Genomic DNA, 51,606 nt, shown 5'->3' on the forward strand with positions numbered 1-51,606 from the left:
TGTTTATACTTGCGTACTATTGTTTGTACAGATGAATGTGATACCTTCAGGCATTTGGAAATTGCTCCCAAGGATGAACCAGACTTGTGGAGGTCTACAATTTTTTTCCCGACATCTTGGAATATCTCTTTTGATTTTTCCCATGACGTCAAGCAAAGAGGCACTGAGTTTGAAGGTAGGCCTTCAAATACATCCACGGGTACACCTCCAATTGACTTGAATGATGTCAATTAGACTATCAGAAGCTTCTAAAGCCATGACATCATTTTCTGGAATTTTCCAGCTGTTTAATGGCACAGTCAACATAGTGTATGTAAACTTCTGACCCACTGGAATTGTGATACAGTGAATTATATGTGAAATAATCTGTCTGTAAACAATTGTTGGAAAAATTACTTGTGTCATGCACAAAGTACATGTCCTGACCGACTTGCCAAAACTCTAGTTTGTTAACCTCTCTGGTACAAGTGGGACGGTAGCGTACCACCTCGACAACAGCCAGTGAAATTACAGGGCGCCAAATTCAAAACAACAGAAATCCCATAATTAAAATTCCTCAAACATACAAGTATTATACACCATTTTAAAGATAAACTTCTTGTAAATCCAACCACAGTGTCCGATTTCAAAAAGGCTTTACTGCGAAAGCACACCGTGCGATTATGTTAGGTCAGCGCCTAGTCACAGAAAACCATACAGCCATTTTCCAGCCAAGGAGAAGGCTCACAAAAGTCAGAAATAGCGATTAAATTAATCACTAACCTTTGATGATCTTCAWCAGATGGCACTCCCAGGACTCCATGTTAATCTTTATGTCCATAAACCTCATTTGAAATTGGCGCRTTATGTTCAGAAATGCATTGTCTCAAACAAACATTCGGTGAAAGTGCAGAGAGCCATATCAAATTACAGAAATACTCATAAACATTGATCTAAGATACAAGTGTTTGACATACGATTAAAGATAAACTTCTCCTTAATGCAGTCAGATTTCAAAAAGGTTTTACGGCAAAAGCACACCATGTGATTATGTTAGGTCAGTGCCTAGCCACAGAAAACCATACAGCCATTTTCCAGCCAAGGAGAGGTGTCACAAAAGACAGAAATGGCGTTAAAATGAATCACTTACCTTTGATGATCTTCATCTGATGGCTTACCAACAAATGTTTGTTTTGTTCGATAAAGTTAATCTTTATGTCCAAATACCTCCTTTTTGTTCAAGCGTTTAGTCCTGTAATCCAAATGCACAATGCGCGGGCACTAAGTCCAGACGAAAAGTCAAAATAGTTCCATTACAGTTTGTAGAAACATGTYAAACGATGTATAGAATCAATCTTTAGAATGTTTTTATCATAAATCTTCAATAATATTCCAACCGGCCGTGCGCGTGACTAAACTAAATGCTTTCAACCAGACCCCTGGTTCAAACAGCTCTTATTCGCTGCCCCTTCACAGTAGAAGCCTGAAACAACGTTCTAAAGACTRTTGACATCTAGTGGAAGCCKTAGGAAGTGCAATCTGACCTCATAGACAGACACAGTATATTGGATAGGCAATCACTTGAAAAACTACAAACCTTAGATTTYCCACTTCCTGGATGGATTTTCCTCAGGTTTTYGCCTGCCATATCAGTTCTGTTATACTCACAGACATTATTTTAACAGTTTTGGAAACTTTAGAGTGTTTTCTATCTAATTATATGCATATCCTASCTTCTGGGYCTGAGTAGCAGGCAGTTTAATTTGGGCACGCTTTTCTTCCAATATTCCGAATGCTGCCCCCTACCCTAGTGAAGTTAACAAGACATTTGTGGAGTGGTTGAAACACTTAGGTTAGAGTCATTAAAACTTGTTTATGTAAACTTCCGACTTCAACTGTATATAGTACTCTGGAACCGTCCAGAGTAGTGATGCTAGTCGGGCGGGAGGGTGAGGGCAGAAATCAGTTGAAGAGCATAGTTATACTTGCATTTAAAAGCAGTTGGAGGCCAYGGAGGGAGAGTTGTATGGCATTGAAGCTCGTTTTGAGGTTTGTTAGCACAGTGTCCAAAGAAGAGCCAGATGTATACAGATGTATACAAAACGACTTCAACTGTATATAGTACTAATTTTCCTTTCCATTGATTCCAACAGCTTCGAGGGGCAAAGGTGATTTGCCCTGTATACTTCCTGTTCGTACTGGGCATATGTATGGTCATTGACWTGGTGTCATGCCGTCTTGGTTAGTATTTGTTTTTCCCTATATTTAAAGCTGGAATCCGTAGCTGTGACACTCACTTCCGTTAGTGATGTTACAATAAAAGTCACTTCAAACAAACACTTTTTTTTTCATAGACATTGCACCAATGATAGAACAGCAGAATGTGCAAAACACTTATTTTTTTCTTTCTTTTTACTGTGATGCAGAATGCTCCTCTCCCCCKTCTCAAAACAATTACAAATACACCTGGTTATGACCAGTGAGCCTGATTCACCGTATGCGGATCTCGTCTTTAATGCATTTAACACAAAATAACCTTGATGTTCATGGTGAGTATTTTGCCATTTGAAATGCCTCGTTGACTTTTTATTGTTCTAATCAAACTCGACATGTGTGCTCCATATTTTAAACCTTTCTATGCCATACTGAGGCCTATCCCGACAGACTCCTCACTGTGGGACCTAGTTGTTGGAAATGCCTCACAGAACAATTGTGKTTTCGCTTTACCCTCATGGCTACTGCCATAAGCCCTGTGGGATATTACTGCTGTACAAATACTCATAATTGCAGCTCTACTATGAACTAAAGCCACATGTTTCTAATGGCTTTTCTCATCTGTCTGGTGTAGGTCTACCAATTGGCCACAAGATGGCTCTCAACCTCAGATGTCCTTTTCGTGAGTATGAACCCTGATCAGTGTTGATTACGTTGCGTGAAATCGTCTTCTGTTTGTGGGTATATGGGGAGGAATTGACTATGGGCACAGCACTGCATGGTATCTGCAGCCAGCTGTGACTCTGGTTAGCGTGTTCATTAGTCAGTGCAAGAGCAACCTGGGCATACGACATTGTTGGTCTCCATGCCTCTTGTGTGGAGTCCTGGTATATATGTCAAGACACATTTCACTTCCCAGCAAGTTTATATCATTGAAATTGCATACAGGAAGTTCAGTCTTGTGTTCTCTTGACAGGACCATCATGTCAAACGTGCCAAGGGGTCTGAAGGTAATTATTGAAAGTGAGTACTTGTGTTGAGTCTCTTGTAAAGCTAGCCGAGGGCCCACTGAGTTGTGCTGTATGGTATCTGCAGCCAGCCCTCACCACAGGCTGTTCTGTTCATAACACAGTGCGAGAGTGACTCTGCATCTGGCATCGTTAGGCTCCTGGCTGGTCTGTGCCTGGAGCCCTGGTATTTGTGCTGATACAAACCCACTCTCTCTACGAGCCCACTCTGTGGGCTGGCTGGCATCCATGGAATGCGAGGCCTCTGGTGGTGCAGTGTCAGAATTCCCCGGCATACCCAACACCAGGCCTGAGCGGCAAGCCATGGGCTGCCACAGGGCAAGAACATCTCAGCACTGCGACCAGGCCCAATTACAAAATCTCAAGCCCTCTGACATTTGTCTYCTTTTAGTTGGATCCAAATGTTTTGCTAGTCAGATATGTGATGGGCTGCTGACATTCTGATTCCCCATTTTAAAGCCAAGACAGTCAATGTATCCAARTAATGCCTTGGGGAATTTATACTGAAAAATCTAAATGCACCATGTAAACTGTTGGTTTCATGAGCTGAAATAAATAATCCCTGACATTTTCTATACACACACACAGCTTATTTCTCTCAAATTTTGTGCACATTTGTTTAGATCCTTGTTAATGGTCTTTTCTCATTAGCCAAGATAATCCATCCACTTGACAGGTGTGGCATATCAAGAAGCTGATTAAACAGTGTGAGCATTACACATTATCCCCAGCACAAGKKGCACCTGAAAGACCACTCTCAAATGTGCAGTTTTGTCACTGTGTCAGATGTCTCATTTGATAAAATGTTCAAATGTCAACAAAATACACTAGACAATGCGGAATATTTTTTTGTGGGCAAAATGTATTATTTGAGAAGTTAGGTGGAAATGTAATGCCAAATATAGATATAATAATCTGAGTAGCACAATGACATGTTGCCCTCCCACTACTACTGTCGGGAAAGCATGCATTTTATTAGGCTACAGATTAAATARGAGTACTGCATTGTTGGGATTAGTACTTGAAAGAAAGGCATTTCGCTGTGCATGTGACATTAAAACTTGAAGTAATGAACTTCACAGGGTGGTTAAAGTGCAAGGTGATGAGCTTGATACGCCTTTCCAAAAACATTGTGTCTTATTTTCATGACATGCTCATTGATGCTTGGCTTTTTGTCCATAATCTCWTGTAGGCTGTACGTGCGCTCTAGCCAACAGCGCTATCTGTGCGCACTATTGGTGTGCTGTTGSCTAGAGTGCATGAGCCAATACCAGAGTGGGCACACTCGATATATAACCAAATTGTTTTTGTGAGATCCAGCTGAGTTGCAAATGTGATGGAAATGAGGAATGAGGTTTATGCAGTAGGCCTAATTATCACAGCAGATTGGCTATATGCCTGGCCTGCCAATATTCTTCTCGGACCATATATTTCAAAATTAGATCAGTTGGTGTAGCACTTGCGAGGCACAGACTTTCTGAGTTTAATGGCCGTTCAAAATAATTTTACCCCAGTTGTCTTGAATGCTCGGAAATCAGAGTTAAGAGTTCCCAGTTTTGAACACGGCATTAGTCTCAGGAGGGAGCAGCAGAGGGTCYTTTCATCTGGTGAGACTGACCAGAGAGACGGGACAGTTTCTCCACCTGATGGCAACTCGAGTTGCACCAGATCTGCCTCATGCACAAATTCATGTTCCTATGACCAGAGAAAGCAAAATATTCCTTTATTAAAATAGACACARGCTGCTAAYGATAAAAATGCAGGGTTATGAATACGCTTGCCTACTCATTGATTGCAGGTGCAGCGCCGGTGGAAGTAGGGAAAAGCTTGTTTTCATAAGTGTTGAATAAAAAGTGACCGTGCTGAATATACTTACATAAACTCACTCCATAAAAACATCAGCTCTTTGCTGTATTCTTTGACATTCTCTCTCTGGTAATGGTTTTAGAAGTTAAATAATCTCACAAAGTCAAGGATCGGCAGGATAGTCAGTTTTACGAGGGTATGTTTGGCAGCATGAGTGAAGGARGCACAGTACGGTCTTTTTTTGATGGTGGTTATGATATCGTTTAGGACCTTGAGCRTGGCTGAGGTGCACCCATGACCAGCTCAGAAACCAGATTGCATAGTGGAGAAGGTACGGTGGCATTCAAAATGGTCGGTGATCTGTTTGTTAACTTGGCTTTCAAAGATTTTTAGAAAGGCAGGGCAGGATGGATATAGGTCTATAACAGTTTGAGTCTAGAGTGTCTCCCCTTTTAAAGAGGGGGATGACCACGGCAGCTTTCCAATCTTTGGCGATCTCAGACGAGGTTGAATAGGCTAGTAATAGGGGTTGCAACAATTTCGGCGGATAATTTTAGAAAGAGAGGGTCCAGATTGTCTAGCCCAGCTGATTTGTAGGGATCCAGATTCTGCAGCTCTTTCAGAACATCAGCTGTCTGGATTTGGGTGAAGGAGAAGYGGTGGGGCAAGTTGCTGCAGGGGGTGCTGAGATGTTGGCCGAGGTAGGGGTAGCCAGGTGGAAAGCATGGCCAGCCGTAGAAAAATGCTTATTGAAATGATTGATTATCGTAGATTTATCGGTGGTGACAATGTTTCCTATCCTCAGTGTAGTGGGCAGCTGGGAGGAGGTGCCCTTATGCTCCATGGACTTTAGTGTCCCAAAACTTTTTGTAATTAGTGCTACAGGATGCACATTTCTGTTTGAAAAAGCTAGCCTTAGCTTTCCTAACTGACTGAGTATATTGGTTCCTGTCTTCCCTGAAAAGTTGCATATCGCAGGGGCTATTCAAGGCTAATGCAGAACGCCAGAGGGTGTTTTTGTACTGGTCAAGGGCAGTCAGGTCTGGGTTGAACCAAGGGCTATATCTGTTCTTAGCTCTACATTTTTTAAATTGGGCATGCTTATTTAAGATGGTGAGGAAAGCACTTTTAAAGAGCAACCAAACATCCTCTACTGACGGGATGAGGTCAATATCCTTCCAGGATACCCGGGCCAGGTCGATTAGAAAGGCCTGCTCGCTGAAGTGTTTTAGGGAGCGTTTRACGGTGATGAGGGGTGGTCGTTTGACCGCGGACYCATTACTGTTATGAATTTKATGAATAAATGACTAAATKATGTATACATTTAACTAGAACTATAACTGATTGAATTCTACCCTGTTTTTCTATATTAATAAATAATGTTAGTTCAGAAGAAAGAGGTTATGTAGCATGTACATGGGAAGAGAGGAATGTATGTGTGTGCCTAAAGAAAACTAAGTGGATCATTAACCTATGTTTGAACCGACCCAGCTAAAATTCTGTGGAGATAAAATGAGACAGCGAGAGGCCCTCCAGGTTTTCCATATCTGGGAGGGGACTGGAACTGTCAGCTAAGTGGTAATAAACTGTGGTGAGACTTCAGGAGATAATCCAGATATAGTGTGTAATGTATGTGCGTTAGGGTGTTGGAATGGACTTTTGGTCAGCTTTGTCCTTGTCGGAGAAGAGGAGGGACCTTTAGAACGTTATGACGCTATGTGTGATATATAAACTAATGTACATGGTATTTTGATCTAGAGATCTCTCGAGAATAAACGCTATTGATTAATTTGGTGGCTGGTCTTCGTCTATTTTATGCAAATAAGAATCTTACAAATTCTTAGAAACGGACAGAGTGTTTGCTTTGTTATAATTVAATTGGTTAACGAACACATAGGAATCAAATTCCTTTATCAATTACGCACGCAGGCAATGATCGCTGAGATCCTGGTTGAAGACAGCAGAGGTGTATTTGGASGGGACATTGGTCAGGATGATATCTAAGAGTGTGCCCATGGTTACGGCTTTAGGGTTGTACCTGGTAGGTTCCTTGATAATTTGTGTGAGATTGAGGAGCATCTAGCTTAGATTGTAGGACRGCCGGKGTGTTAAGCATGTCCCAGTTTAGGTCACCTAACAGTACGAACTCTGAAGATAGATGGGGGGAGCAATCAATTCACTTAAGGTGTCCAGGGCACAGCTGGAGGCTGAAGGGGGTCTATAACAAGCGGCAAAGGTGAGAGACTTGTTTCTGGAAAGGTGGATTTTTAAAAGTAGAAGCTTGAATTGTTTGGGCACAGACCTGGATAGTAWGACAGAACTCTGCAGGCTATCTCTGCAGTAGATTGCAACTCCGCCCCCTTTGRCAGTTCTATCTTGTCGGAAAATGTTATAGTTAGGGATGTACATTTCAGGATTTTTGGTGGCCTTCCTAAGCCAGGATTCAGACACAGCTAGGACATCCGGGTTGGCAGAGTGTGCTAAAGCAGGGAATAAAACAAACTTAGGCTTCTAATGTTAACATGCATGAAACCAAGGGTTTTACGGTTACAGAAGTCAACAAATGAGAGCGCCTAGGGAATGGGTGGCGCTAGGGGCTGCAGGACCTGGATTAACCTCTACATCACCAGAGGAACAGAGGAGGAGTAGGATAAGGGTACGGCTAAAGGCTATAATATCTGGTCGTCTAGTGTGTTCGGAACAGAGAGTGAAAGGAGCAGATTTCTGGGTGCGGAAGAATAGATTCAAGGCATAATGTACAGACAGGGGTATGGTAGGATGTGAATACAGTGGAGGTAAACCTAGGCATTGAGTGACGATAAGAGAGGTTTAGTCTCTAGAGGCACCATTTAAGCCAGGTGAGGTCGCCGCATGTGTGGGGGGATGGAACAAAAGGACTARCTAAGGCATATTGAGCATGGCTGGAGGCGCTACAGTGAAATAAGACAATYACTAACCAAAACAGCAATGGGCAAGGCATATTGGCATTAGGGAGAGGCATGTGTAGCCGAGTTTTCATAGGGTTCAGTGAGTAGCTAGGCGAGCTGGAGACACGGCAAWTCAGACAGCTAGCGGGCCGAGGCTAGCAGGCTAGCAGATGGGCCTCCGGGGACTTCGCAACRGAAGAGCCTGTTGAAACCCCTTCGGACGGTTACGTCGGCAGACCAGTCGGGATGGATCGGCGGGGCTCCGTGTTGGCAGTAAAAAGGGTTCAGGCCAATTGGAAAAATAGGTATTGTAGCMCAAGAATTGGCTGATGGACCTCWTCAGCTTGCCGGGAGATGGGYCTAGCTCCAGGYTAGCTCCAGGCTATCTGGTGCTTGCTTCGGGACAGAGAYGTTARCCAGGAGTAGCCACTCGGATAGCAGCTAGCTAACTGCGATGATCCGGTGTAAAGGTTCAGAGTTTGCGGTAGAAATCTGTAGAWGTGGTAGAGAAAAAGCAGTCCAATATGCTCTGGGTTTATATATCGCGCTGTGCAGACTGGCAGGAATTGACCAGGCTGAGGCTGGCTGATGTCCGAGTTAACGGTGATGACCGCTAGCAGTGGCTAACTAACTACTAGCTAGTAGCTAGTTAGCTGGCTAGCTTCTGATGGGTGTTCCGTTTCTAAAGTGTAAAAAATAGCAGATCCATACCACATTGGGTGAGGCGGGTTGCAGGAGAGTATGTTCATCAGCTGTCGGGTGGGTGGTCTGGGACGATCCTGCAGGTAAAGAAGCCTGATGTGGAGGTTCTGGGCTGGCGTGGTTACACATGGTCTGTGGTTATGAGGCCGGTTGGATGTACTGCCAAATTCTCAAAAATTATGTTGGAGGTRGCTTATTGTAGAGAAATTAACATTAAATTATCTGGCAACAGCTCTGGTGGACATTCCTGCAGTCAGCATGCCAATTGCATGCTCCCTCAACTTGAGACTTCTGTGGTGTTGTGAAAAAAACTGCACATTTTAGAGAGAGAGCCTTTAATTGTCCGCAGCACAAGGTGCGCCTCTGTAATGATCATGCTGTTTAATCAGCTTCTTGATATGCCACACCTGTCAGGTGGATGGATTCTTGGTGAAGGAGAAACGCTCACTAACAAGGATGTAAACAAAATTCTAGATAAGCTTTTTGTGCATATGGAACATTTCTGGGATGTTTAATTTCAGCTCATGAAACATGGGACCAACACTTTACATTTTGCTTCTAGATTTTTGTTCAGTATCCATTATATACAGTACATACACACCAGGGTTTGCGTTAGGAAAGAGTGGTGCAGGACATTTGACCAGCAACATTTTAATTTACCGGATCATATTCATTGGGTGTTTAACCTGATTAGGGCATCCACCTACGGTGCTTAGAATGACGAATCACGTTTAAAGTATGGCAATTTCCTTACCGAATTCTGATGTGCACTTGGAACATGTTAACTGTCCATATTTACTTTTTCTCAGMCGACAAGTAATGAACAGCAAATCACTGGCCTATGTCAATCTACTATCCCCATAGTATAAAAGTTGACCTATTATATTGGTCAGCTTGTTGAAAGAAATGGCCTATTTCAAACACTCTGGGACAGTTGTGGGACGATAGATCCCATTTTCATACTATTAGCCATAGGCTACATAAACATAAAATGTGAAAGCAATGAATCTGGTGCAACAGATCAGAACCTTTAGCATAATGTTAACTATTTCATCACGTAAGTGCAGCGATGTTCGTTCCGTAATGCAATTAGCGGAAAACACTGATAGCACCGATAAGCTTGACCAGTCAAATGTATTTACATCGACTGGTATTTCCCTCAATGAATATGCTAAAAAGCATTTATTTCACAATGGGATTTTTTGTTCTTGTCCCRAACAATTGGCCGGCGGCAATTGTATTTATAGGCCAAAATTACCGGCTAATGGAAACCCTRATATTCATTGAGTATACAAAACATTAGGAACACCATCCTAATATTGAGTTTCACCTCCTTTTGCCCTTAGAACAGCCTCAATTTGTCGGCATGGAAGCGGTGTCGAAAGCATTCCACAGGGATTCTTGCCCATGTTGACTCCAATGCTTTGCAGTTCTTGACACATGCAAACCGGTGCGCCTGGCACCTACTGCCATACCCCATTCTCAAAGGCACTTAAATCTTTTGTCTTGTCCATTCACCCTCTGAATGGCACACACACACAATCCTACCCTTCATGCATCTACACTGATTTAAAGTGGATTTAATAAGTGATCAAGTGATCAATAAGAGATCATAGCATTCACCTAGGCAGTCTGTCAGGGAAAGAGCATGTTTTGTACACTGAGTATATACAGTACCAGTCAAACGTTTGGTGACACCTACTCATTCAAGGGTCTTTCTTTATTTTGACTATTTTCTACATTGTAGATCAACACTATGAAATAACACATGGAATCATGTAGTAACCAAAAAAGTGTTAAATAAATCATAAATATTTTATATTTGAGATTCTTCAAAGTAGCCACCCTTTGCCTTGATGACAGCTTTGCACACTCTTGGCATTCTCTCAACCAGCTTCATGAGGTAGTCAGCTGGAATGCATTTCAATTAACAAGGCACATTTCAAGGTGTGCTTTTTAAAAGTTAATTTGTGGAATTCCTTTCCTTCTCAATGCGTTTGAGCCAATCAGTTGTGTTGTGAGGTAGGAGTGGTATACAGAAGATCGACGTATTTGGTAAAAGACCAAGTCCATATTATGGCAAGAACAGCTCCGTAAGAGATATGTATATTTATTACTGCCATATTTCATTAGGATTAACAGATCTTCTGCTGGTGTTTCCATAAGGGGAAAACAATGGTCACATGGGAAAATAAGGTGTACTTATGCTGGGTCAATGGGAATGGGTCTTGTGTGAGTTATGGCGGTAGTCCTGTCTACTTCCTTGTTCAATCGTGTCAAGTTCAGTCATTCTGTTACTRCATATTTGCCCATGAGTCTGACACTAGTGGTTATTGGGGAGGGGGGTGTAAAGATGTGGGTTGGGCCATGTCAGCTGTACTGTTGGTACTCTGCCAACTCTGGAGTGGTTCTCAGGATTTCATGTGGGTCACGGGTGAGGAGATTAAAGGCTTCCCTTCAGTGAGCACAGCCTCCACTCCACTATTCCTCCATCTACATGCCTTTTGTTCACACCACTCGGCACATGCATCCTCTACAATAGTTGGTTTCCAAAGTTGGTGTGACTGTACTCCCTTTGCACAGGCTTTGTCAATAGGCTTGAAAGTCATGGCATGCGCTGGAAAGCAGCTTGTCAGCCAATTAGAAATCTATAGAGAAACCTGATAGACAAATTAATCATTGCACAAATCTGTGCTGACGTGTAATCGAAGAGCATGAAACTCGATGTCCAGCAGACTGCACCTCGCCCTGTCTCACAGTCTAGGCTGGGCGTAGTGTAAGTGTAATGTGCAGGGTACAGATGAGAATATGTTTAGTGTTACTGCTTCTTAGAATAGATCAACCAAACGGTATTTGGACACAGGCATGAATCTAGTTCCCACTGTGTCACATTTATTTGCCCTGATGTTGCACTACATAATTCTTCCCTTGCATTAAGTTGTTCAAACATTTTCACGAGCTCTGTCCAACTTGTTCTCAGCTCTGTGGCTGAAACTTTCAATCAGATCTGTAGTGAGGGAACTTGAGCGTCTTGTCTTGTTCCTTATACTTTTTCTCCCAGGGCTTGCCGAAGTACGATGAGAGGAATGTCATTGTAAGGGTTTATGCTCATTAAGTTGAGGATCAAACACTGGGGCTCTGTGTTTCTGTGCCAAGAACACTGTCTGTACAGATCCTGCTGTGAACTGCCTGCTGTCCACTCCTTTATCCCTCTAATTTACTGGTCGTGTCCATGCAGTCCTTCGTCGATGCATTTGAACTTGTTCATTGATGAGCCTTTCATCTAGCATAAATATGTCATGCACAGTATTGTCTTGAACTGTATACCAATTGGAGTATGGAGGGGCATTGCTTTTTTCTAAAGGAGAATAGTATATGCAATTTTATTCTCAAGGCGCTCAAATCTTGTGTTATATCTGATCACAGGGAAGAGTAGGCCTAGATRTTTTCCCCCAAATATGGCAATACATGCTCTCGCAGCTTATGTCACAAGTTTACATTTCTATAACATCACAACATCACATCACGTACGTATCTATACAACATCACATCACGTATTAATCTATACAATATTTCAATGTGGTAAATATTATGCATCAGACGGCCCAAAGAAGTGTTCTAACAAGCTTCAGTTCAAGCTTAAATGAGCTAACACAGCAACTCCTTAAGACCCATTTAAACATCTAATTTCACCAGTCCATGTCTCAATCCAAGGAAAGGGGAGGTGGTGGAAATGGCACAAGAGAAACACTGTAACACACGCACTGCAGCAATGATWAAAAAAAACTCTGAACAGAAATGTCCTTTGAACTGAACAATGCCATATTTTCCTCCCCCTCAACTAGGCCCTAGCTTTGCGAGATCAGAGTGGCTGTAGGATCTTATCACTGCCACAGACAAAAAGGCGCTTGTTGTTTTATGGCTCCGGTCAGCTCGGGCCTTAGTTACCACCAGTCATAGGCTGGAAAAAATGTAATTGTTGTGTAGGTTTTATACTGAAGCAAGGTCTGGTCTGCGAGTTTAGAAGGGGTGATGGAGTTACCGAGAGTATGTCCTTTACTACCTTCAATTGCTTCAGAAATAGCCGTGGGTCAATGGTGATTTAGATGTAACTTGCACTGCATGAAATKACTCCATTCACCTGTAAAAGTCTGTCCTCCCACCTGCCGGTTCAAAGAATGACGTGAGAAAACATCAGAAGGAAAGGCATTTAAGTGCACCTGTAATTGCCTTCGTAGAGATACTTTACAAAGGCTTCTGAATGTTGCTCTCTACAAAGCACAATGGAACCTGTCCTGAAGAATTCCACACATCAATGGTTATTATGATTGAGATAGTTCCTTTTGCACATAAAATACCATGAATAACTCACATTTGTACCTTCTATTTTGTCTTTCAGATTTCTGTCAAAAAGAAATGATAGAAAAGCTAGTTTAGGGGCACAGACCCACCACTTTAAAAATCCCAGTTAAACCACTGTCTAGTAGGTAGTAAGGTCAAATCATCGAGATGTATAGAGGACTCATCTTTGTATCTGTGCCATTATAGCGTCTGTAACAGCCTCAATGGCACTGCCCATGCTATCTCCATTTTGAAGTAGTCAATTTTCTTCTTCACGATTGGCTGATTTCTCCTGATGACCCGGTTGGACATGACTCAAACAGGGTCACCAGGAAGGATCAGCCAATGAAGTTCGAAGTCCCACCCAGTTTACTACATTAAAATGGTATCCCTCAATGCCGCTGCCAATGCTAATACAACCTTTTGGCCAATAGAGGCCTCTATCATTCAATTAACGGGGTCTCCTTATGTTCCCTCAGCCCTATTGTTGTGAAGGGACATGCCACTCCTACAGGTTTCCAATTACCCCATGTCGCACAACTTCCTACTTCCTTAATCACCTCTGCTCTACCTTTTTCACTCCTCTGTTTCCACATAAGGCCCTTTTCCGTTAGGAGAGTCTGAGGAGCGGAATGGCGAAATAGATTTCTACTTTTCAATTCACATTACATCATTGCCTTGCGTTGTGGCTGGCAACACAACATTCTTGGTCCGCAGCTTAAGTTGACAGTAAATATCACAGTACCTGGTACGGCAACTGCACCGCCCACAACCACAGGGCTCTCCAGAGGGTGGTGCAGTCTGCATTACTGGGGGCAAATTACCTGCCATCCGGGACACCTACAACACCCGATGTCACAGGAAGGCAAAAAAGATCATCAAGGACAATAACCACCCGAGCCACTACCTGTTCACCCTGCTTCCATCCAGAAGGTGAGGACAGTACAGGTGCTTCAGAGCTGGGACAGAGATTGAAAAACAGCTTTTATCTGAAGACCATCAGATTGTTAAACAGCCACCACTAGCACAGAGTGGTGGCTGCCTAACTACAGACTTGATATCATTGGCCACTTTAATAAATGGAACACTAGTCATTTTAATAATGCCACTTTAAGAATGTTTACATATCTTGCATTACTCATCTCATATGTATATACTGCAGAGGTGGAACCAAGTCAAGTCACAAGTAAGTCTCAAGTCCCAAGTCAAGACAGGCAAGTCCGAGTCAAGTCTCAAGTCAAGACCGTCAAAGTATCAATTCAAGTCTCAAGTCTTTAACTTTGAATTTTGAGTCCTAAACAAGTCATAATGTGCTCTTCACCAAATGTAATACCATTTCATATTTTTAACAAGATTAATAGTTAGTATATTACATTTATGCAAATCATGAATGATTTTAAAAATATCTATATATTTATTGCTTTCCAAATAAATGTTATATTTCCATGGAAATACATGGGTAGCCATGAGAAACACCCCCCAATAGTGATCGACTATCGAGGATCGCTATGGGGCACAATCGGGCGATATAGGCTTGTACACAATCGCCCAACCTTGTTTTAGGAACATGCCTAGCCAGTTGTAGCTCAATCTTGGGTGCAATGATGACGTTCCCGCACTGACTGACTGTGTGGAGGTTCATTGATTTAATGTTACGCTAGCCTACATGATACATTAGTAAAGTAATCAAATATATAGCTGTCGGCTATATTAGCCACATCTTACAATTCTTTGTGCAGCTTCAAATGTCGAACAAAGTTGGAAATTGTTGCGCCTTCGTCTGTAATTTTCTTCCCGCATGTTTTGCAAGTTGCAATCCGTTTTTTKTAGATACAGCATCGTCTTTATATATGAAAATAATAATTTGGGGTATCATCTTTCCAAGAGCACCATCTAAATTCACCCGCCGACGTTCCTCTGCACTGCCACGCACAACTTTTTCTCAGCTGGCTCAATTTGATTGGCTGCTGTCCGATTCAAACTGTAATCCGTTAAATTAAGAGTTTATGCGCTGCACACTTTTTTTAATAGCATCATTTTTAATATTTGGGCTTGTGGAGGGTATCAAGTCAGGTCGAGTCATAAGGCTCAAGTCCAAGTCAAGTCACGAGTCATTGGTGTTAAAGTCAAAGTCGAGCTGCAAGTCATCATATTTGTGACTCGAGTCCACACCTCTGATATACTGTATCCTACACTATCTATTCTATACTATCTATTGCATCTTAGCCGCTCTGTCACTGCTCATCCATATATTTTATATTCATATATTCTTATCCCATTCCTTTACTAGATTGTATTTATTAGGTTTTCTTATGGAATTGTTAGATATAACCTGTTAGATACTGCTGCACTGTTGGATCTAGAAGCATAAGCATTTCACTACACTCGCAACAACATCTGCTAACCATGTGTAAGTGACCAATAAAATGTCATAACCACTAGCCAGTAAGTAACTATTTAACAATCCAAGCAATTTTTCTTCTAAAACAACAGTATTGAATAATGCAACCAAACCATATTCACTCTTGAATAATGCAACAATCCATGGAAGTCATTATATTAGGTAAACGCAAATTGCGACTGAAAACGTTGCTAATTCCCTGGGGAATTTATTCTTGCCTGGACCTTGGTGTCTCAGTGCAGTAAAGCAACAAAAAAAATACTTAATTTCACAGACTGTTTCTACAATGTCAGGTAAAGACTTAATAACAACAACAAGTAAAAAAATAAATTAAAAAAATCGATACATTTCAGCTATTTCATAAACATTGCTATGCTATTACAATTTTTGCTGTTAGTGTTGGCACAATGAGGCAATTCTGTTTACACTGCTATGCTTAGAGGGGGTCAAGACGTGACAAGTTCACAAGTTTACATTGCAGCCGAGGGTATTTTTGTGAAAAGTCCCTCTAAGCTGCATTCTCCTTCCTAGTTCCTATCTACCAATTCAGTTGATGCTTGGTGAGGCCATGGGGCGGCCCTATCCTTTCATTGTGCATGACATGATGAAGTGCCCTGTTTTATTATACTGTTTGTAGAAATGTAAGTCCGAAATATACTGAACAGAACAAATTTGAACGATTTTACTGAATTACAGTTCGTATGAGGAAATCAGTTAATTGAAATTCATTAGGCCCTAAACTATGGATTTCGAGACTGATAATACAGATATACCTGTTGGTCACAAGTACCTTCACAAGTACCTTTAATCTCGTCATAGTATTTCTGTGCATTCAGATTCCCTTCAGTAAAATGCAATTGTGTTCATTGTCCATAGCTTATGCCTGCCCATACCATAACCACACCGCCACCATGGGGCTCTCTTGACAATGTTGACATCAGCAAACCGCTCGCCCACATGATGCCATACACATGGTCTGCGGTTGTGAGGCCGGTTGGACATAATGCCAAAGTCTCTAAAATTACTTTGGAGGTGGCTTATGGGAGAGAAATTAACGTTCAATTCCGTGGCAACAGCTCTGGTGGACATTCCTGCAATCAGCATGCCAATTGCATGCTCCCTCAAAACTTGAAACATCTGTAACATTGTGTTATGTGACAAAATTGTTCATTTTAGAGTGGCCTTTTAAGTCCAGCACAAGGTGCACCTGTGTAATGATCATGCTGTTTAATCAGCTTTTTGATGTGCCACACCTGTCAAGTGCATGGATTATCTTGGCAAAGGAGAAATCCTCACTAACAGGGATGTAAACAAATTTGTGCACAAAATTTGCGAGAGAAAAGCTTTTTGTTCGTATGGAAAATTTCTCTGTTCTTTTATTTAAACTCATGAAACATGGGACCAAAACTTTACATGTTGCATTTATATTTTTGTTCAGTGTACATTATATCCCTTTACTTTCATGTCCTGTTTGATCATGCTATTTGCTACTTTGTTATGTTTATCYTGGCAGTCTCCTCAGTTGGATGACTATTCCCCATAGTCACCTGGCACTATTGTCATGTCTGTATCTTTACGTTATGTGCTCCTAATGTTTTCCTTTTGTATCTTCCTTCCAAACCACTACATCCTTGTCACCCACATCCAATCCTATCTCCAAGGCCTTACAAGCCACAACTCCTAACACATCCATTCTAACCTTCCCACCGGCCTTACAGGCCCTACAAAACCTCCATCCCAAACCCTTCCCCCAATGTCCCTCTGTTTATTCAAGTGTGTGTGTAATACCCCCTAAACCTGGATTCCTGCTCCATCTCCTAATTTGCATTCTGGCAGGTGCGCCATGGTGGCAGCAACAGTCCTGAACCTAACTTACATTCTAGCCTTAGTCCTTTTTTTTGTTTATGTTCCTCAGCCCTATGTGCCCTCAACCCTATGTTCCCTCAGTACACGCTGAATGGCACAAATGCTTATTGTTATAAGGTAAAAAATGCTGCTTATTTTTTTATCTACATACAGTGTGTAAGGGTGCACTGTATATGGGATCTACTGAATATGTTAAATTACTATGACCTTGACCTTTTGTCATTATTACGGAGGCTGAAATGGCATTTTCTGAGATTTAAAAAAATGTGTCTCAGCATCTACTCAAGTATTTTTTATAATGATTGGCTTAAATATTTGAAATTATATGGCCTAGGACCCACTGAAATTCTGGGGGTTGTGTTGAAAGAATGAAGACTAATTTCCAGAAAATATACAATTAAGTAGGCCATTAATTTGGGACCATGTCTTTGTTCACTCAGCCCCATATTCCCTCAGTTCAATCTTCTAAACCAGTGATCGGCAACCCAAATGAGTGGAAGAGACACTTTTCTAATTCTCTCAATATCTATTTCACAGTGTATATTTTTCACAACCTTGGTGTATACAGGTCTTTTGGAGAGTTGATCCACTGTTGCATGATTTAATAAATAAGGGCCGTCAATAACAGATCAGATGCATGTTTATTGTAACATAATTCTTCAATAAACGTGGTGGTCCTTCTGCCAAGTACATATTCTTTAGACATTTTTAGTCAGTCCAATGGCTTTGCTTATTTGTGCCAAATATGATCGAAATAGCTTCTCTAAATGGTGAGATAAATAACCACTTATTAAACTCAGAAATGTGTTTCCAGTCACCATCAAGCGCTATGGTGAAACTGGCTCTCATGAGGACCGCCACAGGAAAGGAAGACCCAGAGTTACCTCTGCTGCAGAGGAAAAGTTGATTAGAATTACCAGCCTCAGAAATTGCAGTCCAGATAAATGCTTCAAAGAGTTCAAGTAACAGACACATCTCAACATCAACTGTTCAGAGGAGACTTCATGAATCAGTCCTTCATGGTCGAATTGCTGCAAAGAAACCACTAGTAAAGCACACCAATAAGAAGAAGAGACTTGCTTGGGCCAAGAAACATGAGCAATGGACATTAGACCGATGGAAATCTGTCCTTTGGTCTGATGAGTCCAAATTTGAGATTTTTGGTTCCAATCGGGATGTCTTTCTGAGACACAGAGTAGATGAACGGATGATCTCTGCATGTGTGGTTCCCACCGTGAAGCATGGAGGAGGAGGTGTGATTGTGTGGTGGTGCTTTGCTGGTGACACTGTCAGTGATTTATTAAGAATTCAAGGCACACTTAACCAGCATGGCTACCACAGCATTCTGCAGCGATACGCCGTCCCATCTTTTGCGCTTAGTGGGACTATCATTTGTTTTGAACAGGAAAATTAAACAAAACATACCTCCAGGTTGTGTAAGGGCTATTTGACCAAGAAGGGGTGATGGAGTGCTGCATCAGATGACCTGGCTTCCACAATCACCTGACCTCAACCCAATTGAGATGGTTTGGGATGAGTTGGGCCGCAGAGTAAAGGAAGAGCAGCCAACAAGTGCTCAGCATATGTGGGAACTCCTTCAAGACTATTAGAAACACATTCCAGGCGACTACCTCATGAAGCTGGTTGAGAGAATGCCAAGAGTGTGTAAAGCTGTCATCAAGGGAAAGGGTGGCTACTTTGAAGAATCTAAAATATAATATATTTGTATAAAAAAAATTGGTTTCTACATAGTTCCATATGTGTTATTTCATCGTTTTGATGTCTTCATTATTATTCTACAATGTAAAAAAAAATGTAAAAATAAAGAAAAACCCTTGAATGAGTAGAGTCCAAACGTTTGACTAATACGGTATAAAAAAAAGGATCTATCTTCATTGGATTATATCTACAACTTTTTCGAAATCACAAAATAAAGTACATAAATTTACCTCAAAATTGTTTTGATGGAATTACTTCAAAAATGTTGATGAAACAGATTAAATATGTAGTTGATCAAGACTAGTAGCAGCCAGGGGGGTTGTCTCGCCCCATAGTACCCTACATATCAACATTCTAGACCAACCCAATCTGTATTGCCCCATAGTTGCACAAGCATTGGTTTTGATACTGAAAAACCAACCGGTCTTTGGACAGTGGACTGGCTATAATGTCCTAGAGATGACTGTTGGTGTTTTTGGACATGATGGACACTGATGGATTAGGCCTATCTGAGTTTTGGGGTCAGACCATTATTGCATAAAAAACTGGTATATGACCATGAGACAAAATACAACATTTTTCATAACTACATTTTGCATTGTCCCTGTATTTTCGCCAAGATGGCCCATGGCGCCATAGGAAATGTGGAACTACATGTCCCGACATGCCAGTGTGCCAGAGCAAGGTCCTCCCCATAGAGAATGATAGAGGCCGTTGTCCAAAAGGCCGTATTAACATGGCCAGCACCATTTAGGGCTTCCACCATTTTAACGTAGTCAACTGTGTTGCACTTCCAACTTCGTTGGCTGAGCCCTCCTGGTGACCCTGTTGGAGTCATGTGGAACCGGGTCATCAGGAGGGATCAGTCAATCGTGAAGAAGAACATTTATTACTTCAAAATGGAGATTGCCTCAATGGCGTTGCCCATGCTGTCTGAGACTCCATAATACAGATACAAAGACGAGTTGTCTTTCTACCTCTATGCTCCTCCCCTTCTTTTGATTGGCAAGTTGTTTGTTTCACTGCTAACAGCTGCTGGACTATTCCAATCCCTGTCGGAGAGAAAACACGCGGACCGACAGTCCTTCTCAATTTTCTTCCTCCCTGTTTACCTCATTGTGCTTTCTTTTATTTCACCCTGCTTCTGTCTTTTGCTCTCTTTTACTCTTTTCCTAAGTGGATAACTTTTTCTTCTCCCTCCTTTGCTTTCTGCTCCGGTTCACGGTTTTTATACGCTCTAGCTATATAGCAGAGGTATATTTATTTATTTTTATTAGAAAGGATATACATTTCATTTTTTTTATTTTTTAGATGTTCGTCAAATGAGAAGACGCAAAAGATGGAGTTGCATATTTTAGAACACAGTTTGAAAGTAGCAAGTATAGCAAAAGAGGGCATTCAGATTTGCACTCATGGATTAATCAAACTCGCCTTCTTGCCCTCTAAAACAAGGTAAGTAGCGATATAGATATGAACACTTACCAAATCCGTAAAAATATAACAAACGAGTCATAAATGTGGTATTGGGCAGTAACGTTATTGAAAACTAAGTGCAGGACTGGATTATGTAGCCGATCGGTGTAGCAAAACGGTGCAATTTTAGTTGTTTTCAGTACAGTTGTCTTTTTAGCTTTCAATGAAAATGCCTGTTTTGTTGTTTTTGCATGTGTCAATGAGTGCTCGCAGTGGCATATTCTTTAAATTCAGTAGGATATTTAGTTTTGTATTTACATTTTCAGCTTTTGTAGTCCGACGTGAAGGGGGGTGTGTACGTGCTCAGTTTTGAACTCTGCGGTGTTGTTTTTCGTGTGTGTGTGTAGCTGGAAAATTATCCGGGGGAGGTGGTTGCTTTGAAATCAAACTTGAACCGCCTGCGTGAGGCTTTCGTATATAGGCCTACAGCCGGCATTTAAGTAGTCCGCGAAGATGCCGAATACATCATTTGCGATGTTGCAATCATGATATGTTGTTAGTACCGCAAGCCATTATATCTGCTGCCGAATAAGTGATTGCGCTTGACTGGTGGTTGTGTTCTTGACTACAGACTGTTTATATTAATTTTAATAGGCTATTAAGGGATCACAATAACAATGTTAAGATCCGTATATTAATTTCAACTGGCATGATGAGGACAGGGCAGGTTATAGCCAGGATATATTCTCTATGTTCAACCTATTGCGATAGTTATACGATTATGGAATTTCACTGAGAATTTTCTCAATAGGCCTACTCTCTAACCTAAACTTCGTTAGTGCTAAGTGATTATTTCCTCAAGGGTAATGTCTGTGAGAAATGCATTCCAATAATATTGGCGTTTTGCATTCCAACAAAGATCTTGGCGTTATGACTGCACCAGGACACACGTTGAAGGCAAGTATTATTTTTTTAGTGAGGATCCATACATTAAGGGCACATGGGATTGGAAAGGCCATTGGCTAGCCTATGTTGACCAAGCTGTCCTCAGGGCAACTTCCCCTCCACCTTTCAGTGACCTTTCTTTGTGTTCTCCGCTGACCCCTAAAAAATACTTGAAAAACAGGTAGAGGTCCACAGAATGTAATATACATTTTCATCATGGAGTGTTTTTATTTAGGAGATTACTGTCCTCATATTGGCTTAGTTGCAGCTTTAAATTCATGGCATTAGTACCATTTGGGAGTCACTAATATATTTATTTGTGAAGTACTTTTAGATTTGACACTACTTTTTTTAATAGCTTCAAATTTCGAGTCAAGTAACGGTGTGTTAATTGTTCAGGGGTGTTGTAACAGCCTGAAACAAACTCCTCTAGAAGCTCCCTGCGAAGTGCCTTGCATTCATGTAGAATGTGAGTGATGCTGACCATATGTGGAGCCACACAAACACAAGGGGATGGCTTGCAAGCTACTTACCACCTAGAATGTTGTTGATGGTCACAGATGCCTAAAAATAAGGTAGAGGCACGGATCAGAAAACCAGTCAGTATCTGGTGTGCCCAACATTTGCCTCATGCAGCGTGATACATCTCCTTCGCGTAGAATTGATCAGGCTTTTGATTGTGGCCTGTGGAATGTTGTCCCACTAATCTTCAATGGTTGTGTGAAGTTGAGGCTGGTTGCCCATACCATAGCCCCACCGCCACAATGGGGCACTCTGTTCACAACGTTGACATCAGCAAACTGCTCTCCCACACCATGCCATACTGTGGTTGTGAGGCCGGTTGGAAATACTGCCAAATTCTCTAAAACGACATTGGATGTGGCTAATGTTAGAGATATGAACGTTCAATTCTCTGGCAACAGCTCTGGTTGACATTCCTGCAGTCAACATGCCAATTGTGCGGTCCCTCAACATGAGACACCTGTGGCATTGTGTTGTGACAAAATGGCACATTTTAGTGGCCTTTTATTGTCCCCGGCACAAGGTGCACCTGTGTAATGATCATGCTGTATAATCAGCTTCTTGATATGCCAAAACTGTCAGGTGGATGGATTGTCTTGGCAAAGGAGAAATGCTCACTAACAGGGATGTAAATGGATTTGTGCCCAAAATGTGAGAGAAATAAGCTTTTTGTGTGTATGGAACATTTCTGGGATTATTTTTTCAACTCATGTTGCGTACAGCTTCTCAAGAGGGATAAACAGTAATATTGCTGGGGGKTTTTTCCAATTTTTCAAGTGAAGGTATTTTTAAGGGAGCATGTGAGCACAGATGTTCACGTCGCCTAGCCGAGTTCTGCTAGGAGCAAACCGGATCTATGTATGTGGACGCCTTTACCCGATCTAACCTATTTTTCAAGTTGTTCATGAGCAATGCAAGAAACACAGTGCTTCTTACTACTACAACACTTTAATGAGGACATGGCCATGTTGCACAATACCTCAGATTCATCTAACCTTTTTCAAGATAAGAAAAGTACAAATTAGAGATCAAATTAAACAAGTATGTTCTGACAGCAGTTTCCAAATACATATGCACCAAGAGTAATGAGGTAGACCTAAACTTCAAAACTTCACTCTAATGTAGGACTCTTCAACCCTGTTCTTGAAGAGCTGCCCTCCTGTAGGTATTTGCTCCAACCCCAGTTGTAATAATCCTGATGTGCCAGATTAGGGTTGGAGTGAACCTACAGGATGGTAGCTCTCAGGAACAGAGTTTGAGAGCCATTCTCTAAAGGCTATCACTAGATTAGCATCCTTTCATCAATTTAAAACCTTAAATTAACACATCCAATAGTGGAAAGGAGCCACGTCGTACTGAAGGTGAACGTAATCGTGAGTCTCCTCTTTTGTAATGGTGGTGAGACACCCTTTCTCTATGTATTAGTAAAGCTCTCCATCATGCCAACCCAAGGACACTCGAGATGATAAGATGACACAACAACAGTAGATGTTTGGGACAAGTAGGCCACTTCAGCATTTAGGCGATGATGTACGCCATCATTCAAGAAATGAATCATGGCATCAGACTCGCTGCTTTCCACAATCGACAAGTATCAATGGTGCCCCTCGATTTAAGAGCGGTTTGGGTGAATTGGACAAGCATAGGTCATAAACCTGTGTCTCCTCTCTCCCAGAATTGTGAGCCGGTTCAGGTCTTATGATCAGCATAACTGTCTGCTGCAGCTGCTGGCATTCCCAACTCGAGATGCATGTATTTGGGTATGTTTGCATAGACAGATGCAGGGAGCAAAAATATTCAAAAAGCATCCTCTGGCAACGAGGTTTACACAACTACAGTGGGGCAAAAAAGTATTTAGTCAGCCACCAATTGTGCAAGTTCTCCCACTTAAAAAGATGAGAGAGGCCTGTAATTTTCATCATAGGTACACTTCAACTATGACAGACAAAATGAGAAAAAAAATCCAGAAAATCACATTGTAGGATTTTTTATGATTTATTTGCAAATGATGGTGGAAAATAAGTATTGGTCAATACCAAAGTTTATTTCAAATACTTTGTTATATACCCTTTTTGGCAATGACAAGAGGTCAAACGTTTTTTAGTCTGTCTCACAAGGTTTCACACACTGTTGCTGGTATTTTGGCCCATTCCTCCATGCGATCTCCTCTAGAGCAGTGATGTTTTGGGGCTGTTGACTGGCAACACGGTCTTTCAACTCTCCAAGATTTTCTATGGGGTTGAGATCTGGAGACTGGTAGGGACTCCAGGACCTTTTTGAAATGCTTCTTACAAAGCACTCTTGTGCCCGGCGGTGTGTTTTGGATATTGTCCATGCTGAAAGGACCCAGCCACGTTTTCATTCTAACAATGCCTGTGACTGAAGGGAGGTTTTCACTCAAATTCACGTACCATGGCCCCATTCCATCTGTCTTTACACGGATCCAGTCGTCCTGCGTCCCTTTGCAGAAAAAACAGCCCAAGCATGATGTTTGCAACCCCATTGCGTTCACAGTTAGGTATGGTGTTTTTGGATGCAACTCAGCATTCTTTGTCCTCCAAACACCGGGACGAGTTGATATTTTACAAAAAGTTCTATTTTGCGTTTCATCTGACATATGCTTTCCCAATCTTCTTCTGGACTATCCAAATGCTCTCTAGCAAAATTCAGACGGGCCTGGACATGTACTGGCTTAAGCAGGGGGACACGTCGGGGCACTGCAGGGATTGAGTCACCTGGCGGCGCGCTAGTGTGTTCTGATGGTAGGCTTTTGTTACTTTCGGTCCAAAGCTCTCTGCAGGTCCCCTCACTAGGTCCCCCCGATGTGGTTCTGGGTTTTTGCTCACCGTTTCTTGTGATCCTTTTGACCTCACGGGGTAAGATCTTTGCGTGGAGCCCCAGATCGAGGGAAAGATTATCAGTGGTTTCGTATGTCTTCATTTCCTAATATTGCTCTCCACAGTTGATTTCTTCAAAGCCAAGCTGCCTTACTATTGGAGATTCAGTCTTCCAGGCCCTGGTTGCAGGTCTACCAATTTTGTGCTTCTGGTGTCTTTTGGACAGCTCTTTGGTCTTGACAAGTGGAGTTTGGAGTCTGTGACTGCTTGCGTTTGTGGCGACAGGTTTCTTATCTTATACTGATAAACAAGTTCAAACAGGTGCCATTAATACAGGTAAACGAGTGGAGGACAGAGGAGCCTCTAAAGAGAAGTTACAGGTCTGTGAGAGCCAGAAATCTTGCTTGTTTGTAGGTGACCAAATACTTATTTTCCACCATAATTTGCAAATAAATTCATTAAAAATCCTACAATGTGATTTTCTGGATTTTTTTTTCTCATTTTGTCTGTCATAGTTGAAGTGTACCTATGATGAAAATTACAGGCCTCTCATCTTTTTAAGTGGGAGAACTTGCACAATTGGTGGCTGACTAAATACTTTTTTGCCCCACTGTATATGGAGCTCTTATCACTCAACTGAGGAATGAAATGTAAGAAATAGCTGGATTTATTTCGAGCTGAGAAACACCACGGCGTATTTCTGTGTTGTCTCTGACCTGATGGCCCTCAAATATAGCCTATATGTCTATAAATATGGTGATATAGAAGATATTCAGTCTTGTGATCACATAAATTGTCTGCATTGAGTGTATGGATGTGTTGCTTTCTTTCTACGGTGGAACTTTGGGGGCCATGTGGGGGTCACAGACTTTTTGGAGGCTGATTACATTAGATTCAGACCGAGTATTTCTGTCTGACCAGAGCAAGCTGGTGTTTTTTTCTCAGCTTCCTTGGAGGTTGTACAGACGTTTATTGGTCATCAACAATGTTGACTGAATAGTTAGTGTACTCGTAGGCGATAGGCATATGAAATAACATTAATCTTCTTTTTTTTTTTGCTCATGCAACCACAATACTTTAGGCTAACAAAATGCTTTTGCTCCTCTGCATTGTCCAATGAGGTCATTTCTGGGCAAAAGGTTAAGGTTCCTTATTGCCTACAAGCAGCTTCCAATAACTCCTTCCCATTTTTTACAATTTAACTTAGATGATGAATATGTTCTGTTGAAAATAACTGGTGATTTACAAGTTGCATAATGAACCACGTTATTCACTGTAAAACATCCTCTTTCGTTTCCAGATGCAAATTTTTCAGTTTGACGGAAACTCCGGAGGACTATACCCTTATCGTCGACGAGGAAGGCTTCAAAGGTGGGTTTTGTAGTCTCTACCTCTGGACCTTTAAGGTTACTGTGGAAACCAGGATCAGACCACAGGAAAAAAATTGTAGCCCTATGATTTTCTCAAATCACTCCTATCTTGACTGGCTGCCGATGTTTGATCACATATTGCTCCATCAGTTCTCCCCCCTTTGCCATTATGGGTTAACAGAGGCCAAGCTGTCACTGACTTGGCTTTGTGGTTGAGTGAGTTGAATCCATGTCATTAGACTGGTTTCCAGGGTGACCCTTGTTGGTCACCATGGATACTAGAAGCTCTGCGTTGCGAAACAGGTGCGGGTATTCTACTGTAGATTGGCTGGAAGTTTCTATTGTGCCTACCTGTATGTGAGCAATTAATGGGAATGGAATTGTGCTGAGACTCAGATTTTTCACTTAAAATGTATGCCAAACAAACATTGATTTGAAAGTGTAGTAAACCATACAACTCTATTCACATGGACTACCTTTAACATTGTGTTTTTGTTATGTTTTCAGTGTACTTTTACTGGAAGAACTGTGCAGATGGTAACATAATTTTGGTCATCTCCCTCAGTTTGACCATGTTTTCACACCTCTACTTTGAAAAKAATCTATTTTGGTTATTGAATTACAGTAAGTGAAGTGAATGTACACCTGGTAACAGAATTGCGGTAATGGAATTTCATGATGGGTCCCTTATTTGTACATCACAACAATTATGAATTTCTTTCTCTTCATTATTTTAATAAGATCCACCACTTAACAAGACCAAATTTGGTTGGTGTGGATCGGACCAAATCTGAACCAATCATAGACGTTTCTGTTTCAGAATTTTGGACAACAAAGTACAGAACAGTACATTATAGTGTACTCAACTGACTACGAAGTATTTTTTTTAACCTCCCGCTTTGGGCTGATTRTGTCAATGTGTTGTACATAATCTATGAGCAGAATTACTATGTTACCTCAATTGGCCACAATTTCCCTAGTTTGAAATTGACAATTTTTTCTTTCTTTCTGGGAGCTGTACAAATTCCTCCCACGTGGGCCAGGCCCATAGCAATTCAAGTTTCCACCATATGTGTTACCGCTAGCGAGATGCACATGATGCACCCACAGCAGAGAATCAAATCGAATTGTATTTGTCACATGCGCCAAATGCAACAGGTGTAGACCTTACTGTGAAATGCCTTACAAGCCCTTAACCAACAATACAGTTCAAGAAATAGAGTTAAGAAAATATTGACTAAATACACTAARYTTTTTTTTTWWATTATCAAAAAGTAACCCAAGAAAATGACAATAACTAGGCTATTTGCAGGTGGTACTGGTACCGAGTCAATGTGCGCGGTACAGGTTAGTCGAGGTCATTTGTAAAGTGACTATGCATAGATAATAAACAGCGAGCAGCAGCAGTGTAAAATCAGAGCGAGCAATGACTTCCACGAATGAGCTTCAGCCCCTCGCCATCTGAGTGACGCCTAGAAGATGCACATGACACACCCACAGCAGAGAGAGCAATAACATGGTGCACAAATCAGATTTTCGGTTGAACACCTTTTTCTCTTGAGCGCTACTTTCAGAACTACTGGCAAAAAAATATAYAAAAGTACTGGACAATCTCTTAAGACTTTTCCTGGTAGTTGTTTTCTAAGGCCCATTTTTCCACTTGTTTGACAAGAAATCAAATCCTTTCCTTTATACCAAATTTTTAGGGTGGAAAATGGTTGAAAAATGTATATGCCTTAATTTCTCAAATACACTCTTAGCTTTTTTTTTTGCTTTGCTCCGAATTATTATAAGCTTATTTACTCATTCCAATGACACTCATGAATGCAGTTTATTTAACAAGGTTTCTTTCAAGGTTTTTCTCCACACATGATGGATTTTATGATGGAATAAGTTAGCATGGTCAGTTGTGTGGTCTCTTATTGTTCTTAGCAATGGAGTCAGGTCTTTTCCAAGTCAGACCCCTCTCATATTAATAGCACCCAGGCTTGACAATGCCTTCTCCAGCTCATCAGCRGAGGAGAAATTCAAACAATAATCCGTAAAATAGGGGACATTGAGAGTCCGGCGACACTGTCAGTGGCCTCATTTATCGCCAAGGGGGCCGCTGACAGACACGCATACATCTGGGGCCACACCTTTAACAGCATTTTCTTGTCTGGTTTCAGAACTGCCTGAGTCGGAGCACCTTAGTGTCGCCGAAGCCACGTGGTTGGCTCTCAATGTGGTGTCGGGGGGTGGGAGCACCACCAACTCTCAGCCAATCGGAGTCACCAAAATAGCCAAGTCTGTCATCGCCCCCTTGGCAGACCACAACATTTCTGTGTTTATGCTGTCCACCTATCAGACGGACTTCATCCTGGTGAGTGCAGTTACACTACAGACCTCTCTTAGCTTAATTTATACCCTACCTCAGGGGCAACTTTGATGGGGCCACAGAATGTAAGTGGCTGTAGTGGTCTGCATTCCCATAACCATACCAACACATGCAGKCAACTGATTTGTGCAATCAATTCATTTGTACAGTTAAACTACTTAAACCTCTTAACTAAATGCATACCAATAGCCAGGGCCGGCCCTATCTTTTTGGGGGACGTAAGCTAGATTTGGTTGGGGGCCCCAYCACCTCGCTGGCAAAACACTGGCCCCTGTTTTGATTGCGGAGAGAACATTTTTTAGTTTGAAAGTACATTTCCTGCTATTTTACAAATTTTTCCATTGGGCAGAGGATTTCTTTTCAGTTTATATCAATTTTGCCATGGGGTAGAGACATTTTAGCAGTTTTAAAGCTAATTTCCTGCAATTCTACACATTTGGACATGTCAAATTAACATGGCATTAGTCACCTGAGTGAGAGTGACTAACACAATCAATGGGGCTCCCTGGAGGTCAGGGCCCCTGGTCATGTGCCCAGTCAGTATTTGGCCATGATAGCTGGCTAGACTAACTTACCAATAAAAAAATAAATTGTTAGCTGACAGGGCTAATTGAGTTGGCTGACAACAAGAGGAACTGCTGACRCACAACCACATTTCGAAATGGTGCACCTGGTGTATTCTACTATTCTAACTCTCATCAGTAAGTTGRGAGACACAGACTGAGTCCGTCTGTCAGCCCCCGACAAATGGCTGCACAAAATGGTGATCCTGCGTAGTAAAACTATGCAGATGTGGGCAGCCCCGCAGTTGCAAACTTGATGCAAGTACACAGGATTGCCGTGTTGCGTTCTTGCACTGCGAAAAGTATTGGGACAAATTCACTTAAGTTTGGTATTTGGTCCCATATTCCTAGTACGCAATGATTACATCAAGCTTGTGACTCTACAATCTTGTTGAATGCATTTGCTGTTTGTTTTGGTTGTTTCAGATTGTTTTTTGCCCAATAGAAATTAATGGTAAATAATGTATTGTGCACATTTGAAGTTACTTTTATTGTGAATAAGAATATAATTTGTTTTCGAAACACTTCTACATTAATGAGGATGCTACCATGATTACGGATAATCCTGAATAATTTGTGAACAATGATGAGTGAGAAAGACGCACAAATAATATACCCCACCAAAAAATGTTACCTCTCTTGTTATTGTAATGGTGATAGGTTAGCATGTCTTGGAGTCATATATTTGTGCGTTTTCTCACTTATCATTATTCACAATTCATTCAGGGCTATCATTGTGTGCTAAGAATATGGGACCAAATACTAAACTTTAATACAGTGAATTTGGCCCACTAAAATGTGGGGGACTATGTACAAAAAGTGTTCACCTGAAATTAATGGAATTTAAGCTGACAATCTTTACTTTAACCTCATTGTATAATTTAAAATCCAATGTTGGAGTACAGAACCAAAAAAACTCACTATTTGTCAGTTTAGCTGCTTATTCCTGCAAGTATTACTCAACATGGTAATTTGCATGACCTCGTTATGTTACCAGTGGTCCAGTGGAGAGGATTGAAGGTAGCCTACTGTTATATATAGATAATGGAAAATAGCTTACGAAACATGCCATTTTAGTGTAGTATTCCCCCACTTGTACTTTGTGGCCTGTAACTGTTTTCCCATTTTGCTCGATATGAAAAGACAATAGCAGCGTACCTCCCTGGGCGGCACTTTTTCTTTGACGAGCTGCTTAATTACACCAGTCCTTCCTCATGCCAGGCCTTTTTGGCCACAGGGAGTCTTTTTATTACCTGCTACTAAGACGGGGAGAGAAGAAAACACAAGGTCTGCTGAATAACTGTAGCCTTTGTAAGGAAATATAAAATTGTTGATAATCTGGCAGTAGTTATTTAAAGAGGATCAGTCTCGGCTCAGGCTCTTGCTGGAATTCCCGGTAACATTCATGGCCACTGTTTTCCCTCCGCCAGCTGCTCCCAGCCACGGCCTAATCACTGGCTCTAAAGAAAAGGAAGAAACAACCTGAGTCTCTGCATCAGTTTCTCTCCATTTCTCTCGCTCGCTGCCTCTGCATCAATCTGTCTACTCGTCTTGATGTCTTACTCACTCTTTCTCTGTCCCTATCTTGCATACCTCGGAACACCCCAGGACTCCCCTCTTGCGCTCACTTTTTGTTCTTGTTCCGGCAACTCCCGGTTTACAAATGAAGCACTGTAAGCCGCTCTGATAACAGCGCCTGCTAAATGACAAATGTAAATGGAACTGACACAGTAGCTTTGCATTAGGCCCGTGTAATGGACAGCTATTTGGGGGATTTAATTTCACTTTGAAATTAGATTTTGAAGCAGAAGCATTGCATTCCTTTGGGAGGTTGGTGGCCCAAACTTTTTGCTAGTCAGACATGCAGTACTTACCTAAAATGCTTTATTAATGTTTGCTGTAGCCACGGGCCCCTTTTCTTTTAGTTACACTTGAGGTGTTCAGCTAAGCAATATGCAGAGTTCTTTTGAAATTTCAGTGAATTGTTTGCTATTGGGACTCCATTGTTTGGGACTCCATTGTTTCTTTTCCCTGATAAGTGTGGTTTCAACTTGGTGTTTTGAAGTGAAAATGTGAGTTACTTTCTGATGTAATTGAATCAACCGTTCAAATGCTATTTCAAGTTTTTATGAAACTCTTAACTTTTAGGTTTCCCGGTTGTAACAAGTGTTTTGGTTGAGGCCTACTTGTTGATGGTGTTGTGTTGTGGTTGTCAGGTTCGAGAGCGGGACCTGCCTATGGTCATGCACACCCTGTCTTCTGAGTTCACCTTGATGAGAGTGGTCAACGGAGAGACCGTGGCCGCCAACAGCCTAGGAGTCACCAACGGCTTTGTCAAGCCTAAACTCGGTAGGCACAATATACAAGACTGACATTTTAGCCCTTTTTCACACTATCGTGTACTGTGCTTGCTCAGATATTTACTTTTGACATTGTCCTTTCCAGTACGGTTCCAGCAACTATGGGACATAGTAACCAGGCCAGCACAGTACAGCTCGGCTCAGTAGTCTGAGGATTTATCCCAGTGTTTTTGCCAAAAGTCTCAAACTTTTCTGTTTCCGGCGGACCTGCTCTAACTTTCAGCCAAAACAAGGCTCTGGGTACTGTTCAGCTGCCGTTTACATAACAATGGCTGTGAACTTTAAACACCTTCTCACAAAGCAACAGTCTTTCTGCTCGCCACAAGTCTTTACGCAGCAAACCAAAATTGGTTCTGTGAAACTTCCCAGAACGTTCGTTAGGTTTTGTCAAAAACTGTCCAGTTGGGTAGGTTACTTTCTAAATGTAATCTGTAACATTTACTACTTACCTGTCCAAAATTGTAATCCGTAGCGTAACTTTTGGATTACCCAAACTAAGTAACATAATTGAATTACTTTGTTACTTTTGGATACTTTTGGAAGACAAGAATGTATATTATCAATTGAATGAATTCATCGCAGGTTAAGTCAATGTTAGTTTACATAGCTGGCCATAAATGGATGTTGCATTTTACTTTATGGGTTGGTTATGTAGGCTTCTTCTAACCCATCGCTTTCTACTACAAATAATAATACAAGGCTATAATATTTACATTAAAAAACAAGTCTGTCAGATTTCCAGTCATGCCAATTAATGAATATCCCTTGATCTTCAAGAATAGGACTCGGAAAAATAGATTAGCCAAATTGTTTTACCTGAGCATAACCCAAAAACGAAGGACTTATTAGCTTCCTCTGTTTATCTTGTTGTCATGGAGGACTGATTGGAAAAATAAATGCTTCTCTATGGAATGGCATGCTTTGAGCACTAACCGAAAAATGCTATTTGCATGTGAAAAAATGTATTATACTGAACAAAAATATATAAACGCAACATGTAAAGTGTTGGTCCAATGTTTCATGAGCTGACATAAAATACCCCTGAAATATTCCATACCACAAAAGGCTTATTTCTCCTTTGCCAAAATKACCCATCCACCTGACAGATGTGGCATATCAAGAAGCTGATTAAACAACACGATCATTACACAGGCACACCTTGTGCTGGGGACAATAAAAGGCCACTCTAAAATGTGCAGTTTTGTCACAACACACTACCACAGATGTCTCAAGGTTTGCGGGAGCGTGCAGTTGGCATAAACAACATGTTTAAACTATTGCATTCCATGCCTCTGTATTAAGCATAAGTGCGATTTCATGTAATTTTTTCAGGAGGGGAGGCTATATGCCGCTATTTACATGTTGTACACAAAATAATTGATCAACATGTTCATACAAACTCGCCGATAGTTTTTTGCCGCAATGCAAAACTCAAGTGAGGAGTTGCATGTAGCTAGCTAGGCAGCATATCACAGACACGCAGTCTAATGTAATGTTTTTTTCATCATCATTGAAAACATTGGCTTACAACAGACAGAGAAGGTTGTAGCCTTCATGGCCTGGAATGTTTGTTCAAATCGCCACCGGGTTATTACCTCAGCTGTCCAGAAATAGGCTACAGAGTCATGGTTCAGAAGCAATGATCTATACACTAGATGACTGACAGAGGGCGCTGTTTTGACGCCACTGAGCCTCCATCTTGGCACCGTTTTAAAAATAATTATAATAAGTTTGGGGTCACTTAGAAATGTCCTTGTTTTTGAAAGAAAATCAMATTTTTTKGGTCCATTAAATTAAGATCAGATACAGTGTAGACATTGTTAATGTTGTAAATGACTATTGTAGATTTTTTTAAATGGAATATCTACATGGGCATACAGAGGCCCAGTATCAGCAACCATCACTCCTGTGTTCTAATGGCATGTTGTGTTAGCTAATCCAAGTTCATCATTTTAAAAAGCCTAATTGATCATTAGAAAACACTTTTGCAATTATGTTAGCACAGCTGAAAACTGTTCTGATTAATAAAGAAGCAATAAAACTGGCCTTTAGACTAGTTGAGTATCTGGAGCATCAGCATTTGTGGGTTCGATTACAGGCTCAAAATGGCCAGAAACAAAGAACTTTCTTCAGAATCTCGTCAGTCTATTCTTTTTCTGAGAAAGGAAGGCTATTCCATGCGAGAAATTGCCAAGAAACTGCAGATCTCGTACAACGCTGTGTACTACTCTTCACAGAACAGCGCAAACTGGCTCTAACCAGAATAGAAAGAGGAGTGGGAGGCCCCGGTGCACAACTGAGCAAGAGGACAAGTACATTAGAGTGCCTAGTTTGAGAAACAGACGCCTCACAAGTCCTCAACTGGCAACTTAATTAAATAGTACCCGCAAAACACCGGTCTCAACATCAACAGTGAAGAGGCGATTCTGGGATCCTAGTCTCCCCGCCTAGGCTATTGATGAATTTAAGGCAAGATMATTTTTATTGATCTCAGATTCTCAGTTTGTCAGTGTCAAAGTAGGTCATTYYGATAGTTTGTGAGRTATTAAAACAAGATTCTGCCAAAGTCTTCAGTCATGTAAAATTATGTAGAATTGCATGAAATTAGTTTATAAAAGCCAAACATTTTCCCCCGACTTTAGGCTACTAAAAATGGTACCCATGTGTGCAACTTGGGTAAGTTGCGATGATATGTATGCGATGCTTTATTATAAAGGTAAAAAAAGATCTCATGCGTTCCGGTGCCTCAGAGCTCCCTAGGGGCACTCACGATTTAACAAACTAAGCACTGAACACAGGTAGTAGTCTAGACTAGTTAACCATCATATACTAAAATATCCACACAAGCCACTAGCCAGCCAGCCATATCATGAGTTAGATTATTAAAATTAAGAAATATTATGTAGTTATTATTTAAGAGCATTGAAAATACAATTATTGAGCTAGCTAACTAGTAGATGTACATAAATGATCAGCTGATAGCCTATGCTAAAAAAACATGTTTTTGTTTTGAAAGTAGTCTGTGCACGGCGGCCCTGCCGAGGTTGTCGCAATGAGAGTTGGGATATGCAAAAAACACATTTCCGTTTCACACCTCACACTCATACAGGTCAATCAATCAATCAAATGTATTTTATATAGCCCTTCGTACATCAGCTAATATCTTGAAGTGCTGTACAGAAACCCAGCCTAAAACCCCAAACAGCAAGCAATGCAGGTGTAGAAGCACGGTGGCTAGGAAAAACTCCCTAGAAAGGCCAAAACCTAGGAAGAAACCTAGAGAGGAACCAGGCTATGAGGGGTGGCCAGTCCCCTTCTGGCTGTGCCGGGTGGAGATTATAACAGAACATGGCCCAAATGTTCATAAATTACCAGCATGGTCAAATAATAATAATCACAGAAGTTATCGAGGGTGTAGCAAGTCAGCACCTCAGGAGTAAATGTCAGGTTACAGGTTACCCATTTGTATATGCAGTGAAACAAGACAAATATAAGAACCCCTTATTTGACCTTTTTGTATGTTCTAAAAATATTTGTACATTATTACACTGAACAAAAAATATAAACATGCAACAATTTCAAAGATTTTACTGAGTTACAGTTCATATAAGAGAATCAGTCAATTTAAATAAATCCATTGATTGTGGCTTGTGGAATGTTATCCCACTTATCTTCAACTGAAAAACTGTTGTACTCATCGATCCAGAGCATCCCGAACATGCTCAATGGGTGACATGTCTGAGTATGCAGGCTGGGACATTTTCAGCYTTCAGGGATTGTGTACAGTTATTTGAGACATGGGGGTGTGCATTATCATGCTGAAACATGAAGTTATGGCGGCGGATGAATGACACGACAATGGGCCCCAGGATCTCGTCACGGTATCTCTGTGCATTCAAATTTCCGTTGATAAAATGCAATTATTTGTTGTCTAGCTTATGCCTGCCCATACCCCCTCCACCACGAGGCACTCTTTTCACAACATTGACATCAGCAAACCACCCACCCACACAACACCATACATGCTGTCTGCCATCTGCACAGTACAGTTGAAATCGGGATTCATCAGTGAAGAGCACACTTCTACTGCGTGCCAGTGGCCATCGAAGTTGAGCATTTGCCCACTAAAGTTGGTTACTGAATAAGAATATTGCAGAGACTCCCTGAAATGATTTTGCTGTTTTGATGCACCCTGTCAAACTGAATGTTGCAAGGCTGAAATGATGCATTCTCATCTTGACATGTTTCAAGGCTGACTGACATGTTTGTTTTAAGAGTAAGTCAATCCAGCACCTGCTGTCAAGGTTCTGCCTCAGAACAGAGGCCCTGAGAACACAGTCGGATATGGCAGGCAGAACATCTGTTGCTTATCCATCAAGTCAACCTCTTGCTGGTTGAGGGATTTTGTTGTCTAGATTTGTCTCCTTAGGTGACATTTGATGGGTAGTAGGGATCAGCCATTTTTGTAAAAGTGTTGGAAATGTCCTCTTTCAAAACTGAGTGAGACATAAAATAGTTGAATGCATATATGTTCACAACTCCCAGTATCATATTAATAAAAGCACATGTTTTCTCACTCGCTCACAGTGCCCCGTCCCATCATCCACCCTCTGTCCAGCCCCAGTAACATGTTCTGCGTGACCAGCCTGGACCCGGACACATTGCCCTCGGTGGCCACCCTGCTCATGGACGTCATGTTCTACTCAGGCGGGTAAGGACCCTCTCCTAAGCACTCCTCCTGTTTCACATATGGCTGTCACCAGAGGCCATCTGCCGTCTCTTTTTAAGAGACTATCATATACACACAGCCACAGGAGCACTTAGCCGCTCGAGTTCAGACCATTTGTTGAACATAGGAAGTCTAAAACCTAGGAAGAGGGTTAGACTTGAGCAGGGGCTGTCGTAGGATGGTTATGCTGCTGTTAGTAGGCAAGACAAACTAATTTTCACGGTTTCACTAAAATCAATAAACCACAGCATGTTTTTTGGCATATTCAGTAGTTTTTACCTGATTTAAGTAGAATCCTGTTGAAAATGATACTGTTGCTGCTTCCTGTTGTCATGGATTTTTTATTAATAGCCACGTGTCAAAACACATGTTTTAAATGTTCAAAATCATAATCAATATGCTGAAATAAGTTGTGATATGTTGAAGACCAAGACATAAAAAATGACTCCCAACACGCGTGTCTCACTTGTGTTGCTAAATTAGTACCTTAACTGCTCACGCACCAATATTTTCCAAGCGGTCACTCTTGACTGAAATTGATTCGCTTGTTCTACTGTAATCAATAGTGTGCGCAAATTAATCACTCACATCCATATTGTATGGGAATCAATTTAACTGGGACAATAACCGCGGCGACATGTAGTGCTTGCACTCTTCTAACAGACAAACCTCAAAGAACTTGGGTATACTACATATGCCAGTCGATAGATGAGAACCATAGATGAAAGCCATTTGTCAACTTATCTCTTTCGTTTGTAGGAGGAACACCCACATTCTCTCACCACCGTGCTCTGTTAAATGACTGCTGCTACTGACAGGCGCATTTGACGAAAACACTAGTCCTAAACCAAAGATATTGATCTTTTTTTAGTAATCGATTTTGTGAAATTGTGATGACTATAAACTTTCATAGTATCATCACCAATCTTTGTGGAAAAGGATGTGTATTTCCTGTAATAAGTGTGACGAAAAGATTAGCCTGTGTTATGTAGTAACACATTCTGTCCACTATAGTTTTATATTAAGCTAATTTCCCTATCTGTCAAAATCATTTGATGTTTAGATTTAGGAGGATGGTAATGAAGCACACTCACCGGTTTTTACAAGAATTACAGCTATTTCTTATTACTTTAATCATGGAGAGTTTTTTTTWAAATACTCCTAAACACAATGTAACTGTGCGCTCTAGACTGGATCTTCCATAGTGGCTGTGCAGAAGCCTAAATGGACAACATCCTTACTAGGATGAAACTAGCTCCAGTAGGCTAATCTTTTTGAGTGTGTACTRTATTACTGCATTGTATTATATGGACAGAAATTGCACACATTGTTCAAACMATGATAAAGCAGGGAGAGAACATGCTATTCTGGTGCAGCACATGCGGCCTACAAAGTTACAAGTATAGGCTAGCGAATTTTATTTCAATATTTATTTTCAATATTTGTATAGTTAGAAGGCTGACGTGTGTGTGTGTGTGTGTATACCCTACCTTTCATAATATTTCCCCTCATGTTATTAGCCTAACTCTTATTTTATTGTTGCTTCTTTCCTGCCTTGCTTTCAACAGTTAAATTAAATAGGTTTTGTTGTCCTTATCTTCATCATTCTAATGACATCCTTTAATAATATAGGACTAGAATTAGATGCAGAAGGCTAATACTTCTTCTCACGAAGATCGAATGGTTACGGGTCTGAATAAATAACTGCAATAGCCTACCGCCATCGCACGTTCGCTCTTCTTTCAAACAACCCGTGAGTTCTATTGGCTGCTGTATTTAACATTCAGCTAAAAATATCTTGTCCCTTTTCGAACTGTCTATTGGTATAAGAAATGCAACAACAAAACATTTTCTTCCCAACAAGCGATTCTATTCTAGCTTTTCTTGCATGGGACTCTGAGCTAAGGAGCGTTTATTATTATTATTATTTTTTTTTAAAGGAGAGGCCAGTGGAGCACAGGTGCTGCGTGCATATTGCGCAAGAGACTAATACTGCATTGAATTTATTACCTGAAAGAGGTAGTCTAGGATGTGTGTGTAGATATATCTCTCAATCTAGAACAGGATTATCTCTTTTGGATACAATTTGAATGGAGTTGGAGAGACTGCGACTGTGCTGGCACGTGCACTGATTAATGCAACGATATTCGAGTGATGGGCTGTTTTGAAAAAAAAACCTCTGCAGCTGAAAAAAAAAGAAAGATCTTTACAATTAAAAAAATTAGGTGAGATGAGTAAATAAGACTCGCATTCAATCTTTACATTAATGTCACAGGCTATGCTGCAGCAATGTAGGTCTACCTGTCACAAGAAAAAAAGTGACCATGATGGGTCTACATGCATTGTGAAATGCGCTCCATACTGAGATGGGTTATTTGTTTCCCACCCTGAGCCTTGATGATTCATCTTGCAGTGGCTGTAGAGAAGACAGATTTAGACATCGCATCATGTCATTTAAAAGTTCAATTTCACGCCGTGCTGTTATATAAATAATGTATTATAATTTACCAGTTTCGCAGTTATTTATCCCGGGAAATGGAGKGATTTTGGGTGGTAAAATCTCGGTAACCGGGTTCCAGCCGTACAACCCTAGTCCCTATTGTTAGGATTAGACTGTGAAATTGGTGAAAAGTTTGACTAGCAGACCACTCGACATGATGATGTTGGAATGGGGTTTTGGACAGGACCAAATGTAGTTGAAAGATGGTTATATTTGACGTACTTGAATCTCGGTACTCTCTATTCCAGGATAAAGGAGCCTGCGGCGTCTAGCGAGGACACTGGACACATCCGCTTCTTYTCTTTCTCTCTGATTGAGGGCTACATCTCTCTCGTCATGGACGAGCAGACGACACAGCGGTGGGTGCTCTCCTGTGGTCCTGCCATTTATTTTTTCTTCACCTGGTTATGGTGTCTTGCCRTCAAAGGCAAAACTGCTGTCAATTTGCATTTTAGAGTCGTCTGTGGACAACTTTTTTGCTGGGTTTGCTGCTGGGTTGTTAGGAAACAAACATAGATAATCATAGAGGGCTTACAAATAAAGAAGGTCATGTAGAAGTAACCCGAACAGCTGCATTACTAATCACATGTGGATTGAACTAAAGGATTACAGTACCACTACATTAGTAGCTACAATATATATACAAAAGTATGTGGACATCCCTGTAAATGAGTGGATTTGGCTATTTCAGCCACACACTTTGCTGACCGGTGTATAAAATCGAGCACACAGCCATGCTAGTTCCATAGGCAAACATGGGAAGTAGAATGGCCTTACTGATGAGCGCTGTGACTTTCAACGTGGCACCGTCATAGGATGCCACCTTTCCAACAAGACAGGTTGTCAAATKTATGCCCTGCTAGAGCAGCCCTTTGAAGTGGAAGTGTATAGTAGCAACAACGGCTCAGCCGTGAAGTGCTAGGCCACACAAGCTCACAGAACGGGACTGCGGAGTGCTGAAGCGCGTAGCGTGTAAAAAAAAAAAAATCTGTCCTCACTACCGAGTTTCAAACTGCCTCTGGAAGCAACGTCAGTAGAGTAACTGTTCGTCGGGAGCTTCATGAAATGGGTTTCCATGGCCGAGCAGTCACACACAAGCCTAAGATCAGCATGCGCAATGCCAAGCTGGAGTGGTGTAAAGCCTTCCGCCAAGCTTGCCCCCAACTCCGGAGCAGTCTTAACGCATTCTTTGGAGTGAAGGCAGTCCAACGGACAAATCTTGGTTTGGCAAATGCAAGGAGACGCTGCCTGCCCCAATGACTCGTGCCAACTGTAAAGTTTGGTGGAGGAGGAATAATGGTCTGCGGCTGTTTTTTCATGGCTCCAGTGAAGGGATATCTAAACGCTACAGCATACAATGACATTCTAGACGATTCTGTGCTTCCTCCTTTGTGGCAACAAAGGACATGCATTGTCATGTTTCAGCATGACAATGCACCCGTGCACAAAACAAGGTCCATACAGAAATGCTTTTTTGAGATCAGTGTGGAAGAACTTGACTGGCCTGCACAGAGCCCTGACCTCAACCCCATTGAACACCWTAGTGATGAATTGGAACGCCGACTGCGAGCCAGGCCTAATCGCCTAACATCAGTGCSCGACCTCAGTAATACTCTTGTGGCTGAATGGAAGCAAGTCCCTGCAGAAATGTTCCAACATCTAGTGGAAAGCTTTCTCAAAAGAGTGGAGGCTGTTATAGCAGCAAAGGGGGGACCAACTCCATATTAATGCCCATGATTTTGGAATGAGATGTTCGACAAGCAGGTGTCCACATACTTTTGGTCATGTAGTGTATTTTATCACGAGTTTGTCCTACATTGACAAGGTATCCCTTATATAGGTCAGTGGTGTCTCGAAGCTATGAAGGGGGACGATAAGTGGATCAGGCTTTTAGCACTTCTGAAGTGATGTATTTTTCACCATAGCACGTAGGGCAACCACTGACCTACAATCTGAATTTGACCAAATCATTATTTGTAATGTTATTGCTATAGATTGAGTATGTGCATTCATTTTCTCCCTCCTAGGTTCCCCAACAATGTCCTCTTCACTAGTGCTTCAGGGGAGCTTTGGAAAATGGTTCGCATTGGAGGACAGCCTTTAGGATTTGGTAAGTAGGACCCTTGTTTTTTTTTCTCAGGTTGGTTTCCACAGGTCTCCCACATGTTAGTCAGATCTCTGTGCAGAGTACACACCACCAGTAGACACTGTTTGATGCGAGTGTCATTTGGCTAAGATTCTGAAAAACCTCTAACTGTGATGCCAATCAGAATACTACTTGGCAATGTGAGGAATGCATTAAATGCCCAGATACCCCTCATTTCTGAAAGAAATATCTGATATTAATGGATGTGTTCTTTATTCTTATTGCCTTGTCAGACGAGTGTGGTATCGTGGCTCAAATATCGGAACCCCTGGCGACTGCTGACATTCCAGCTTATTACATCAGTACCTTCAAGTTCGACCATGCCCTGGTGAGTGATGGTCTCCGTTTCTATGGTAAATTGTAGAGGTCAGTTTAAACTGGAGCTTTTGGAATAATCATTTAACCCCGCCCTCCTATCTCTCATAGGTCCCAGAAGAAAACATCCAGAGCGTGATTGGAGCTTTGAGGACCAATGAGAGCGCAGGACAGTGAAGGCGAGGAAAGAGACCGCGGAACGAGCGATTTATTATGTCAAACTCTTACAACAACAAAAAAAGAAAAGTGCCAAGAGCGTGGTTCTGGGAAGAGGGTAATGCAAAGCTTGAGTCGTGTAGACAGACGGACTGTGTGTGTGTGTGTGTGTGCGTGCGTAGACATGCTTTTGTACAACGACCAGCAATGTGTCCCTCCTATTCTAAGACGGTTCCAACTACACTCCAAACCACACCCGCCACTCCCTTGAGCATCCACTCTTACCCCAAACAACATCCACCTCTTTGGGGACCCAAAGCAAGAGTGACTGCAGTGTTTTTCTTTTCTCTCGCTTTATTTCTTTCTCCTCTCCCTTCCCCTCAGACCATTTCACCATGGCAACGTGACCTACCGAATTTGGGCCTATTTCTTCGACACCAGCCCCTGAGATACTGCAAAGCGGCCCTCGCCTCCTTTTACTCTTCGTGTGTCACCCACGCGGTCCATGACTGCCTATAGTGATAGGTGTTGCTTTAGTATACCAGACTTTCCTTCCTAACTTTACATTGTTTTTCGCAAGCTGCTCTTTCCATAACAACCATACTGTATTAGTTACCAGTCCTCTTATGGAAAGAAAGAGAATGTACTTTGCAAACAATTTTCAATATTTCCATTGTTCTTTGTATTTATTTTTCTCCGTGCCAAGAGGTTTTAAAGGCCTAGACCGATGCCTTGTCTAATGCTCAGCGTGTGTGCAATTTCAGATCAGATTTTGTCAGATGGGGAAATGAGACTGGTGAATGTTGCCTTGTTCTGGTGATGAGCGTGAAATGACATTTACTGACGAATCACAGAGCCACTGATCTATAGAACATATCATATAAACAGTCTAGTGTGCTATATATATATGCCCATTTTCATGTAGTTTCGGGAGAACTAGGTTATCGTTTTGCGTCGAGTGCCACACCATGCCTGACTCCAAACCAGTCCTTTACCACAAACTACAATAATAACTTCAATGCTAGTAAAGCCAGCATGGTGAAGTGGTAGGGGCCTTGTCATTTATTCTGTTGTGAATGTTTTTTGTGGTCGTGGATCATTGAACCAGCCCTGCAACCCTGTTGTCAGTTTAGGCAATCAGCCCCCCCTCCCCCACCCCAGTCTGCACTTTAATACAGGTCCATCTTACTGACCTGCTATACTGATGTGAAAACGGGGAAGGCTTATTTTATCCTTGAAGGATTTCTTGATAAGTAGAGACTTTTGTTGGTCTTAAACCATTGGTGGGTATTTTATTCTCTGTGACAAGCAAAAGCTTTCTTCGGTTAGCTTTGATATACAGAAACCATGTATTTATCAGTGTTAACATAAAGGGTGACATTTCTTCTGATAAAAAGTTATTTGTTTTCAGCTTGTAGTGTGTTTGGTTTCGCAAGCCCYTCACCTTTCATCTGTACCGTTTTTTGTTTGTCTTCATTTCTGACATTAGTCCCCCAGACCCGTAGCCTATTCAAAACACCTTTTGATTCAAACCATATCAGAAATTATAATATGTATAAAACAATCATCTTACCGTTATCTTATTTTAGACGAATAGGTTCTGACAGGAACGTGCAGCTTTCAGCAATTATGTAATTTCATATTAACATCATTGGTCGAGTTAACACCCACGTTTATACCTGGTGCTAACATGGGTCCTTTATCCTGATCTTGTCTGCATACACTTTAATACCATGTGTAGATGCATTTCTGGAAATGTGGGCACAATCAGAATGTAGACAAGATCAGCACAAAGGACCCATTTTAGCACCAGGTATATACGGGGCTTCTGATTTAATGTGATGGGCTGGAATGTAAACTTGTATGCATGGGGCATTGGGAACTGCTGTTGGGAGTCCTTGTATTGAGCTAAATGCTGTACTACTATTGGCTTAGAATCTTTTATTTGGCAGGGCTAGGTTTCCCCACTATAATGCACCCCGCTTATAACAATCAAAAGCGATAGATTGAAGTGGTCAAAAACTGAGACAGAATCATTCTTATTACTTACAATGTACAGTGCATTCAGATTTGTTTTAATGTTTATTGTCCTCAATCTACACACAATACTCCATAATGAGGGGGGGGGCGGGGGGGGGGGGTGGGGGGGGTGGGGGGGGGGGGGGGGGTGGTCTAAGCAAAAACAGTTTTAGAAATGTTTGCAAATGCATTGAAAATTCGGTTGAAGTAGGAAGTTTACATACACCTTAGCCAAATACATTAACTCAGTTTTTCACAATTCCTGACATTTAATCCAAGTAAAATTCCCTGTTTTAGGTCAGTTGGGATCACTTTATTTTAAGAATGAAATGTCAGAATAATAGTAGAGGATTCATTTCAGCTTTTATTTCTTTCATCACACTCCCAGTGGGTGAGAAGTTTACATACACTCAATTAGTATTGGTAGCGTTGCCTTTAAATTGTTTAACTTGGGTCAAACGTTTTGGGAGCCTTACACAAGCTTCCCACAATAAATTGGGTGAATTTTGGCCCATTCCTCCTGACAAGAGCTGGTGTAACTGAGTCAGTTTGTAGACCTCCTTGCTCACACACGCTTTTTCAGTCCTGCAGACAAATTATCTATAGGATTGAGGTCAGGGCTTTGTGATGGCTACTCCAATACCTTGACTCTGTTGTTCTTAAGCCTTTTCCACAACTTTGGAAGTATGCTTTGGGGTCATTGCCCATTTCTAAGACCCATTTGCAACCAAGCTTTAACTTCCTGACTGATGTCTTGAGATGTTTGCTTCAATATATCCACATAATTCTGCTTCCTCATGATGCCATCTATTTTGTGAAGTGCACCAGTCCCTCTGCAGCAAAGCACCCCACAACAATGATGCTGCCACCCCCATGCTCACGGTTGGGATGGTGTTCTTCAGCTTGCAAGCATCTCCCTTTTTCCTCAAACATAACGATGGTCATTATGGCCAAACAGTTCTATTTTTGTTTCATCAGACCAGAGGACATTTGTTGCAAATTTGTTTGTTGCAAGTTGCAAACCGTAGTCTAGCTTTTTTATGGCGGTTTTGGAGCAGTTCGTTTTTCCTTTGCTGAGCAGCTTTTCAGGTTATGTCGATATAGCATTCGTTTTACTGTGGATGTAGATTATTTTGTACCTGTTTCCCCAGCATCTTCACAAGGTCCTTTGCTGTTGTTCTGATATGATTTGCACTTTTCGCACCAAAGTACGTTTATCTCTAGGAGACCGAACACGGTCTCCATTCCCTGAGCGGTCTCATGGTGTTTATACTTGCCTACTATTGTTTGTACAGATGAACGTGGTACCTTCAGGCATTTGGAAATTGCTCCCAAGGATGAACCAGACTTGTGGAGGTCTACAATTTTTTTTCTGACGTCTTGGCTGATTTCTTTTGATTTTTCCCATGATGTCAAGCAAAAAGGCACCGAGTTTGAAGGTATGCCTTAAAATACATCCACAGGTGCATCTCCAATCTACTCAAATGATGTCAATTAGCCTATCAGAAGCTTCTAAAGCCATGACATCATTTTCTGAAATTTTTCTAGTTGTTTAAAGGCACAGTCAACATAGTGTATGTAAACGTCTAACCCACTGGAATTGTGATATAGTGCATTTTAAGTGAAATAATTTGTCTGTAAACAATTGTTGGAAAAATGACTTGTGTCATGCACAAAGTAGATGTCCTAACCGACTTGCCAAACCTATAGTTTGTTAACAATACATTTGTGGAGTGGTTGAAAAACGAGTTTTAATGACTCCAACCTAAGTCTATGTAAACTTCCGACTTCAAATGTAAATAAATATCACATTTACATACACTACCGTTCAAAAGTTTGGGTCACAAAAAAGAAAAGCATTATTTTGTCCATTTTAAAATATCAAATTGATCAGAAATACAGTGTATACATTAATGTTGTAAATGCCTATTGTACATTTTTTTATGGAATATCTACATAGGCGTACTGAGGCCCATTATCAGCAACCATCACTCCTGTGTTCCAATGGCAAATTGTGTTAGCTAATCCAAGTTTGTCATTTTAAAAGGCTAAATGATAATTTGAAAACCCTTTTGCAATTATGTTAGCACAGCTGAAAACTGTTCTGATTAATAAAGAAGCAATAAAACTGGCCTTTAGACTAGTTGAGTATCTGGAACATCAGCATTTGTGGGTTCAATTACAGACTCAAAATGGCCAGAAACATAACATTTTTCTGAAACTCGTCAGTCTATTCTTGTTCTGAGAAAGGAAGGCTATTCCATGCGAGAAATTGCCAAGAAACTGAAGATCTCGTACCACGCTGTGTACTACTCCCTTCACAGAACAGTGCAAACTGGCTCTAACCAGAATAGAAAGAGGATTGGGCATTCCCGGTGCACAACTGAGCAAGAGGACAAGTACCTTAGTTTCTAGTTTTGAGAAACTGACGCCCCACAAGTCCTCAACTGGCAGCTTCATTAAATAGTACCCGCAAAACACCAGTCTCAACGTCAACAGTGAAGAGGTGACTCCGGGATGCTGTCCTAGGCAGAGTTGCAAAGAAAAAGACATATCTCAGACTGGCCAATAAAAAATTTAGATGGGCGAAGAACACAGACACTGGACAGAGGAACTCTGCCTAGAAGGCCAGGATCCCGGAGTCACCTATTCACTGTTGATGTTGAGACTGGTGTTTTGTGGGTACTATTTAATGAAGCTGCCCGTTAAGGACTTGTGAGGTGTCTTTCTCAAACTAGACAGAGTCCTTTTAGGTGCCTTTTGCCAAACTCCAAGCGGGCTGTCTTGTGCCTTTTTACTGAGGAATGGCTTCCGTCTGGCCGATGGTCACTCTGACAGAGCTCTAGAGTTCCTCTGTGGAGATGGGAGAACCTTCCAGAAGGACAACCATCTCTGCAGCACTCCACCAATCAGGCCTTCATGGTAGAGGCGTGATTGGTTTAGTGCTGCAGTCTTCTCCCCTGATTGGCTTCTCCTCAGTTTGGCTGGGCGGCCAGCTCTAGGAAGAGTCTTGGTGGTTYCAAACTTCTTCCATTTAATAATGATGGAGGCCACTTTTTTGGGGGACCTTCAATGCTGCAGACATTTTTTGGTACCCTTCCCCAGATCTGTGCCTCGACACGGTCCTCTCTGGGAGCTCTAYGGACAATTCCTTGACCTCGTGGCTTGGTTTTTGCTCTAACATGCATTGTCAACTGTGGGGCCTTATATAGACAGGTGTGTGCCTTTTCAAATCTTGTCCAATCAATTGAATTTACCACAGATGGACTCCAAGTTGTAGAAACATCTCAAGGATGATCAATGGAAACCGAATGTACCTGAGCACAATTTCGAGTCTCATAGCGAAGGGTCTGAATACTTGTAAATAYGAATACTTATGTAAAACCTTTTTTTCCTCTTTGTTATTATGTGGTGTTGTGTAGATGAGGGGAATAAACAATTTAATCCTTTTTAGAATAAGGCTGCAACCTAACAATGTGGGAAGAAGTTGAGGGGTCTGAATACTTTCCAAATGCACTGAACAAAAATATAATTGCAAGAATTAACTATTTTACTTAGTTACAGTTCATATAGGCAMATCAGTCAATTTAAATACATTTGTTAAGCACTATGCTTTGGTTTTCACGACTGGGCAGGGGCGCAGCCATGGGAAGGCATAGGCTCACCCACTAGGGAACGAGGCCCAGCCAATCATTGAGTTTATACCCACAAATGGGCTTTATTACAGACCTATACTATTCAGTTTCATCAGCTGTCCGGGTGGCTGGGCTCAGATGATTTCGCAGGTGAAGAAGCCGGACGTGGAGGTCCTGGACTTGCGTGGTTACACGCAGTCTGTGGTTGTGAGGCCGGTTGGACGTACTGCCAAATTCTCTAAAACAATGTTGGAGGCAGCTTGGTAGAGARATTAAATTCTCTGCCAACAGCTCTGGTGGACATTCCTGCAGTTAGCATGCCAAGTGCACACTCCCTCTCAACTTGAGACATCTGTGGCATTGTGTTGTGACATAAAACTGCACATTTTAGTGGCCTTTTATTGTCCCCAGCACAAGGTGCACCTGTGTAATGATCATGCTATTTAACAGCTTCTTGATATGCCACACCTGTCAGGTGGATAGATTGTCTTGGCAAAGGAGAAATGCTCACTAACAGGGATGTAAACAAATTTGTGCACACAATTTGAGAAGCTTTTTGTGCGTCTGGAAATCTTGCATCTTATTTCAGCTCATTAAACGAACACTTTGCATGTTGCGTTTATATTTCTGTTCAGTATTCTTTCCTTTTTCAAGTATCAATCCATTTTATTTGATTGTCTTATCGCTGCTACTCCTCAACGGGCTCGGGAGAGGCGAAGGTGGAGTCATGCGTCCTTCGAAACATGACCCGACTAACTGTGCTCCTTAACACCTGCCAGCTTAACCCAGAAGCCAGCCGCACCAATGTGTCGGAGGAAACACTATTCAACTAGAGACCGGCGTCAGCCTTCAGGAACCCAGCCCGCCACAGAGTCGCTAGAGCGCTATGAGCCAAGTAAAGCCCCACCGGCCAAACCCTCTAACCCGGATGACGCTGGGCCAATTGTGTGCTGTCCTATGGGTCTCCCGGCCGCGCCCCGGGAATGAACCTGGGTCTGTAGTAACGCTGCTAGCACTGCAATGCAGTGCCTTAGTCCGCTGCAGCACTCAGGAGGCCGTATCAATCCTATTTAAGAATGAAATTGCCTAAGGCGGATGTGATTCTTTAGAACACTGGAGGAAAAATGCATCATGATTTTTACTTTGTCACCCTTTGTCCCGAGTGGCGCAGCGGTCTAAGGCACTGCATCTCAGTGCTCGAGGTGTCACTACAGACACCCTGGTTCGAATCCAGGCTGTATCGCAACCGGATGTGTTTGGGAGTCCCATAAGGCGGCGCACAATTGGCCCAGCATCGTCTGGGTTTGGCCGGTGTAGGCCGTCRTTGTAAATATGAATTTGTTCTTAACTGACTTGCCTAGTTAAATAAATGAAAAATTGACAAGACGGGAAGCAAACAAACCACAATGTGCCGACATCGCTCTGCTCTTGACTTTTGGAAGTTGGTGAGGGCTTTGTCTAGCCGTTCCATGCTGATGCACGTGTTAGCTTTAGCTCTGGTCATAGCCTTTTAGAAAACTATCGGTGTTAGCTCAGAAGCAATCACATTTGTCTGCCATTTTAAAATGTTCTTGCTAATCATACTAATTTGCAAAAAAGGTTTGCTAAAGGTGGGGGAAAATACTATTTTGCAGGAGTGTCTACTTGGTAGTCAACCGTGCCCCCCACTGCACTTGTCTTTTAAGAGGTTCCAATGCTTTTTTTTTCAATTTCCCCCTTAAAATGACATATCCAAATCTAACTGCACAGGACCTAAGGCAACGATGTGCATATTCTTGATAGCATTTGAAAGGAAACAAGTTTGTGGAAATGTGAAATGAATATAGGATAATATAATATTTCATCTGGTAAAAGATAATACAAGCAAAAAAACATGCGTTTTCTATATTTTCGTTGCATCTTTGAAATGAAAAAGGCCATACATTGAGAGGATTATAGGTGTAATTAGATGTTGTCCACAAGATGGCAGCAGTGTGTGCAAAGTTTCAGATTGATCCAGTGAAGAATTACATCACTGTACAATATTTTGTATTAAATCTGCCAGGAGTTTGCCCAAATGTGCCAAATTTATCAATTTATACATTTTCAAGTACATAACTATAGAGTTCATACAAAAATGCTATGATGATGATWATAAATCAAAATTTACACACCTTCACACATCTAGATGGTGGGGTGGGTGTGGAGCCAGAGACGGCAGCGGGGTCAAACTGTAGAACCCAGTTCCTACATTTGAAAAAAAAAAAAATCAAACAAAACTATGCTGCATTTGATCTCTGGGACCCTCAGGATGACAAAGAGCAAGATTACTGAATGTAAGTACATTACCTTCAGAGGGGACTGTATCAAACCAGTTGCCGTGATAAGTGTTTTGTTGTTGTGCACTATCCTCAAACAATAGCATGGTGTTTTTTTTGCTGTAATAGCTACTGTAAATTTGGCACTGCAGTTAGATTAACAAGAATTTAAGCTTTCTGCCAATATAAGACATGTCTATGTCCCGGAAAGTTGGCTGCTGTTTACGGCATTCTAGTCACAATATTGCATATTGAGCAACAATTGTCCCATAGAGGTTAATGGAAATGTCCCTTCCTTAAAGTCATGTGAAGTGCGATAACTGGTTTGTTTGAATGCTGGTCAAACACTTTTAATTTGATGTTTGTTGAGAAGGCATCCTCCAGTGCAATAACATGTGTTCTGAAATTGGAATTAAAAATAAAGTTTGTAATTCTATACTTGAAGTGCTACTAAATATTATCAGTTGCACCTTTTATTGTTAGTCACTTTAACCCCAGTTTTAACCATATCTTTGTTTGACCAAGTCAGTTAATCCAATTATTGACACATCTTGTGCCAACAATTGATAGCTGTCCTCACGGGTAGTCAAACCGGTAGGGTAGACCTTCCCCCAGTCCTAATTGTTTGTTTCAAATAGGACAGCTAAGAAAACATAAAGAAAACAATGAGAAGCATGGTATCAGGTCTCTGTATTATCTGAACACACACTACACAGCCAAAAGTATGTGGACACCCTTTCAAATTAGTAGATTTGGCCATTTCAGCCACACCTGTTACTGWGAGATGTATAAAATTTAGTACACAGCCATGCAATCTCCATAGACAAACATTGGCAGCAAAATGGCCCGTACTGAAGAGCTCAGTGACTTTCAACGTAGCTGGCTAAAATAATGTAAGACCTTCATATATAAAAAGGGGAYGTCCGCTCACTGTTTTTGCTGCTACCAAACTTGATCTTTTCATAAAGCTTTGGTRATTTAAGATTTATTTCAAACTGGTCTCACGTGCCAAACCCGTTATCGATAGTCTTGACTACTTGGCGAATGCATTGGGCATGACAAAAAACACAGCCTTTATTGAGGAGGAAGCTATGCTTGTTTAAAAAAATTAAACAATGTTTCTAAATACAAGGGTTAAGGGCACAAAAAGCACATCTTATTCCATGTGCATATTGGCAGTGTGTGTCATGGCTGGATAGGCTGCACTTCTGTTGTCAATCTATGCCATAAACAAATGTGTTACCGGTAAAACCAGCTTTCGATTGGTCTTAAATATCCTCACCAGCGCATACTGAAATTGGCACTTTGGCACATGTTAAGGGTACACCTCATATAATACCAMCCCTCCCACCTCAGCRTAAGCAAATAAAACAGGTAAATTACCTATCCTGACGCTAGGGCTTGAAAATAGAACAGTGCCGGCTTTATCAGGTCGAAATGACAAACGAGCGTGTTTGACAATTACGCTGGGTTAAAGCCAGCCGAAATTAGAGCCAAAGGTCTGAGCTTGCTAAACATATCAAGAATTTCGCKKACCAGTTTCATGGGCTTAGTAGCCTCAAATGCAGAGAAATAAATAGCCTATAAATTGGCACATTGAAAGGTGGCACAATTTACTGTGCCAAGACACCATTTTTTGGACAAGCTATGTTTTCAGAATTTATGTTTACATGAATTGAGATTATTTCCAGGGCTATACAACACCCTGAAATATACACTCATATACACACACACAAAAGGATGTCGACACCCCTTCAAATTAGTGCATTCGGCTATTTCAGCCACACCCGTTGCTGACATAAAATGTATAAAATAGAGCACACCGCCATGCAATCTCCATAGACAAACATTGGCAGCAGAATGGCCTTTCTGACCCCAATGCATGGTACCAACTGTAAAGTTTGGTGGATGAGGAATAATGGTCTGGGGCTGTTTTTCATGGTTCGGGCTAGGCCCTTTAGTACCAGTGAAGGGAAATCTTAACGCTACAGCGTAAAATGACATTCTAGACGATTCTGTGCTTCCAACTTTGTGGCAACAGTTTGGGGAAGGCCTTTTCCTGTTTCAGAAATGGTCTCTCTTGATCGATGTGGAAGAATTTGCCTGGCCTGCACAGAGCCCTGACCTCAACCCCATCAAACACCTTTGGGATGAATTGGAACGCCGACTGCGTCCCAGGCCTAATCGCCCAACCTCACTAATGCTCTTGTGGGTGAATGGAAGCAAGTCTTCGAAGCAATATTCCAATGTCTAGTGGAAAGCCTTCCCAGAATAGTGGAGGCTGTTTATAGCGGCAAAGGAGGGACCAACTCCATGTTAATGCACATGAATATGGAATGARATGTTCGACGAGCAGGTGTCCACGTACATGTGTGTGTGTGTATATAAAATAAAATATCAACAGTGACGGTAAAATGCCAAATGTCCATGGTTCTGGAG

General features: G+C 41.5%; 1 protein-coding gene and 2 non-coding genes across 4 annotated transcripts; all 3 read left to right on the plus strand.

Moving 5' to 3' along the window:
* The first annotated feature begins 2,623 nt into the window (after nucleotides 1-2,623).
* LOC111982214 (small nucleolar RNA SNORA18) lies at nucleotides 2,624-2,755 on the plus strand. The gene has a single exon (XR_002879725.1). It is a non-coding gene; the product is annotated as a small nucleolar RNA SNORA18 (small nucleolar RNA).
* Nucleotides 2,756-3,267: 512 nt separating this feature from the next.
* On the plus strand, nucleotides 3,268-3,407 carry LOC111982213 (small nucleolar RNA SNORA8). The gene has a single exon (XR_002879724.1). It is a non-coding gene; the product is annotated as a small nucleolar RNA SNORA8 (small nucleolar RNA).
* Nucleotides 3,408-19,995: 16,588 nt separating this feature from the next.
* Nucleotides 19,996-42,626, plus strand: LOC111981201 (cytosolic arginine sensor for mTORC1 subunit 2). Of its 2 annotated transcripts, XR_002879563.2 has the most exons (10): nucleotides 19,996-20,435; nucleotides 26,001-26,071; nucleotides 28,239-28,432; nucleotides 31,227-31,359; nucleotides 35,958-36,081; nucleotides 38,848-38,958; nucleotides 40,627-40,709; nucleotides 40,979-41,073; nucleotides 41,172-41,334; nucleotides 41,601-42,626. XR_002879563.2 is itself a non-coding variant. In XM_024012368.2 (9 exons), the coding sequence occupies exons 1-9, from the start codon at nucleotides 20,323-20,325 to the stop codon at nucleotides 41,235-41,237; spliced, it is 990 nt and encodes a 329-aa protein (XP_023868136.1). In that variant the 5' UTR covers nucleotides 19,996-20,322; the 3' UTR covers nucleotides 41,238-42,626. The 2 variants fall into 2 exon arrangements, 1 of the variants encoding a protein (XP_023868136.1); XM_024012368.2 differs by having other exon boundaries at nucleotides 41,172-42,626.
* The last annotated feature ends 8,980 nt before the right edge of the window (nucleotides 42,627-51,606 follow it).

Source organism: Salvelinus sp. IW2-2015, linkage group LG20 (assembly GCF_002910315.2).
Source record: "Salvelinus sp. IW2-2015 linkage group LG20, ASM291031v2, whole genome shotgun sequence".
In the NCBI taxonomy this organism is placed as follows: domain Eukaryota; kingdom Metazoa; phylum Chordata; class Actinopteri; order Salmoniformes; family Salmonidae; genus Salvelinus; species Salvelinus sp. IW2-2015.